The sequence below is a fragment of the Chaetodon auriga genome, chromosome 11 (assembly GCF_051107435.1).
Source record: "Chaetodon auriga isolate fChaAug3 chromosome 11, fChaAug3.hap1, whole genome shotgun sequence".
NCBI classification, from domain to species: Eukaryota; Metazoa; Chordata; class Actinopteri; order Chaetodontiformes; family Chaetodontidae; genus Chaetodon; species Chaetodon auriga.
The window spans coordinates 8,776,971-8,840,796 of NC_135084.1; the positions used below are offsets into that span (position 1 = coordinate 8,776,971).

Here is a 63,826-nt window from a genome sequence, read left to right on the forward strand (position 1 = left end):
GTTTTACAGGAACATCTGAAGGCGGTGAAGTTGTGAGGTGAACAAACCTTTCCTCCAATCAGGCCATTGTTGGTTTAACTTAACTCAATCCAGCCGTCACCCCTTTATCAAGATTAAAGATCAGGTTTCTGTGTTCACAGGCAACTAGACCTCTTCGTCTTCATCTACCTAAGAACTTATTGCACTTCTCACTCCTCCCACATGGCCAACAGCCTAGTTTCAGTGATTTTATTCTCACATTAGGCCACAAAATTTCAAGTTCCCCTGAAAAACACAAGCTGGGATGCTCTGAAACGTGTTATTGTGCTTTTGTGTGTCACTGAGCGCAGTGATGTTTGCCTTAGGCCCAAAAGGACATAATACAAAGGAATGCAAAGTGAGGCCACACCATGACACACACTACTGTCTTCTGGCCAGCCCAGGGCGGTGTGCACACAAACACCCTGCCAACACCTTGCAATGAAACTGGTGACGGAGCTCTTGGCCGATCCAAATACAACAGGAACTGGGCACAATTTTTTTTAAAATCATGAACTCATCCTTATTATGCATAAGACAAGGGCTAATTTTATACAGCAGATGGGTGGCAATGGCTGCAGCGCAGGTGTTAGCATTTTAGGGGTAGACACTTTAAATACAGAGTTTGTGTGACGTGTGTGATCTCACAGCATGAGGTAATGGGCACGGCGAGGTCAAAGCTGAAATGAAAACATAAAAAGTGGAGTAAGTGCATAACTATGAAAATATATTACATACATCACTTTACCACAGACATATACAAGGACGGGAACATAAATACAAACACTGCAAACCCAGACACTTAAACACGGCACAGATTTCTTTACGTGCACTCATAAAGATAAATGACAAAAGATCATATGATTAAAGGAATTATCTTTCTCTAAATGTGCTGAACGTCAACTTGTTTCTCCACAGCTAAACTGCTTTAATGTTGTGCCATTGTCTCCTCATAGCGCCTCTGAAGTAGCATATTAAGAATGTATTCCTAAGTGTAAGAATCAGCATTGTGGATTATGCTGCAGGGGTACTTTGGGAAGATCTCGTGGATGTATTGCCACGTGTATAATTCTATACAGCCATTTTTGTTTCTCCTCCAGCAGGGACTTCTAGTGGCAGTTCTCTCATTTCTGTCGCCGGATGTTGCTTGCTGCACCCGGTGTCTGTAGCTCTTTTTATTTATTGTTGTGTTGTGTTCATTTGTATTTGAGTTTTGTCCTCTTTTCTCAATTGTAGTGAGGATATACAGAGGAAGGCTGTTGATTTTTCATTTAAAAATTAAGTAATGTATGGGGAAATGTGGAAATATATTTCAGAATTAGTTATATGCTAATATTATGCTAATCAACATGAAGCTTTGAAGGCACAGTAGTTGCATTGCCCATGAACATTTAGTTAGAAAACACAGCATTTGTCCGATTTAATTTGACCTCCGGAATGAATCATACTTCTGGTCTTCTATCCAAACATAGATTCAGAGAGATAATTTTGTTGGTGAACAGATACAGATACAGATACAGATACAGATAATGACATCTCTGTGCTCTTCTAACATGCAACACAGGTCCCCGGCCTGCAGTTATGTGGTATTTATTTAATCATGCAGCTATCAGGATGTCCCCAGCAGCAACAAGCCCTTTCAAGCTACCTTAGAAGCCTAGAGGTGGTGAGTATTTGATAGCCAAGAGATACATTTTGAGTGGTCAGCTCAGTGGTCGCTCTCAGTACTGAGGATGCTATCTGCCATATGTGGTGGGAGGGATTTGTACAGATGCAGAACAAGCTGTTTTCAAACAAGGAGGTACTGCTGTAACTACCCTTTCCCTGTGTTTTCCCTATGTTCCCCTATCCCTCTGTGTCATGTCAGTCTCTCCTTGTCTTTGTCTTTGTGTGTGTGTGTGTCTGGACTGGGCGTTTTCCTCCAATTTCGGCTCACCTACACCTGCTCCCAGTGTCAGTCAGCCACCACAGCTGCAGCCAATCCATACAGGATAAAAACCCACATCTCCCCAACAGTCTTTGCCAAAACTGTATTCGTGCTGTTTATGAGGTCATATTGAAGTTTAAAGGGGTTTATTATTGAGTACTGCATAAAGTGTTCCTCAGATCACAAGCCTGCGGTGGAAGGGTTACACTTCAATATGCAGAAGTGATGCCTGTGACAGAAGACAGCCTCTCTCTTTTCTCTCCCCTTCTCTTTCTTTCAGTTTACTCTTTGACCCAAACATGTTCATTTGATTTTATTGCACGTTCTTAACTTCTTGTGTCAGCTCAGTCACATTCACGTGTTTAATTCATGCCATTTTAATGTGATTTTACACCGCTGAGCTTTATTGTTGAACAGCATCCAGCTTAGCACATGTTCAGCTCAACTCTTCTTGTCTTCTCTTTCTGGAGCTACACATCAATATGCCAGCTCTAAACAGGTGTTCCTGCTCACGCTCGTGAGATCATGGTTTGAGAGAGAGACATTACAGCTTTGAGCAGGGAAAATGGTGTCTTTCTTCCACACTCCTCCTCCTCATCCTTCATCCCTTGCTTTCTCCATCTGGACTTCTATCTCTAACCCATCTTCTATCCATTAAAGCATCATCCATCAACAATAATGCCAAACAGTGTCTGTTTCCCTGTGTAACGCAAACCTAGCGCTACTACTGCTCCGACATCCTCACCGCACATACATAGAAACACACACATTGACTACATCACTGTCACCAAATCCATCAACCAAGTTATTTTCATGTTAATCACAGAGCCTTTATTGCCTCTGCTGGCCTCCTCACCCCCGACCAACCTGCCCACTCACCACGCTGCCTGCTCTGAAAAGCTCTGATTGTCCCTTAATTTTCATGTGCTTTTGGGTGACTCTAGGACTGCATTGTTTACCCTCAGCTCCTGAGATGAGATCCATCCAGCCACCCAGTCAGGTGCTTATCTGATGCAATGGACCATTGATCACCTTTTACTCTTTCAATGAATCAGCTCTCTGTCAGTTGAGCGGACAATCATCCACTTGGTAACCTAAAACTTACCTAATACTATATTGCTGCTTCAGGTTTCATGGACCTCCACCTGATGGCGTGTTCCTGTTTCAGACAGCATCCGTACAAAGTGTACTAGGTTCATCGTCAAATAAAATGAGATGTGCATTCCATTTGAATTGCGTTGGTGCATGTCCAGAAGTGTGTCAGTATATACTGTATGGCAGCACTTTGGGTGATGATCCCGCCAAAGCAATGAAGACACAATGATGTCACTCAAAAATAAACAGTGAAGCAGAAACACTGACAAGTTCTTCTATGATAAACTCTATTTCATAAACTATTTTGTTTAAGAAATGGCACTAACTATTCTGATGCAACCCTCCTCATCCTGAGAAGCCATCATAAACCTGATGAATGTCTTCTCATCTGGCCTGTAAATATTTATCCATTGCACAAATCCAAATTCCATTAGGGGAGTAAACATAAATATGTTCCTTTCTTAAGCAGGCATATATTAAATTAAACAATGTAATGCTGACAAAGAGTTCAACAAAGTGCCACCATATGGCCAATGGTGGCTGCATTGTTAGTTGTGCGTGCAGTCTGTTTCTGACAGCAGCTTGGCTCTCATCAGCCCTTCATCTCCAAACACACTGCATGTGGTGTTCCCACCAACGCGGCCCAGCGAAACCCCAAACACGGGAACGGTTTGTAATTCCTCATGACTATGTCAGAGATGAACTGATGTGTTTGGGGTTGTGGAAAACATCCACTGAGGAGGGGATATGATGAAGGAATAGGTTTGTTGTGGGTGTCAGAGATACAACAAATGGCTCACACGCTTACGTGACGTCCACATCCCTTTGTAACTAAGTTTATGTTTGCACTAAAAAACCACAGACCTGAGAGGTGCCGAGCAGCAGAGGATGGTGGACTTTTTCCTTCGCTTTTGGCAGGCGAATTATTTTTCTCCTCTAATGATGCACAACATTTTCATATAAATAAATGTCAATTTTGCATCTCTAGGACCAATTTACGTAATACAGCTGTCGTTACTATACCCTTTTCATGAAAGTTTGATATTATCCAATTTGCTAAGAACATCCTCTGGTGAGTAGGATTTCATTCATTTTTTTTCAGCAGCAATGACAAGAAAAGAAAAACAGAAAGTCCAAGCAAGAAGATATCATAGTACTAGCTACACTGTTTGATAGATAATCTTAAGTGGTCCGTGGCTACATTTCTTTATGTTCATATATTTTGTATATTTACAGGATTTTTACCGCTCATTCACCCATTCACACACCAATAGCAGCAAGCCATCACACATGGTGCTGGCCTGACCATCAAGACCAGTTTGGGTTTCAGGGTCTTTGGTGGAGGACACTTTAACACATGGACAGGAGGAGGTTGGGATTGAAGTGCCGACCCTACGATCACTGGATGACCCTCTCTACCTTCTGAGCCACAGCTGCCACATCCTCTTCATGTCGTGCAGTGAAAAATATAGCTGAAATTATAATTTTGCAACAAATATACCGCTGCTTTTTCCAAAAAGTGATTGCACATCTTGGCAAGTTTGAGCACCAAGTCCTTCAACAACTGAAAATGAACCCAAGCTGATCTTCAGTGGCTGTCGAAGCCCCCTGTGTGAATAAGTGTACCTCAATGAGCTCTGCAGAAGAGGCAGGGGGATGTGGCCCACACCACATGCTCCCACTTGTGCGTTAGGGAGCTCATTAACCACCACTCGGTCCATTACTGGTTCCGGACCTCGTGGCACCAAACTGTCTGCACTCATAGCTTCTAAGAGGGTGGGGGGGTGAAGGCTAGATGTTGGTCCCCTATGTTCCCCTGAGCCTGAGCAGATAGCATCATGCCAAGAGCAGCAGCAGCAGTTAGGACCTGAAACCTAACCACCAGCAACCCCCCTCACCCCCCGACTTAATTAGGCCATAATTTTACTGTATGCCACAGTGTGGAGATATCAGCCATGTGGGGAGAGGGAGGTGGGGTGAACTGGGATTTAATAGTGGTTCCAAATGTCCCATTAAAGGATTTCACCAGCTTTCCTGGGCTCACATTTTTGTCCATTCACCCACAAATGTTGTGTTTCAGTGCAGGTCAGCGTTCTTCAGTATGATCAGCGGTTTGATCAATAACTGTTAGAAAGTAGCACCCTAAGAACTGCAGCTCTTAAATTGAAAATGTGGTTTTGCCATCAGCTTGGAGAAAGTTCTTAATGGCTTCCCCCACAGCAGTACACTGAAGTGAGCTCTCCTGCTTCAAGAATGTGAAAATGGGTAAATAGATTACCATCGTGTCCTTTATGCTGTTTTCACTGGAGCTCGTCCAGTTGGCTTATTACGGAAAGAAACAATGCGTCCAGTGTGGAAGCATTACCTCGTCAGAGTTTGGGCAGCAGGGTGATAAATGTTAGCGCACACATATACTTTTCTCACTTTCGCACATCGGGCCACATTAAAACCGATGAATTCACACTCACAAGTGAAAATACACAAGCACACCGGCCCGTTTGTGCACACACTCACAAAACTGCCATTTCGTCATATCTTGTCAGTGTTACTCAGCAATTTCTGTCTCCAACTGTTCGTCAATCTGGCAAAACACAGATGGCAGGAAAAAGAACCCCAAACCTCACACCTAAAAGAGGTATGTGTTTCTGACCAATGGAAAAAAAAGCTATTTTGCTCTATAATACTTTCAGACATAGCTAAAAAACCACACTCAAACACACCAGTCCCAATTTTGGTCAAAATGGTGTATTTTAATGCAGCTAGATAATTAAAAAGGCAGTAAATTATACCATAGTAAATGGGCTAGGCTGTTGTTGGACAACCTCTACAGTTAATGACTTTTATACTCTATGCATTCTTCCATGGAAGGAATGTAACAGGGTGCGAATACAGCGCCAAGAATTACACAGATTCAATCTCCCAGTGCCTCTCTCTCTGTATAGTTTCCTCTCTCTCCCTCATCACACATCTGAGTCAATCAGTCTTTGTCCTCAAGGTTGTGGTTCACAACTAAGACTCGCACAGGCATGTGTGTGTGTGTGTGTGTGTGTGTGCCTACAGAGTGTGCGTATGTTTCTATTTGTGCTGTTTAAACACAACATGCTGGTCTCTTTTATTGCATACACATATTTCACAACTTTTCCTGCCCTGGAGCTAGAGGAAGACCAAACATCCTCCGTCATAAATTTTCTCCCAGAGCACAACCTGGAGACTATGCCACACAGGAAACCATACTCGCACACACACGCAGAAAGAGGGGGGCGCGGGATGGAAAAGGAGTGCGGAGAGAGCTTCATATATCACAAGAGCAAATTAAGATTTTCATTTCAACAGAGGATGTTTACCATTTTAACACGTACGCCATTAAAAGGATTCCAATCACAACATGGTTGTTTTAAAAGTTATTTAGAACGAATTCAATCGATTTCCACACCTTATTTCTTTTTCCTGAACAGATAAAGCATTTTAGCCTATTGCTCCTCGTATGAATAAACATCATATCAATCACAGGGGATGGCGTGGTGTCTGTGACTTGCCCCTCTTCACTAATGGGAAATCAAATCTGGAGAACGTCTTCAGCTCATTGCTCATCTTCAGGACGCCTGCCCAATTAAATGGATTCAATTTATCAGTCGTGATTCATCCCCAACACAAACTCATATTTACCTCAACTGTGATTGATGAAGATCATTATGATGATTAAATTTGGTCTAAATGTGTTCATACGATGGCAGTCTTTGTCTTCACAAAGGCTCTCTGTCTCCTCCTCTTTGGCTCTGCACCGTCAATTAATTTTTGTGTCTGTACGTGTGGATGAAGACACAGAGGGGGAGCTTTTCCTTTTTATTGTAGGACAGTAGTGTGTTACCATGTGAGGCAGCTGGATTGTCAGATCACACGAGATCACAAGACAAGTTCAAGTTATGCACCTGACTGGCATCAGCAAGACTTTAACTCTCCTGCTATGTCGTATGGTTTGTGAATCTGAGCGGTTGAAGTTTCCCTGCGATAGACGGTGATAGAGTTCATCAAATCACCTGCCAGGTATTTTTTTTCTAAGTTCCAGCCCTTTTCCAAAGACTTTCCATGGACAACTTCCCAGATGGTTCTATGTAACAAACCATCTGGCAGGTCAGGTTAGGTTGTGTGTATATGTGTGCAGTATCAGTATCGTGTGGTGTGTGTCAGCCGTGAAGGAAATGGACTCCTTTGCTGCATTTTCTGTGGTTTTGCATGTTTCGTGGTTTTGGTTTTGGACCCGAGGCAGTGACCGACGACTGGACACTCTCGGGAATTTGTGGTCAGCGCTTTTGTTACCCGTACAAGTTTTGAGAGCGTTCTCACACCAAGGCACTGGTGAGGAGCCAGGGCAGCGTGTGTTTTTGTTGTCCAGTGTTTATTTGGTTTTTCTGAGTGTGTACGTAGATGTCCATGATTAAAATGCAAGGGGTAGGGGAAAAAATTTGATTTCCATCCAAAGCTTAGAAACACACTATTTTCTTTTGTGACGACATTCATGTCGGGAAGGGCAGTTTCAGCAGTGGAGTCATTCTTTGCTGTTCATTATGCTCATTTTAGCTTGTTTACTTGTCCCAGGAAAAGACATAAAACTGCTCAGACTGACGCCTGAGACAAGACACATAGAGAGGGGGGCGTAGACAAAAGAAATCTGGGGGTGTCCCTAAGATAGTCAAAACACATACACTACACTAACTACACATAAACTATACTTACAACCCACATTCCCTTATTTACTGCTGTGGCATTAAAACATTGTACTCCTAAACTTTTAAGGACCTTGAAAAAAGCAGCCTTGTTTTAAGCTTGCCTGCAATTTTGAGATTATCCAGTAGCTTTGTGAAAGACAGGGTAATGTTCTCCTGAAGAGCAACATGGCATCCTTCAAGTTTAAACATTAAATTGATGAAAATTGGATGTAAAAGGTATTCATATTGCAGCTACAAAGTACAGATGTATGCATGCAAATACAGTTCTCTGCAAATACAGTTTAACACGTACAATATATACTGAATTATTTGAGGAATGTTTTATGAAATCGTATTTTCAGATTGTTTTTATTGTTGCATTCCTTTTAGGGTTGTCTCCCCATGGCCGTATATAAACTAAAGAAGTGCTTTTGCCAGAAAATATAAATCCCCCAGCTGAGCACTAATTGCATGATTTAAAGCATAGCTGTTGAACGCCTCAGAGAGGCCCCACTTTGGGTTTGTGTGGACATTATACAGGCAGACCTGCACAGGGACCGGAAGTCAGAAAGTGGGAGGTGGGGGGAGGAAGAGGTGAAGGCAGGGATATAAAAAAGTTACAGTTGCTGATATGAGACCAGTGCTAATGGGTAACACCTACCTGATTAGATTAACATACGCCCCTGCTTTCCTTTTTCGCCTGGTGGATTTTCCATTTAGTCTCTCATGCCGATTTCTTTTAACAGTTATATTATATTGCACGTCATATAAATGACTTCAGTAGCACATGATGTCCCGTGTTGTGTGACCTGCAGAGCAAGTGGAAATCAATTCAGAGTCACAGGTGAATTCACTCTCATTTATATGGTGTAAAACTAATAAGACTGTTGCCTTCCCTCTGGTCTGACCTGGCAAGTGTACGACTATAACAAAAACCTCAAGGTAGTCTTTATTTTTTGGGAAGGTCGTCTGTCAGTTTTATTGGGATGTTGATGAGAGAGAGTCATTAGAATTGAAACTAGAGGTGCAGAGTCACTTTTAGCATGTATTTCTTGTCAAATGTAGTATCAGACAAATGCAAAATATGAGGTGTATAATATATCTTTTGCATATCTTTTTGTATCTCTTTTTGCCCTTGCTCCAGTAGTTCTACTTTGCATTTTTGGTAAACTGCCACTGAAATTCTTTGACTTTGCCGTTCTGTAAGTCTACACTCGTCGAGAGAGGGAAAAAAAGAGAAGAAAAAAAATCAGGAATAGGAGAGGAAGTCAGATTAAAGAGTTTCCCAGTTTGCAAGCTAAAGCTCTGGAGATGCTCTCTTGTCACTCGCACTAAGTGCTGGTCCTGGAGGAGTTCTAAAGCTCCCACAATCCACCTCACCACACTCATAGCCATGAGGCCTGGAAAGACCATAAAGCCTTTTTACAAGGTGACATGACATAAAAACGCAGGGAGAACAGAGAAAGAAGGGGGTAATATCCAGGAAAAGACGAAAACCTTTCTCGTTTGCTCTCTTTCCTTCTCTATTGTTTGCGCTAGTGCTTTCTCATTGTGCGCGCGTGTGTGTGTGTGTGTGTGTGAGAATGAATATGTGTGTTTTCCGTGTGTGTTTGAAGCTGCGTGGCTGGTTGAATGGGTGGGCTGGTGAGCCGTTCCTTGTCTGCCATCACCCATGTCCACTTACACACACTGTGGGCCTCAGTGGGAATGAAGAGGGGATTATGGCTCTGACTGATCCTGGAGGGGCACGCACTTAACACTACTGTAAACAACAGGGCCATTTGAGTGGTTCACACCAAGCTGAACTTTAGAGGTGAAAGCTGGGGGACACCATCTGACTGCATACAGAGGCTCGTGGTGGTCTTATGAATATTACTGATAAATACAGGGGCAGGGGTGCTGAGGAGGATGTGCATCCTCTCCCAATTTTTTTGTGTTTTTAATATTGTGCACGGCAAAGTAATTGCTGAGATCTGGAAAAACAAGGACTTCAATAAGAAAAAATGTTCATTGCAGCAACATGTCAGATGATGAGATGGGCTGTAAACATCCCCAGTTTAGCTAAATAATCCAAACCGCTTTATTTGGAGGTCAAACCACAGGTGAGTACTTCTGAAATGTTGCTGAAATCCCTCAACAGCACTGCAAAACTATGGAAAGTACAGTAGGTCAAAGATGAACCAAGGAGTCGGTCCATAAACTGTGATGAGAGACCCTCGAGGGGCCGCTAAGACCTGCAAGACGAGGATGACGTGACTGCCAGAGGTTTAGCTTGCAAACAGTGGTGCTAGCTCTGGAATCTCAGTCGGTATCGTGTCCCTCATGTTGTGGTTGTTTGGCTAACGATGGGGACCATCTGAAAGCTGTCTGATCCTCTGTGTCTTGCCCCATCAGACCTCTTTTTAGCGATGATGCCATATTACCAGTAATTTATTGTTATATTGTATATCATTCATATTTATGGTAATGATGGCCATGACAAGACAAACAACGCCCACATTTTAAAAAGAAAATGGAATTGTCCTTTAATAAGAGTTTGTGTCAGCCTCCAAAGGATGAGAAAATACATTTTTTGGACCTTATGATGGCTCCAGCTGGGATTGCTGGGAGGCTTGTGACTCAACTCCAAAGCCTCAGAGACTCCGATGGTTTTATGATATATTGATCAATTATTGGGCTACATTGTCCAGGCCCATTGATGTGACTTGCTTGTTTTTTGTTTTGCATCAAACTCTCTGAAGTGGTCTCTGAAGGGCCTGGGCTTTTGCGCTTTTGTTTGTTTTCTCTCCCTTTCGATTAGGGAGGCCTCAAGGATTCAACATAATGGCCCCGCTTTGAGAAATGGGATAAAGTAGGGCCTGTTCCAGGAGAAGGAGAGCTAGAGATGGGGCTTAGTGATGTTCTTGCGTGACAGAGGTTCATATAAAAAGATTTTGGTCCATAATTTGCTTGGCTTGGGCCAGCTCCAGAGAGGCTGAGGAATTTTATTCTGTTGCAGGAGTTGGGGGATGGGCAAGAACAGAAACCTGCCTCACAACACCCACCACACTATGGTTCACATTTGTCTCCCTCATGCTAAATGTACCATGAATTATCTCGCTTTCCAGTTGAAAGGGAAAACTTTGATTTCATCTCATGTGTAGCAGTGCGGCTGAAATGCGGCATTAAACTCTCTATATGTACCCTACAGACTGAGTCTGTATGAGTCTGACTGCTAAGGCCCCTCACCCAGCCAGTCTACACTTCTCTCTCCTTCAGACCTACTTCCCCTGCACTATATAGATCTGAATCCAGAAAGTAAACAAACCCCATGAAAGCAGGAGTGAGTCAGGAGTCTGCCTCTTTACTTAATTGTGTTTGCAGCACCACAGTGTGCTGATCGTTCCCACTCACCTCTCATGATGACAGCCAGGGCACAGACTTCCATAAACATAACAAATTACTTTGGATGATAGCGACTCATCTCACACCATTTATTCTTTTTTTCTTTCTTTTCATCAAATGTCAATTCATTCTACACCAGCAGCCAAATGCAACCTGAGCGAGTTTCTGAATCATTATCGTAATTACAATTATGCAACACACTCATCAACAAGCCAGATCACATTCATGGATTTGTTCGTGCGGTGAGGTTTCTGAAGTAGTTTGGTCCTGTACTCGCTGCTCAGTGTGAGGCCACTCTGCTGCTCTCCCATGGGAATGATCTTCAGAAGGTCCAGGGTTTATTTTTGCAGCTTTCTGTGCTGCGTCTCAGCCTAGCCTAACCAGCTCAGTCCAGCCTGGCTCTGTGTGGCTCACGCAGCAGCTCAGGAAGGGTCCGTCACTCCAGATGGTAGTTCAGTCCCTGCCAGCGAGAGGGTCTGAAGGCCTGGCTGCTGGCCTAGAACCACAACCTCTGACAGGCTAAAGCCCCGGGCCCTTCTACACCAGCACAAAGCACCTTTTCAGGGGCCCCCTCTCCTTTGCTCCCCCCACCTCTGTGCTCAGCCAGGGGCCAGCCACCTCATGGAGGCTGGGAGTGAGTGTATTCAGAGCAGAAATGGGCTGAGGTTCAACCTACGGATTCATATGTTCCCAGCTGGGACACATGGAGAACATCAGACAGACTTTAACCAGTTTATACACCATGTATACATAATCTCATAATGTAGGCAAGCCTGGTATGCAGGAGGTAGAAGCACAGCAGCAATGTATTATTGATCAGCATCATATTGATCCAGGACACAGAATGAGAGTCACTGCAGCAGCTTCAACTCACTGAAGAAACCAAACTCTTTCCTGGAAAATGTGAGAAATGGACAAATGTGTCGGGCCGAGAGGAGATGGATGCTAACCTGCGGGTGAACCCAAAACTCACAGTGTGTCTGCCTTTAAGCCTCCAGCACACCTTGAACTGTTTGCCCCGCTCGCTGCATGTATGAACTGCCTCAAGCGCAACACTCTGCCCACACCCATCATTGTCTCTGAATGAAAAAAGTAACTATCCCTAATGTTGCAACACTTCAATATTGGCAGGTGGCGGCAAACCTGAAAAGAGAAAGAGAAGCACAGAGGCAAGAAGCTGTAGAACTAAAGGGCTTTGAGGTAAGTGATTAAGTCGGGAGCTATAATTATCCCGTCTTGCCTGGGCAGGACAGAGCGGGCTCTTGTTGTTTCTGAGCAGACAGGCAGGTATAGAGGCACGTCACTCACTGCACACTTTTATTTAATGACCTCCTGTACTGTAGAGAATGAGAAAGAGAGAGAGAGGTTTCCCTTATACCTGCCCCTAAACTTTCAGCAGCACACAATCTCTTAGGCCATTCAAGACAGAGAGGGGTAAGGGGGAGGGAGGTGTGATTGACCAGGGGGAAAAGGGGGGGGGGGGTGAGGGGGGGGGGGGGGGGTGAGGAATAGGGAGACGCAAACACAGGCAGAGAAAGAACCAACAAAACGTTGAAAGCATATTTGAAATTGACAAATTGAGTAGAGGGGGGTGAAGGGAAATGAGCTGTGTTGGCATTCAGAGAAACAGTGGACTTCTTGTTAGCTGGAAAGAGTGATGCAGGTGAAAAGGGGAGGAGGGTCTTGTGATGATTTATTTCCCATGTGATTTATATCCCCTGTCTGTCACCATGGCATTGTCAGGGTGATCATTCGTCATTTAGATTGTGAAAACAGTCCACCTGACAAAGGTAGGCGCCAACATTTGCAGCTGAGTATGCACAAATGTAACTCCTGAACTCTGGTGGGAAATTTTATTCGGTACATATAAAGTTAGACCAAGAAATGTTGGGAGAACATTGCGTTATGGTATGTATCCAGGAAGGTATTCATCTTATTCAGAATGACTAGAGGTTAAATATTAAAATTTTAATGCCTCCTAAGGAAGCAATTTTGGCTCTGAATCACGCATCTGACAATTCTCTCTTCTCCTCTCACTTTTGGAGACCAAAACAATCCTAACCTCCCTTTTCAATCAATCCTAACCTCCCTTCTTCAACTTCCTGCTGTTCCTCCCCCTCCTCTTCTTCCTCCTCCTGCTCCACTTCCCCCAGCAACAGTGTGTGTGTATACATGTGTGTGTGGACTCCTGGGAGCCATAGCTCTGTCGATCTGCCCTCCTGCACAGTTTCAATTAAACATCATTTATAGGCACTTTTTTTTTTTTACAAGCGTTTTTTTATTGGCTTGGGCCTGTGTTTACTCATGACAGTAACAGTGCTGGAGTGGTTAGCTGTCCTCAGTGTGCATTGCCATATATCTTCATCCAGTCTGTCTCCTGACACGGAGACCAGAGGAGGCAGCAGACTCTTTACTGTCAACGACGCACTAACAGCCACCTTTCTGTCCTCCTGTCAGTAATATACTGCACTTTCAGTTCAGCTGAACTTGTGTGAGCGGAGTACTGCAGTTTGCTTCTAAGCTTGCCCTCTGATTTAATTTAGTTTTCTGTTTTTTTTCCAGATGCATCTAATATGTGATTCCTATGTACAGTAACACCAAGGAACATAATGATGTAAATAAACCACAGAGAGTCTCTGCTGCAAACACAGCTGTCAGCCGAGCATGAGAGACAAACAGATAAGTCACAACAAATGAATAAATAATCTCTATCATGAAGTGAAGTCCACCGTATGTGAGTATAAACTGTGTATAGAAGTGGTGTCATGAAGTAAACATCTACTTTTAAGGCATAAAGAAATGAACTCATGTTAAAACCACAAACATTTGTTCAATTAAAGTTCAATTAAAATCAATTCTCTCTTTAAGCCGCTGATTATGTGCAATATTTCTCCACCAACCACACGTCATTTAGCACCCCAGTACACCATCACTCCATATCTGGCACACCACACCTTAAGCTTTTTGCTGCTGAATGCTTTTGCACCATTGTTAGTTGCATTTTATTGTTAATTGTATTTTATACTTTGTGTTGTTTATATTTTGTACTTGCTGTATATTGCTTAGATTCTGTTCTTTTAATTGCAGATATTTTAAAGTGAGCACCTGTGTATCTCAGTCTTGTGGAGACTGCAAATTTATGATGGAGAGCCTGTGATACGAAGTGGGGAAGGTTTAAAAGACGGTGGTGTTTTGGGGGTTTAACTCACATTAGAGGTCAGGATTCCCCGGCCTCCGCTGTATTCATTTTGACCATTCTCTCACTTTATGAAAGTGAATTTGCTGGTGTGCCTGTTTAAGCTCAGTTTCTTATAAAACACAACTTTGCCTTAGTCACACACGCGGTCATGAGGCCAAATAAACCTTGGCTACATGAGGCACGATTTGTTTGTGCAGAGAATAAAAAATCTTGCCGTTGGAAAACCCATGTTTGACACCTTGGCAAGACATCATTGGCATGCGTCAGGGTTTATGGCTTTGATGTCATCAATGACATCATCACTGCAAGACAAGACATGGGGGAATTAGGCTGACCGATGGGGTGAGTGTTGTGATTGGCATCACCGGGCAGGGAACGTAATGACTAAGCTCATTTATAGAACACACCCAGAGCTGTGAAACATGCCAATGTAACAAACCTCACCAGTTTAGACTGATACAATTTTGCATTGTGAAATTCTGTTAGTACACATCAACACCGCACTATTTCCTAATGTGTGTAATATTTAACCTACTTAAATCTGACTAAACACTATTAAATGGGACACATTATTCCCCTCTCTCCTGCTCAGTCGACAAACAACAGCAGTCTAAACTCTGCTCAACGATGTTAGTTCTTCAGTTCTGGCAATTCTCCCTGTTATCCTCCTCTAAACAATTTAGCTTCAGCTCTTCTTTTTTCCACTGATTACACTCTAAGAGCCGTTACCTCAGACCTTTAGACATAGCAAAGTCAGCATATAAACTAACTGGAAGTGGATTCTGTGAATTACAATTGCTCAGACACAATCGTGCCATTAGTAAATGTTTAGAAGATCCCACAGGGCAACAAACCACACACATCCTCGATCGCACACGCACAGCAGTCCCACGCACAAACACACACTCGACTTGTTTATCCTTCCATGCAGAACCAGACACGGTGCCTTGCAAGCCCTTAATCAAACACAAGTAGACCCCTCCCTCTCATAAGCACTGACCTAGCGATGAACCATTCATTATCTGATACTCAATGCAAATGGTAGGTTGAGGAACGCAGCCTTGACAGACACAAACTCTAACTCCGCTGGTCAGTAGAGTTTAGAGAAATACCTGCTTCAAATGCAGGAAATAAAAGAATAAGATTAGCAAGGGGATAGGTGGGGGTTGTTGGGTGATGGTGGTGGGCTACCCCAACAGTCTTCAACCCAGAAATGAGATTTCGGGTCGGCAGACAGTGTTATGTTCAGGATTAAGCCGTGGGTATGGCGGTCATTTGGCAGCTTTGTTAAACTCTAAGTCACCCTCCAACAACACCCACCAGCTACCCACCCTATGACCCCTCCTCCTCTCCTGGGGTTGGTGGGGTCTTATCTCCAGTGAATGTGGGCTCCTCTGGCTTCACACAAAGCCTCATGTTGACATTCCAGAGGACCGAGCCTTGTGCAAACACACCAGGCCCCACCAGATGGCTGGGCGAAGGAGGACAGGGCTGGGACGAAGGACACAGAGGAGGACTAGGAAGGACAGGAAGAAACAGTGGGATCAGAATGAAAATCACTTTTACTACCAAAATGTCAGGCTGACCTAGCAGTTCATCAGTCTGTCACGCTGGTGGCTTCAGGTTCCACCTCTTGAGTAAAAAGCTGATATTTGCCCCTCACATTCAATTCAATACATACACTACTGAACAAGAGGTGATCTTGTGTCCTCCAGCTACTGCTCCGTCTCCCGAAGTCGTTCAAAGCTAATATTTGAGGGTCACTGGGTTAATCTTGAGGGCATTAGGAAACCATGGAGTAAAAAGCCCTCCAAATGAAAAACTCATTTAGGGCTTTAACTGAGCGTGGTGGGTCATGTTTACCAGTGGAGGGCCAGAACGTATCCCTGCTCCATGAGTCCTTGGGGCATTTGTGTTGGGGGGGAGACACCAAAACGCATTCACATTTCAGGAAATATATGATAGGAAACCTGTGCTGTAAACTAGCGGCATTAGCTTTTACTTTGGTCCATAAACGCTATGCAAAACTATGAGAATGGGCACCATACATTTGAAATTTTGATTTCAATGAATGAGGAAACTGAGCAGCATATAAAGACCCCTTTACAGGGTGGTTTAAATGTTTATGATGTAATGTATATGATGCATGCTGTAAATCCCATCATTATTCATGTAATAGTATGCTGTGTTCTTCTGTAGCAAAAACACCAAAAATGAAGGCTTTACTGAAAATTGTCTGTGTTCAATCAGTTGCTATTTGCCTTCAAATGATCACTGAATGATGACTGAGGTCATAGGTAACCCATCTATTTATTTACCCATTGCATCATTATCAATATGTAAACAGAACTGACTCAATGTCTTTTGAAAGAGCTAGCTTTTAGTTAGGCTCCGTTGCGGCACATTGCTGACATCAGATAAGGTATTATTTGTCTCACATAAATGCAAGGGCAGCTCAGAGGGCATCTTGTCAAGATGGAACAAACTAATCCTCTATTTGGTCTCCCTGGAGTTCACCCCTCCCTGCTCCATGTCTGTGTGTTCCATCAGCCTACAGCACAATAGACAGCCTTTCTGATAAAAGTGTGCAATAGCCAGTGTGGATATCCGGCTGCCTTTCTCTCCAATCCCCCCTTTAATGAGGGTGTATGGAGCTGTGGTTTATCCTGCCACTCTTTCTATCCAATCCCTCTCCAATCCTCCAGGCCTGTAGCTGCTTTCTTCCCCCTTATTCTATGGAAAAAGAGGAATGTTTTCTGGCTGTTCCCTCCAATCCTTTTTCAGCTTCCGGAGACATGAGGGGACACGTCGAATAGAGGAATACTTGGAATTGGTGTATGTGTGTGCGTGTGTGTGTGTATTCAGGACAAGTTCAAACCTGATGATAGAGGGAGAATAGAGGGGATCTAGGTTTATGTTAAAGGACAATTTTTGTTTACTTAACAAGGCGAGCAAACTTGCCAGGAGCCCATATTGTTGCTCTAATTTTGCTGGTTTGAGTGTTTACTGTGTATCGGTAGCAATATCAGTCAATGCGTGAGTTTGTCCACCAGTTTGGTCCAGACTTCAATATTTCAACAAGATGGATTGTAGAGACATTCATGATGCCCTGAACATGAACCCTGCTTACTTTGGTTATCCCTTAACTTTTTACCTTGTGCCACTCCAGGTCAAACTTATCTCATAATCTACTAACTGGACTGTCACATACATGGTTTGTGGACGTTGTAATGACAATTGTAGTTAATGCTAATGAACAAATGTTAACATGTTAACACACTAAACTAAGATGGTGAATATGGTACTTTTACCTGCTTAACATCACCATGTTAGCCTTGTCATTATGAGCATGTTAGCACGTTCACATCAACATTTAGCTCATAGCTGTAGTGTTGCTGCAGCCTCACATGGCTTCTTCATGGATTCTATGCCTCTTATTACATGAACCCGCAACAGAGAAATGTTTGCAATGAATGCTAATGTGGATTATATCAATACAAGTGTTGCTTCAGGAGCTCTGCCTAATGGCATGACCTATTGGGTGGCTCCACCAAGCAGCCATCATTACTAAACACGACCACATCCACGGCTGCCACTATCAGTCACATTCACTAATAGATCAATTTTGATTAACTTACATTGAATCAGATAAATCAACTACTCACTCACAGTTGAATTAAGTCTGCTCTGATAAGAAAGAAAGGGAAATCAATCAACTAATCAGAGCACCTATTAGTGTTCTAGCAGGCTAACAAAGGCTCTGTCTGATCAGAGTCAGACAGAACGAGACACAGACCACACCACCATGACAATGATGAGTTCCCTGTTCATTAACAAAATTGCTTTGACCACTGGCGTAAATTCACAATCTAACTTGATCACATTGACTCTGTGTGTGTGCTGAGCTTAGCAGCGCTGCATAAAGCTTTGGTTTATCAGGAAGAAACTGGAGAAAAAAGTGATCCACTCCAATCAGAATAATCTAGTCTGAAATACAGAAAAAGTCCTCCCCCGCTCACTGAACCCCTGCGGTTTTCTCTGGTTTCTCAGAAATAATTTAAAAGAGAACATCCATCTCCTCGCATAGTAAGTAAAGATTCAAAGAATACAAGCAAAACACTTAATACTTAGTAATGACAGCGAAACCATTTCCGCCCCAGAGAGTACAAAAAATAAATTTAACAATGTGCAGTTTAATGATAACATTCTTCCAACGTAAAAAAAAAAAATAATAAAATAAAGTAAATTCAGCCAGTTATCTCTGCCATTCACTGCAAAAATGTACAACTTCATACCCAGTCCAACTTTAACACCCAACAAAATCAAAGATTAGGACAAGAATGTATTTTTTCATCATTTATTTCGCAAATGTGACATGAACACTTGCAAAAGAACATCTTAAAGTTGGTCCAGTAGAAAAAGACAAAAAACACTTGAATGATTTAATACTTTGTTTTTCAGCTTTCAATTCTGTCAAGTAAATTTGGAGTCTATATTTAGTCTAAATGAGGGAGCGGATTGCTAGTAAGTATTTCCAAAATCCTTTTCTTTCAATCATATATAAATATCCAGAAATAAATCTCGTTTCCTAAAGCAAAGCTAAGAAAGAGTAAAATGACTGGATAGAAATGGCATCAACATCTACATAAGAAAGGGATTAGCTGACTATAAAATGTACAGTTTTTAAAATTTAACTTAATATTCACATTCATATATAAAACTTACAAAACCTCGATCTTTCAAACCCACTAAAAATAGCTTTTTTTTTCTGTTACTGCTGAAAGATCATTTTAAATTACCATAAATTTAATGGATTATTTATGTATTATCAGCATCATTAATGTCATCATTTCTGCCATATTGTTTTTGTTCTTTTTCCAACCCTTTTTTGATTCATCTCAAAAAAAAAAAAACATAAGTCAATAAATTAACATGCTACCTCAGTCCCTGAAAGCCAATACTCAACTGTGTTACTGAGTGAGTGTAAGACGTGTGTGTGTGTGTACATTGAAGTGTTTATCCATGTCTGCGTGTGTGAGTTTGTGTGTGAAGAGAAATATAGGACACATAACCTGTTAGCATACCTGCCTCAGACTCAAAGTAAGGTAGGAAGGGTTGGGGTTATTTCGGAGTCCATACAAAAAATAATTCATTGTAAATATATAATATATATTTATACATATTTGAATATATTTACAAATATACCCAGCACTATACATTATACTGTGTATTTTTTCTCCAGAATAATTGGGAAGGTTTATCGAGAGAACTGAAAAAGAAATGCATCAATATTACAAAATAAACAGGGGAGCTGTTTCTATATGTGCTCTCCTTCTATTCCTCTGTTTTGTTAGTTGAAACTCTGTCTCTCAGTCCTTTTCCTATTTATCATCCTCTTCTTGTCCCTTGTTTTTTAAGTTCACATCGGTCCATACATTCCTCCAGGAGCGAATAACAGTCTTGGAATGCCAGCCACTGGAATGGGATCACCAAACAAGTAACGTTGTCGATTGTAGGAGAAAAAAAAAACCCTGTGGGTGCAAACATGAGAACCAAAATGAAAAGTCTGTGTGTTTGTATGAAGGGAGAAGAGGAGGAAGAGGAGGAGGAGGGTCCCCAGGGAACGTCAATTCATTCAGTCAGTAAAAAACAGCTTCTGTTGGGTCCTCTCCTTTAAGACCTCATGTAAGAATGTAGTGTATGTAGTGTGTGCGCATGGCAGTATGAGTGTGTGACAGCAGCGCTGCCACCAGCCCAGTCCCATCTGGGTCCATTAGTCCACTGGGAGCCAGAGGGGTGATGGGGGGGCAGGAGGGGAGGATTTTGGAGAGGGTGTCCGTGCTGTGTATGTGTTTGGGGATGTTGAGGGGTAAGACTGGGGCAGGTCAAGCTGGGGTACAGAGGCCGGGTGGGGGCTCATGTTTTGACGTTTCCATTGATGTGCTGGTACTTGGGGAGGCAGGGCTCGTCCGGTAAGGGGTCGTGGGAAAACACGGAGTCGTCACCGGAGGAGCAGGAGCTGCGAGTGTCGGGGAAGCTGGGGGAATACTGCTCAGCTGGGGCGCACAGGTCCAGATACTCCTGCAGACAGACAAAGGAAAGAGAGGGTCGGGTGAGATGATTTACACTCAAACACACTCATATGTTACAAGATGGAAAGACACTTTGAAGGAGTGAGAAGCGAAATGCTTCGAGCACACAGGAGAACATATATACAGTACTGAAAGCCAGTCAGCTAGAACAGGGACTTTCCAGAGGAGGGTGAGAGAGTATCACATTCATTATGATATTGATCTAAACCATACCAAATCACCCTGGAAGGATTTATGAAACAGAGCAGAAAAAATAATCTTCAACTGAATACCATATGAAAATATTTGCAGAAATAACAGATTATACAGTGAACACTGGGCTGCTGGCTGATCCAGCAGAGCTTGAAGATAGCAGGGTTGACCTGAGCTGCATCTGCAACACTGGAACTTTCTCCAGGAGACCTTTGGAGGAACTCAGCACCTTTCCACCACAGGGACCAGGGTCTAAATTCAGTTCTGGGGACTTGGAGCACTTCTGATTGGTCAAGTACAGCATTTTATTTCAGCTGTCATTGTTAAAAATCTTCACCTGGACACCAGTTTGTTTTTTGTTCACTGTGTTTCAACACATGACAGATGCGCTGATGTTAGACGTTGTTGTGTAGTCGTGTGCAAACATGACGTGTAAAAACAGACATTGCTTTTTCATCATCACTGGACGACTTTGTCTAACTTTAAACCACAGTGGAAACACAGACAACAGCTGGCTGAAGGAGCCTTTTCATTCCGGAAACAAAAAGTTTCGGATACTTTTGGGTTGAAATGCTGCTCTAGTTTTTTGTCCACTACAAACTGTTTTGATGTGGTTGGGAAGTTGGGGAAAAGAGGATGCTTTTACAGCAAAGAACTGGTGTAGAGATGAGGCAGCCCGGCCTTTACAGCATCCCTCCACATCACTTTCAAGTTCAGTCCAAACAAGTCTGACATCTGACACCGAAACAGCCAACATTAACACTATGAGATGGCTGGAAAAAATAAAGAAGCTGGCAAAACACAAAGCGCACCCCCTCTCCAATCAAAATGAAGATGAAGGAAGATGAAAACCCAAAGAAATCCTGTTATTCATTTTTTGCTCAGTCCAAAGTTGTTTTGGTCTCTTCATGTCGGGTGAGGCACCCTTTATTGGGACTAGTTGTGAGGAGGAAGAGTTCTTGGGGTTTTTCGAGAGAATGAGTGCTGGCTTCCATTTTCCCAGCTCAACACGAGAAGGCTCACATTACTAAAGACCTCCACATCTGCCAGCGGTTTGGGGCAGAGGGAAAGGGGGAGGGAAAAAAAGGCAAGAAAAAGGCGCTTTATTACATTTCAAAAGTTCAAACTCAAAGTCGGGTTTTTTGGCATAAATTCATGAAGTTCCAGCTCCAGAGCAGACGAGTCTTGACAGCTTTCCATCGATGGACTCTTTTCAGGTCGGCCCGCGGATATCACATAAGACAGGAAGGGGAATGGAAAGAAACGCGGGCTATTATAGGGAGCGAGGCATGGATGTGATGATTGGGCAACTTCACTGGGCCGTAGCGGCCATGTTGGGCCTGGATCAAATCATCCGGCCATTTTTTTGGTCACTATTTAGGCCTTGTGTCAGCAACGTGGCTGCTAATGCTCCTAAAGCTTTCAGCAACATTCTGCTGAACTTCGCATGCACTGGCAAGAGCGTGATTTAGTTTGGATTGAGAAACATGTTACAGTGTGTTGGAATGTACCATATTATTCTATTTTATTGTTCTGAAATGTCGGACTCCTATTTGCCAGGAAATTACAGGGTTAGTGTAGCACGAATTCTGACCACCCTGAATCCAGGAACTTTATGGAACAAGAATGTGTGTGAAGATGTGTGTGAAGAAAAGAGAAAGAGCTGCACTCACCTCGTTGGTGCTAAGGGTGAGGATGCGATCCAGATCCTCGACGAGCTGCTTGAAGGTGGGTCTCTGGGATGAGATGGCATGCCAGCAGTCTTTCATCATCATGTACCTGACAGAAAGAAAACCAGAATCTGTTTACTCAAAGAGAAGAGTGGATTAAAAGAGACGGAAGAGAATAATTCAGGGAATTGTCAGCTTTGTTTAGTCTGTCCAGGCTCTGCCACTCCTCATCTACCTTGTCTTCAAGGTTAAAATTTGCCATGTGAAATGATTTATGCATCAGTTCTCCATATCAAAGGATCAATCAGGGCAGCAGGTGTTCTCTGACACCACCTCCTTTTGAAATTTATGTCAGTCTGCAGTCAATAACAGAAAGTATGGCCTGCTTCTAATCACAAATATGCCTCCCAGTGTTTTGGATTTCTTAAATACTGTAACGTATGTGTCACGCACTGCAGTTGTGTCTGTCTCTACTTTGTTCTCCATCAGCCCTCTCAGTGTGGCACCGCAGCAGAGCTGTGCCATTGTCTACTGAGTAGCAGAGGAATCATTGTGAATGAGGACACTGATAGCAGCCAGTCACAGCTGTGCAGAGGGCCGACAGAGTGGACACAGAGCCCCGGAGTCATGGATCTGATGGAGACTGGGATGGCATTAGAGTCTGGCTGTAAGAGCCAGTGTGTATTTGGGGGACAGTGTGGCTACGAACGACGCAAGTCTGGGAGAGAAAAGCTAAACTAAGACTCTTACAGCTCGTTGGTGCAGTTGCCAGGCTTGTCCATGCGATGTCCCTCTTTGAGCAACTTGAAGAGCTCTTCAACAGGAATGCCGGGGTAGGGGGAGCCCCCGAGGGTGAAGATCTCCCACATCAGCACCCCAAATGACCAGCTGATAAGACAGAAAAACACACATATACATTACAAACATAGTCAAGGATGGAAATCAGTCATCAACAGTAGCATCCATCTTTCAATAGTGTTCAAGAGCTCCCAGTCCTGGTAATTAACATGAGGCCCAATGGGGGTCACTTTCCTTTATCCCACAGGTAATTTACATTTAGTCACTTGGCCAAAGTTTGGAAACAACTTCAACAGTGTGACTGCAGTGGTGTCAATGCCCTCTTTCTGCCGTCCGGTGGCTTGTGGTGCGAACCCGCTCCCTGTGCCACTCTGGCCCTGATCTCAATGATGGCTTTTGTGCCCGGCTGGCCGGTCACACTGCCTGGCATTGTCCTGTCACACCACACCAAAACAAACAGCGGACCACCCACAGCAGACAAAAGAGCAGGGAGAGGTCCAGAGATGGCTAGTGACTATTAACTATTAACTACTTCCTCTTGTCAGCGTCCGGTCATTAAGTATCAGTGATTTCATGCTGCTGATTTCCATCGCTGTCGCGCTGCATGTTTATATTAGAGACTGTTCATCCACAATGTCTCAAATGAGTGATTCTTGCACTGACAGCATGCTCGATTCACGTCTGCACAAAGGCTGCATTATACACTAATGTGTGTGTACGCATTCAGGCAGCCACAGGCCGTGTTAGTGGTCTGACGAGGCAAGTAGGCAGGGTCAGGCAGGTTGGACCTTTATCAGTCCCTCCATCTGTTTACACAACCAGCCTTGAGTTTGTTCTCTGCTCTATCATTGTGTTGTATCTCTTCATTTGTTGACACACTCATCTCCGCTTTCTGCGCGGCTTTGTAACCATCGCTCGGTGCTTGTCATGCCGCTGCTCTGTGCAGGTTCGTGTCCACCTGCAACCAACCTTGACTCACCAAATAAACACGCAAACTAACATGCTCTGGGTCACTCTACCTGACCTGCCACTGGGCCTGACTAGGGTGTACTTATGTATTTCAGCCAACTAGATGCATAACCTATTCATTAACCACTCAACCAATCAGTATAAAAGTGACTCTGTATTAACTTAGTTCATATTCTGGAGTTGTATTCATATCTCATTACATTCATATCACAAGCAGTTAGGTTGTACCTTCTCTGCAGCTGAAGTTCATGATATCGACTAAAAGAAACATGAATATGAATGTCGGAAAACTGGTCAATACGTGTACATGCATCGGTGCATCTGATCAAAATCTGAAGATTCAAGGCTCTGGAACCCAGTACGGGAGCTAGAGCTAAAGGAATTTATTTGTTTTTTTTTTGATGAGGGAGGGGATCAGACCCCCCACATTGCCTCCACCAAGCCTGGCCATGATGCTGTCTATCTGGGCTTTAGCCGACACTCTTTACCCTCACCTAAGCCCGCCAGAGCTGAGTCCCCTGAGCCCATTTGTCAAAACAGCGAGGGGCGAGTTTCATTGGAATTCATGTATTCATTTAATCTGATGTCATGTATGGATCGCCTGCGCTTATGGTGATGTTTGAATGAGCGCCCAGCATCCTCTACCTCCCCAACACCTCTCCACATCTTCCTTTTCCCTTCATACGCGACGCGAAAAAGCCAATTACTAAAAGTGAGTGATGAAACGTAATTAGCAGGGGGCTGATAGAAAGGACTGCAGCAGCCACTTCATGCTTGCACCCCCGCATTCACCCCCCTGTACTCCCCCAGGTTATTGACTGGTGCTGTGCTATGCAACATGAAGGGCATCATGTATACGAACACGTATTATTTATGTGCACACACACACACACACACACGCACACACGCACAAACACGGACAGTAGAGAGATTCTCCATCCAAGTGCTTAACTGGATGAGCGCTATGTTGAGTGTGCTACTGGTGTATGACTCATAGACACACAAAATCTCCTTTCCCAGCGGTCAGCATGCAAGGCATTTATCTAATTGCCACATACGCTTTCTGCCGCCAGTGTCTGGAGCAGAAACTTCAAACAACACTGTCAGAACACATAAGACTCAAACACCAAAAACAGAGGGACGCTCTTCCTTTGTTCTGTTTTTAGAATGAGTACTCTGGAACTTAAAAAAAGAAAGAGACAGAGACGGGTCAGCAATTCACATACCAGATGAATGAAAATAAGAATGAAGGGAGAAAGGGGGGGGAGGGGGGGGGAGGGGGGGATTATATCGATCACGGAACGGCTCTAAAACGATGAGCCACATGTTCAAAGTGTTGTTGAATGAGGCGAGTGGAGAGGAGGAGGCTGAAGGAGGATGAGGCCCGCGCTGGAGGGCCGCAGCATTGTTGCATTCAGACATGTGTGGAGGCCCAAAAGGAGGGGAGACTTCCGAGCCGAGCCGGAGGGGTGAGTCAGTGGGGGAGGAGGAGGCGCTGGTGGGCTCCGGGCTCCTTCCAGGGCCCTTTGAAGCCGGTCAGATTAGTAACACGGCATTGGCTACAAGTCTAGCGTGAAATCCTCACTTTTGCCACAGACCAGCCAGTGCTGGACCCCTATAGGCAGCCCCCCACCCCACCACCACCTAACACTCACCAGCACTGCACCAAAACACCTCACCCACTCCCTGCTCCTACACTCCTGATAAACAACCCTCTGAATCTGTCAGCTGGGCTCCAAATGAAATCTTAAAAATAGCCGTGATAGTGTGTTTTACAGTGTGAGAAGGTTTATGTGCACCACTGGTGTGTGTAACTGGATTTTCTATCATGTACTCGTGCTTGCGGGACAGAAACAGTTTGTGATGTACTTACACATCACTCTGGTGAGTGTAGACCCGGTCGAACAGCGCCTCTGGAGCCATCCACTTCACCGGGAGACGACCCTGAGGACACACACAGACGAGCGGTCAAAACAAAATCTATGCACAACCCACACCTGGATCTCTTCATTCCTGGCCTGAGAAGCAGGTTTGTGTGCATCCAGTGCTGACAGATCTTATTACTCGTGTAAAGGCTGATACGTGAAAGCAGTCTGGGGAATAAGCCACAAGAGTGACTGTCTGGGAGGAAGATCTCCCAGAGGACATTTACATTGTTAAAGCAATAGAGCTGATAAACAGGGTCACAGATAAAGGAGAGAGTTTATCTCTATGTGCTATTAAAACACTGGCAAGGAAGCTAAACACAGCTGACAGGGCGACCTTGGTCAATATCTGCGTGGTAGAGGAACAGCAACAATAATCTGATCAGACATTTCTAAATGGAGGGATAACACTAAGTCTTTCAAATACAAATACAAGAAAAAATTCATTTGTATTTAAAAAGAACAAGGCCTCTGTAAATTGTTCTGCTCCTATCACGCTAAAGAAAAAAACAGAGACAAATAAAACAAATGTAGCACTACAATGACAGCTCTGTCTGGATTGGTTTAACATAAGTGATCATCATTGTCGCTGCTGTCATTGTCCTGATCATCATTACTGTCAACATCGCCGCATATTGTTGTTGTTGTTGTCAGCTAGTTCTCAGCGTGATTGTGCATGCGATGAAAAGCCACCCATGCATACTAAATGAGGATGTGCAGGCAATGCTGCTCTGCGGTGGGAAAGAAAGACACCACTGGGCCACTATGGAGATGTCAATTATGTTTAAGCTGCTCCCCTCTCGCTCTCACTCTGTCTCTCTTTCTGGCTAATTGTATAATGTCTATGGAGCTAAAGGGAAAAGAGACGGCGGGATAAACAAGGCAGAGTCTCCAGAAGCACTACATTCACAGGCTGCCTGGGAACCTGCCGCTTCTGCCAAGACACCAGCCGAGGGAAAGAGTGCGATAGAAAGATGAGGGAAGGGAGGGAATTAGAGAAAAGAGAGAGACTAATCTCACACTGCGGCTCTCAAAAACATTCCACTCCCTCAAAACACACTTCCTTCAATGTGCGGCGTGCAGGTTGAAGACTCACATTGGTCGTCTTTTTATAGTAGTCGATGTTATGGACGTCCCTGGCCAGGCCAAAGTCAGCGATCTTCATGACGTTGCTCTCTGTGACCAGGACGTTCCTGGCTGCCAGGTCTCTGTGTATGCACTGAGATGGAGAGTGAGACAAGAGAGGGGGAGGGAAAAGAGGGGAGGTGACAGGGTGGAAAAAGTGAGGGCCAGAGAAGAATAAGACAGTTAGCTCATTGCATAAATAAATCAACTCTGAAACAGGTGTACACTTAATTTGGAATGGTGTTAAAATGTTTGTGGTGCATGTAATCATCCAGAAATCTCCTGTGCAGAGGTAGCACTTGACTGCATGCCATGACGCCACCGTGACTGCACAGGCTGCATGAACATGTCTGGATAAGTAAAGATTCCTCACATACTTTGCCACATATACGGCTGGAGCTGTTACTGGGCATCAGTGCGCATGTGTGAGCATGTACACGTGTGTGTGTGTTTGTGTGTGTGTGTGCGTGTGAGGCAGTATGCTCTGTCACATTCCAACAGTGAGAGCGAGCGTGAGGCTGCTTTTGGCCAACGTGGCTGTACCCCCATTGTGAAATCCTCACCATTCTTCTACACAGAGGGGCTTTTGTCGTGGAGTGGGAGACAATGCGGGGATTGGGCAGGGGGTCAGAGAAGTGTTTTTAGAAGACAATATTCCCACAGTGACGCACAAGCAAGCTTTCCTCCGTAAAACCTTCCTGGATACTGCACATCAAAAGTTCTGTGTGCTGGCACAGAGAGCCGTCTAGGCAGCCAGCAGGTGGGGGCTGATGTGAGAACAGTTTTTGTGTGTTTGTGCGTGTCCTCCTCTTACCTTCTGTGATGCTAGGTACTCCATGCCCCGCGCCACCTGGTAAGTGCAGGAGACCAGATCTTTGAAAGTAAGCTGTTCGTCTGAGACACGGGCAATGTCATAGGAGTATTCCATGCCAGGCGGCCGGCGGGCTCGGAGGTACTCCCTAAGGTTGCCTTTGGAGGCGTACTCCACTATCACATAGAGGGGGCCTGCAGCAGAGAAAAGACCCACATTACCTCTTGAACATGGTCATAAATGATTCCCTTTGTGAGAAAGTGACACTGAACAAAAATCAGAGTGAATTTTTAATGGAGTGCAGCACAGACGGAAGAGGCACCTCTCGCTTGAATGTTAAGGCTTCAAATTTTATTCTTGCTTCAAGAAAAATTCTGTTCAAAAACATGAGGAAGTCTGTCCGGGAAGAAACGCCTTCCAAATGGTCAGACTGGCCACTGCTGCATCCCAGCAAACCTCCTAATCATTTTCCACAGGGGCTGAAAAGGAGCGCTAAGCTGCGAAAAGGGGCATAATTTCCAAGTGGACTGCACATTATTTCTTTTCACTTGTCACAACCATGGCTCCGCTGATTTTCATGAGTCACTTTGAGGAAAAAAAATCTTAGAGTGCACAGCTTTATCCTCTCTTCATGTCCAACTAAAATCCAACCTCTCCATATGACACACAAATGGCTTCTAGCTACGTCCAAAAAGGTAGAACACCTTGTCCTTCACCACCTGTCTGATGTAGTCTGATGACACATTTTATGAATTTGTTTGAAGTGTGCAGCAACCTTTAGTACAGCGTTACAAGGCAGATGAAGCTGCTTCAGTAGCACCTTAAAAACACAATATGACCCTGAATACTGTACCTACACATGATGCAATCTTTCTAGTGTATTGCTTGCAAAAAAATATCTGTGTATTTGGATTCCTTTCTTACTTCATGATGGTGTGTCCCGTCCTACTTACCGTCTTGTGTACAGGCCCCCAAAAGATTAATGATGTTCTTATGCTTGCCGATCATCTTCATCATTTCCATCTCTGACACCAGGTCAGACAGGTCTTTCTCAGTGGCGTCATCTAAAAACAGAAGATGTGGATTGAAGGTTGCTCAGAAAAACTCAGCAATACAAACACACTCCAGCACTGGTTTCCCTTTAACCCCTGACTCCAGACTCCGCAGCTGCCCCGTGAGACAACACCTTGTTTTGTAGGTGCTTCTGATTAAGTGCGGCTGACAGACAATGGGGGCTAAAATTTCGCCAGCGAGGGAAGCTCCTCACACAGACTACAGAGGCATCCTTTCAGTGCCAGAGGAGGGAGGAGGAGGAGGAATTAAAGACGCTCAATCTGGATTCATTATCTGCTGCACAGGCTCCTTTTTCATGGGACTGATTGAGCCAGCGGAGCTATCCAGACAGTCAGAACAGCATTGCCTGCATTCCTCTGCACCATTACCTTAACTGGAGTCATTCTAAAGAGCAGATTTCCATTGTCAAGGTTCGTCCACTACCCTGCTGCTGTTGTACCTGATCTAACCGCCCCCACAACCCTGAACCAACCCAGTGCCCCCTCCTGCTGCTTTCATTAATCACAGCAGCGTTGCTAGTGTGACTTGCCTCTTTGTGTGGGTGCTGACTGAGCTGCAGCCAGCTGCTGCTCTGGGGTCAGGTATGTGACCGCCCCTAACCCTTACCTACCCAACCTGTCTACCAATAGCCGTCACTCAGCAGCCACCAATAACGAATAATAATGACAGCCCCAGGCTCCGCCTTGCACCTTTGCTGAACCCTCACTGGAGCATAAATCACGTATTAAATGTTCTCAGGCTGCCCACAAGACATAATGAAGCAGTGTACACCATATCCCAGATGTCTGTCAGACGTTTACATTTCAACATCACTTGCGCAGCAGTGGGACACACTTACCTTTCAGCATCTTGACAGCGACAGTAACAGCCTCCTTCGGTTTGTCCTTATCGATGCCCAGCGCCTCTGCCATTACCACCTGGCCGAAGCAACCTTCACCTAGGGGCTTGCCCAGGGTCAACCTGCAGAGGGGGGAAACAAAGAGAACACATAGGAAGCTGTTAAGCTGCTGAAACACAGACTAAAACCCGTCGACCTGATCTGACTGTGGCATCGATTCACTCCCGGTGCAGAAAATAAAGAAAGAGTGTGAGAGCGAGAGAGGGAATGAGACCAGGCACCAGGCCAGCTTCTCAACCTCACCCTGTGTTTTTTTTTTTTTTACTAGATCGCTCTCTCTGTTTCTATCAGATTGTGTCTGTGTGAGTGCTTTATTGGCGCGGTGACTGTAGCCTGTGCCAGGGCAGTAGGTAAGAAGGCAGACGTGGCAGCGATAATCACCTGATAAAGCCAGGGAGAGGCACACATTTCTAAACTGTTTACCCTGCCTTGGCATGTTCCAATATACACTCTTTACAAGTCATTACACAGGGCTAAGCTTAGCTCTGACACATTAGCCTGTGACAGATGGAACGCTGGCTTTGTGTTGCCATACAGGTGGGTCTGACAAGATGGGAATTTAAGTGTTATTTCACTGTAAGCCATGTCACAGTAGCTGGTGTGTTAAACTTTATGTCCAAACTATATTGCACTGATTGATATAGTGAAGAACTTATTCTCACACACATGCTCTTTCACAGCTATCCATCAGAGCACAGCACCCATCTGACCCCTAGTGTAGTGTACCTTAGTGCTTTTTCCTTTGATTGACAGGTACAGGACCCGCCCCCAAGTCTCAGCATCCTGGCTATGTAAACACTCACACTGCACGCCACAAAGCCGAGGGCCTGAGGCCGGCGCCCTGCTGTAGTAACACAATCCCCTATCTGTCCACACGCACTCTCCACGCTCAATGGCAACCATTCTGTCCATCCAGCCACATATAATCAATGTTATTTTTCCTGCACGCAAACCGCAAACGTTAGCATTCCTCAACGTTCTGCAATCCAACATGATCCCCCTGGCCCTGGAATGACAGGCAGGGAATAAAGACCCAAACAGAGAGACACACAGACATTGATTCATGCCAGACAAAACATCCCGTTTGGTGTGTTCATCAATTAAAATCAAGATTTTTCACCAGAATGCCACTTTGTATGCACACACCAGAGTCTAACATTACATCAGAAATAGTTTTTTCACTGATGAGTGATGGCAAAATTTATGATTCAGGCTCTTTTTACAACCTTTTTAACAAAAGACAGGCCTTCATGTTTATGGATTGGGATTTCCCCCTTTTCTTTGAAAACCAGAGGCCTCAAGAGGATATTAAACTATTGTAACCTTTGCTGTCTTATTAAATCCACCCTAAAGCTTATCACTGGCCGCCGCAACTGTGACTAACTGAAACCTCAGCGGTGCTAATTCCTCTGGTATGAAACCGAGCAAACACTATGAGGCCAAACATGCAGATGAAAGCTGCTAACCAGTAATTAGCACAGCTTCATTCCTTACCACCAGAAGCATGTGTGTGTGAGTGAGAGTGTGATGCAGCAGCAGTTGTCATGATGAGGCATGAAGCCAAGTTCAGGTCACTTTACTACTGCGCCAACAGATGAATCAGTAGCCTTTATCCCGGCCACCGCAACCATTATACACCAGTTAGTCATCATTGCCTGCTGTCTATCAGTGTTAATGGCACTCTTCACCTACAACAATACTTATCTGATCATTTTGTAGCGGAGATACAATCAGACATATGCTCATTGTGTAGTACTCTTGGTGCAATCTTCTACTGTAATGCGCTCTGTTAGCCACAGATAGTTGCATTGGCACTGAGGACAGGGGCAAACGGTGTGGCTCTGAAAGATGTCATGCATACTGTCAGGCAGGTACTGCATGCCGGCCTTGAATCCTGAGCGTGTTTTTATGAATACCCCTTTCAGATGAAAGTGGCACTGCATAGAAGATCAGCATTTCAAAGCTTTTTATCCTTTATGCAGGAGCTGAATCAGATTTACATAATTATGTATTTTGAAACAGACTTGCTATTAGAACTAGGTCATAATTTCTATTTTCACTGCAAAATTATGAATCCTCACTAGTCACTGAAACCGGCAGAATGACTCCATTATATTTCCTTATGGTCATGTGCATGAGAAACAGACAGCCCTTACCTGTCTCGGGCAAACTCCCACCGTGGATCCTCTGGAAGGTCATACTCAGGGATTGGCTCATCGTGTGCAGAGCTCCGCCGTGTTGTGATGCGTACCAGCGGCGTACTAGAGTTCATGGAAGAGCTCGAGTCTGCAGACACCTACAGGAGGGAAAGGACTGGCTGATCACCACAGTCTGGGTTCATAGGTCAGATAAAGCTCCAAGGCATCACCAGAGGAGAAAATGTGTGTGACTGACTGTGGTACTATTATTGAAATTACCAGCAATGTTGTATGGCACATTAATATGAATGTATCCTTAATGTCCATGGTTAATGCTTTAGCATTACGGTAGAGTCTGTCTCGAGGCCAGACATTAGTGATCATTAAGAAGTGAGCAACAACAGCAATTTTGAAGACTGTGTGTAATCATTTAGCATCGCCACTGTCCCCAGGGCTCATCTCTCCTCTCTCCACCCTAACCTTACCTTGACACAGGAATCAGGCTCTCCGCTGAATGTAATCCAACACTCTTTGTACCTTTTGCAGCGTACCTTTTGGTTTCCCTCAAGGGGAAAGCATGGCTCACGCAGAGAAAAAAAAAATCTGGCTGCAATTTCAGGCAGCAGTGCTAACTTGCTCAGAAATGCACGCCTTCAGACTGAGGCTGGGGGTTTACACAACAGTATGTACTATGGTGTTTGGAATGTCTTTTTTTTTCTATACAAAATCCAAGTAATGAGTAATAATAATGTATCAATCCCACAATTTTCTTATATTTTTTAGCATTAGCCTCCTATGTTTATTTTTGTATTTGTTATCTGATGTTACTTCTGCAGCATGTCTGCAGCGTGTGTCTGTTCTCCTCTAGAGGTGTTAGATGCCATTAGAACTCTTTATCTACTTTCTGTTACCTGGCGGCGCAGAGGGATCTGCTTGCTCAGTTTGTGGACCGCCGGCTGGCCCCCAAAGTCAGGTTTCTTCGCAGTGTTCCTCATGCGGCACACCACCACGATGCCCACCATGCAGGCGATGAGGAAGACGCCCGCGCAGTATATTGCGATTTCCACATAGTCTGGGGAAAGGGGCCCTGGGGATTTCTCGAGGGCTGAGGGAAATAAAGGGTGAGCAGTGAGACAGAAGTCAGGTGAAGAAAGTGAGAGGAAGACGCTCACCGATCGCTCACACACATATGGGTGACACACAGGCACATTCTCCATTTGAATAGACACACATGGGTATCAGGCAGGCAAACACAGAGACAGATGCTCTGGAGATGACTCATGCGTAAATGTAATCACCATCGGCAGGCAAACTAAACAGAAATTATTTCATAGCATCCTCCTCTCTCTCTTCTTCTCAGGGTACCAGCACGCCTGATTTTTTTTTTTTTTTTTTTTTTTATCTAACAGACCTGTACAAGGCGAATCTTGATTCAGCCAGTCCAGCCAGGCCTGCATATGTCTGCAGTCTGTTCTAATGTCGGAGACACGCGAGCGCAAACACACACCCACGGACAGCGGAACAATACGCTTCACTTCAGATCACAAACAAGGGAGAGCGGTGTCCTTCATAGTTGTATATGGCCTGAACTTCCTGTCGAGGAAATGGGCTGAGTGTGTGTGTGTGTGTGTGTGTGTGCTATAGAAATGGACTGTTCCATAATGCATAGCCCTCCAGACCACAAACAAGGCTCGTGTGCAGCACAGAACCTTTCTCCTGTCTGTCTTGTATCTGCTGGTCCAAAAACCACAGCGCGCACACACAGAAGCCACAGTCTCGAAGGCGCCATCGGTGCAGATAGAGCACATCAAGAGCAATAAATATTACATATTACTCCCAGAGGAAATGGCTCGTCTGTGATCATTATGCTGTATTGTTTACAGACAAAAACAAAACTATCCTCTGGTTACGAAATTAAGGGAGGATTGATAATGGTGGTGTGCTGAGGGCTGCAGACAGTCAACTACTCTCATCGATCTCATTTAATGCCCACCATACTTTCAGCTGGAACTTAAGCAGAAACACTCAACTGTTTAGCCTGGAGTGAACTCGGAAACTGACAGTAAGTTTTATGTATTTGATCCTTTGGTATGCGTAATTACAGGCCAGACGTACAGCGACGGACGAAAATAGGATAAAACAAGTTGATAAATGAGAACACATAAATACACAAACATTCACATGCGATTCACTGTGTGGAGGCGGAGAAGTTTGGCCCTGATAATTGAGAAAGTCAAGCCAACTTAAAGCAAGTGTTGAGCTTTACCTTTCAACCTTTATTTTATAGAGAAATAATGCAATTATCAGAGCCGGGAAAGGGGTGGAGAAGATTTTTGAGAACATGTGGGGGGAAAAACAGATTTATTTTACATGCAGACTAAAATGTGGCACAGAAAGGGTTTCCCCAAGGAGCAGGAGAGAGATGTAACAGAAGGAAAAGAGGAGGCGGGCGACAAACCCTCCCCTCCTCCTGGAGTCTGGAGACACTCGAGCTGCTCTTGGAGCTCCACTTCCGTCTCAGAGTTATAATAAGTCATCTGCAAACTACCCCGTTATCTGCTCTGAGCTTTCAACGGCTCGCCAATCCAGATAATATTGTAGAATATACAATATGCTCTCTGCTCTTATGTTACATTGTCTTGGATGTTGACCGTGCTGATTCATCACAGTAACCTAATATTTGAGCTGTGTGCCTCGGACTCCAGAGGGAGGACTTGCCTTCCACAGAGGTCATTGAAATGACATAATCCTGTTTTAGAAAAACTGAGAGACGAGGAAAAGAGAGGACAGGATACGAGTGTATATACCTGGAAGCACCGTCAACCAAGCAGTGTGATAGGAGATCCCAATAGAATTACCCGCCAAGCACGTATACTCCCCAGCATCTTGAAATGTTACATTGGGCAAGTAGAGAACTTCTATTTCCTTATCTGTGGTGTTAACACCTGCAGTCTGGGGAGAAGAAGAAGAGGAGGAAGAGGAGAGGGGGAAGGTGGAAAAGAAGAAAGAGAGGGTCAAGGATAAGAGCAGAGGGGGGACGGAAAGCAGAAACAGGGAGGACAAGTCACAGAGAAAGACGGGGGAGAGGGAGAAAGAGAAAAAAAAATGAGACCCACAACACCAAGAGAGAAATAAGAGGAGCTGGATGGCATCCATCGTTGAGGTCCCGTCTAGAGTAAAGGATGTTGGGAGTTTCCATGGGTGAGGGGGAGGAGGAAGCATCATAAACAAAGACACAGAGAGAGCCCAGTGTGCCACCAAAACATGAGGAAATACACCAAAAATAAAAACCCAAAAGGTTCCCATCACCAACAGAACCTGCTAAAAGAGACCAGTCTAATCCACATATTAGACCGGACACATGCACAACCCCAGAGAGCATGGAGAGCACGGCACTGCAACACCAAACACCATCCTGACACAGCTTGCAAGAGAGATAAAGTGAGGGAAAGCAAAGTGAGATGCAGGCTGTGACAATTTCAGGGTCTAGGTATGCAGGTCCAACGAGTGCTTCCATGGCGGCACTAGTCGCAGTGGAGGGAGCAGCTGAAACACAAGGGTCTGACATTAGGGGAGAGAAGGCCTGTGAGCCCCAGGACCACCAAGAGACCACCAGCAGGACCACCACAGCACAGCAGGTCAGGGACAAAGCCCAGGAAACCACACCAGGGGGAGGGAGAGTAGGTGGGGTCAGGTCTCAATGGTTACCTGGGATGACAGTCAGCCAGCCCGACTGGTTGGCCTCGCCTATATAATTGGAGACTTTACAGATATACTCTCCAGCATCGTCCTCCGTCACGTTGGTGAGGGTGAGCATCTCCACGTCCGAGCTGTTAATGCCTGAACGCTGCAATCCACACATACGCATATCAGACATGAACGTGTATAACTAGAATTAATCAGACCGACATGCAAACATCATGACTGCAGCGACTGCATTTGGATCTGCAGGAGGGAGGAGAGAACAGGGATCACCACCAATAGCCAGCCTGGGAAAGACCTACCGGCTCATTAAGGAGGGAATGTAACGATTAGCTCATGTGGACACCTGCAACTACGGGCAAACACGAAGAAATAAATATAGGAGATTTGGCTCTAATCAAGACTAAAAGAGGAAGTGCAGGAATTTACCTTTAAAACCCGGACGTAGGGGTGTCCGTCTGGGCCGTACCGACTGCCATTCTGAGTGATGTGCTTCAGCCACTGGATGTGAGGTTGGGCGTCGCTGTAGACCTTGCAGACGAAGCGGGCATCCTCCCCAACGTGAACAGTGGTGTTTGCTGGGAGACCAGCCTGGAGAATGGGCCGGTGAGGGGACCGTTCTGTTGAGATGGAGTGAAATGTTCATGACTTAAACATGGGAGTGTCTCAAAAACTTGCTATTTCCCTTTAAGACAATCTGAAATTTTAGGATGTTAAATGCTTATCTTTGCAAATCCAGTGAGTGTGAATATTTCCCAGCAACCCTGACAGGCAGAGTCATGACTGCGCTGCCTCTTTCTTATCTCAGAGGCATTTAGAGGCTTCACACAAAACAAAGAGATGGAGGCATTTATCACTAAAAGATAAGGGGCTCGGGTGGAGGAGGACTTGCATAAAGTAGGGTGTATATATTGCGTGTGAGTAGGGGGTTAAGCACAACTATGTGCCAGTCTTGGAAAGTGAAACACCTTCATCGCACCCCGACATCAGCAGATATCTACATTCCTTTACAAGCAAACATTTGGCCTGCAAATCCAAACAGAGCGAGACCTGTTGAACAATGGCCCCTTTCAAACACGACCCGGCCTTCACAACCATACTGAGGAGCCCACCAACCCCCACACTGACAGCAACCACCCGCTGCCACCACACACACACACACACACACACACACACAAAATGACATCACTTAGCCTGGGGCGCTGCAATGCCTATCCAAAACAAAGCCTTAAGGTAGGTGCGGTGAGTGTGTGTGTGTGTGTGTGTGTGTGTGTGTGTGTGTGTGTGAGAAAGGTCGGGGGTGGCTCAGGGGGGTGGTCAGAGGGTGAGGTTGTGTGATGAGGGGTGGAGGCTGGGTGTAAGAAGGAGGACTGAAGCAGGGGAGGAAGCATTAGCAGGGCGAGTGAAGGGAAGAAAAGCAATGAACAGATGGAGAGTGCAGAAACTCGGAGGCACACGCTTCTTCCATCAGTCTGTCTGCCCGCCTGTCTTTCTGCTCCATCTTTCTGAAATCTGTCAGATCAGATGATTCCCACCCCTCCTTCCTCTCTCCCCATCTCCCTCCTCCTTCCTGCACATTCCTAGGGTTTGCCTTGTTTATTGTCTCCCCCCTCCTTCATTTTCTCTCCTCTCTCCATCTTTCACAGACCTTCCCATCATCACCATCTTTCTCCACCACAGAGAGAGGTGATCGATTTCAATCTAACGGTCGCCAAACGCTTTCTTTTTTTAAAACCCACCACACAGAACGCTGTCTGCCATGATATATATTTACTAAAACAGGCAGAAGGAAAAAAGCAGTCATCCAGAGAGACATGCTGGCAAGACGAGGAACATTTGGAGCTGCCATATTTTAGAAATTCATTCTAACCTTCATTATGGCCGATCCAAATGTTAGCATGGAGCATTTATAGAACTGCACAGCCGACAACTCAGACCAAATGACAGAATGAGTGAGCAGTGGGAGAAAATAGGCCACATCATGATTATGGAGAAACCCCAAAACAATAAAAGTTTGTGGAGCATTTCTCACTTAAATTAGATAAAGGAGTGTGCGTGCGTGTGTGTGTGTGTGTGTGTGTGTGTGTGTGTGTGTGTGTGGACATGGACAAGTGCAGAGAAGCTCCTTTATGGCCCTTCAACCTCACACAAGAAAACTACACTTAAGGAGGGAAAAAAAGTGTGTGTTGCCATGTTGTCTTCTCCGTCTGCAGCATGAAATGAGGGAACGGCCACAGAAGACGATAACGGGCGGTGGAACATAACAGAGTACATTTACTCAAGTACTTAAGTGGTTTAAGGAACTTGCACTTTACTTAAGTGTTTCCATTTTATGCTACTTAAACTTAAACTCCACTCCATTCCTGTGACAGATAGAGCTACTAGTTCATTTTTAGATTAAGATGTTACATATTGGCTTGTCAATTACAGTGGGTTTTTATATATTAAACCAGTGGTTCACAGTCGTTTTGTTTTGTTTGTGACCCTTTAAGAAGTGAAATAGTAAAAAACAAAAAAAACCTTCTCAGATTGTTTTAATGACTTTAATGCTCAAATAGGTCAAATTCCCTAACATTATGGAACTAGAATCAGATCTGTACGTCAGAAGTTTGCTTTTTCTTCTCTTGTCTCCCAGTTATCATCTCAGGACCCCTCAGGTTTATGTTGTGACCCTCTAGGCCTGCCGCATTGTCTGAGCAGAAGCAGTTAAAAGTAGTGATGACTAGAAGAGTAAAAAGCAAAGTCATATATAATAATTCTTCACTCACAGGGGGCGTTTTACTGCAAAATGACAACTTTTACTTTGATACTCTATAGTTAATATTAGTATACAGTTAACATACTTTATATTAAGTATATTTTGCTGCTGATACCTGTACTTTACTTAAGGAACATTTTGAATGAGATCAAATGAAACAGGCGATCCTGCGGTGTCTTTTTATGTTTTGCTGTGAGCGGCATTTAGTGACCCATAAATATTCATTTATCAATTAAGTCATTAGCAGAGAAATTTGATGGCAGCGGTGGTGGGATAGAAGCAGAAAGAAGCGTGAGGAGATGGACCAGGGGCATTCCATGGTGTACCAAGCGAGACTGGTGAACTCTGGGTAACCTGGCGGCTTGGCACACAGGGGCCTAAGGGTCAGGGAGGGGTAGAAGCAGAGGAAGAGAACGGCATGGCACAGGATGGCATGGGGCTACCAACAAAGTGCCGCACGGCCACTGGGTGCCACAGTTCTGATTGAAGGAGCCGACGTCTGTTTTGACTCCTCATTTGTGTCTACTTGTCATGTGTGCCTGCTCGTGGATATCCCACTGTGGCCCTTTCTCCAGAGGCCAGTTCGAACCAGAAAAGGCTGGTTCCTCTTGGATTTAATAGCTGATCCTGCAGGTCATGTGGTGGAACAAAAAAAAAAAAGACTGATAAGAACAGCCTTTTCTGTCTCTGTTTCCCCTCCTTTTCTCTTTCTCCCCCTCTCCTCCCTCTGTCCACCCCACTATAATGGAGGAAAATGAAGCAAGAGGTTGCGGGGGGCAGTGGCTGCGGAGCCAGACATGGAGGGGGTTTACTGCTCTGCAATAAAACAGAACAAAAAACAGAAATATGCAGTCTGAAGGAGAGCTTTAGCTAACTCCAGAGGGGAGCAGAGCAGGGGGCCAGAGTTGGGGAGTGTGCGTGTGCGGACCTTCATGTGTTAATGTGCGTGTTCCTATACACTCATTGTGCAAAAAACCTCAGGTATTCAATCTCCATCTGATATAGTGAAAATAATACTCCTTATTACCATGGAGACGCTAATCAAAACAGAAGTATGCAATTACAGTAGGTCTGCTTAGAACAATGGAGTCAGTAGGAGAATAACTCTACATACAGAGTAATGACTCTGGAGTGACCTCTTCTCTGAATCAAACTGCTGCAGCTGCGTGTCTGTCCAGGTTATCTGTGGATTATTGACCAGCCTTTAAAATAAGAACCGTGTAAGATAAACTTTGATGTGTACTGATTGCTTGGACAGTGATTCAAGTGCAGGACCTCAGCAAATCAAGGGCAAAGTTACGCTCTCGCACACAAACACACATGCACACATTGATCCGCCGTCTTTATCCCTCTCCCCTTGTTGTCCCCGCTGTCTATCGATTCTGCAAACTGGGCAGAAAAACACTCTTTGCTTTCTGCGCTCCAAAGGTCAACGTGAGGGGTTGAGTGAGTTGGGTCTGAACTCGGCGTTACAGTGCTGAGGACAGCACTCTGTGTCCTCAGAGAGTGACACTAAACCATCATCTGTTACCGGTTTAAGTCCATATCATACCTCTGCCAACCTTACAGGGTCAGTTCACTCAACCCACACAAAAACCACATCTTTCCACTTACCTCTTGTGGTATTGAGCCATGCAGAAAGTTTCTGTTTTACTAGCCAATGCTGTGGTGCTCAAATCATGGAAAATTGCACTTGAAAAGCTGGACAACAATGTGTGCGTGTGCAAGTTTTTTTCTTCCAGAAACAGTGTCCCCGTTATTCAGGATATTCCACAGACTTCACTGTCAGCAATATTTCAAAGGAAATATTTCTTCAATAAAAAGCAGTTCCAGTTAAAAAAAAAAAAAAAAGATGTGGGATTTGGGTGAACTAACCTTTAAACAGACCTTTAAAAATAATTAACTGAGTAAGTTTCAGCCTGCCGGAGTTAAGATGGGTGATTAGCATGAGGGACAAAACCACCAAGCTGCTGCTTCAAAATAGGTTAGAAGAACTCCAATTTATCATAAGATTACCTCATAGGTATAATTGGACATCATAAACACATAATACCATCATGAAAGTAGGATTTGTCTAAATGAATAAAACACAGAAATAAATAAAGACTACATTAAAACTGTTGATATAGGCATCTTTAGCTTCCACACACTTGGCAGCACTCCTTGACCCGCACCTGCGTCCAGAGTGCACCTGGTTGATCAAACAGCGCGTGCACACACACACACAATTCTCACTGTGAGAACTCCCTCCGCTCGCCTCCCCCTCCTCCACCTCTTCCCCCCTCCATCCCTGCACTCCGTCTTTGTTGGCCTCACAGGTGTACACTGAGTGTTTTATGCGTGGTACTGACCCACTACGTCCAGGGTGTACGTGTGGTTGATGGATCCAAACTCGTTCTCCACCAGACAGGTGTAGTTGCCCTTGTCCGACGGCACCACGCTCTCCATGATCAGGGTCCAGTGCTGGCTACGCACCTGGGGACGAGAAGCAAGGGTTTCTTGTTATGAGAGGACGGAAACACAGATGTGACAGACGCCAACAAACGCACAAATACAGAGAAATGCAGGTGACTATAAGACACATAAATGAGAAAGATGACAGAGGGGATTTGGTTGGAAGATTGAAAGACGAGAGCTGATGCAGTGTGCTGGAAAACAATATTGAGGCTGATGACAGGCTGATTCCACCAGAATGACTCTACAACATTAGAATATTTTCTTTATTCCCGCAAATGACATCAACTGCTGGAACAAATATCCCAATTGCATTATTAGTTTTCAGCCCGGGATAAAATGGATTTGGATTTACAAAGGCAAATATAAATTGAGCAACACGTACTTCCCCGTAATTCTTCTGTCAGTCACTGTTATCATGGGTAGTAAACCCCACCTTTCCGTTGTAGGCGCTTTCAAACTCGCCGTTTTTCATAATTATTTGCGAAAATAGCTTCACCTCCGTGTGGAATCCACAGGTGTGAGCTGACAATAGCGTTTCCGTCTGCACACTGAGGAGAGACTGTAGCCACTGCTTGCACAGGCCTACATTTCACACAATGGAGAGATTATGCCACAGGGCTGGGCTCAGGTACAGCTTTTGTCTGACATTTGTTGACAAAAAGAGAGAAACGAGCTGCCCACGGTGTATCTGACAGCCTGACTGTATCACTTCCGTCACGTCGGGGCTGTTTTTGGTCTGCGCTGTAATGAGCCTGCTGAAAGCTGAAAGGGAAGCGACATTAGCAGCTACATCAACATGATCTGCTCCTAAACTTTCCTGGCGCTGGGACGTGTTTCCTCATAAACCGTCAATCATTAACCGGGAGCCTCAGACTCGTTCAGCATCACTGGATCTTTTCATAAATTAATTTCACGACTGTCTGTTTAAGCTGTTATTCCGCTCTATCAGCACGGCTCGAGCACATTCAGTAAATGCTGCTTGTTTTGAGAGACAAAGAGAGGAATTTAGGAGCAAACATTACTAAAGTATAATCTAAATACACTCCGTCACAGGGCAGGAATTCTTCATATTAAGACTAGTTGATGCTCTTTTCAGGCTTTTTTATAAGAGGAAATAAAACACAAGCATACTAGCTTTACTTTCCCATGACATACAGAATCAGGTATTTTCCGCACATATAAATCAACTCAGACTGTTTACTTCCCAAAACGGGACAAGGGTGAGAGACATTTTCACCAGCTAAACAAAGCTCTTCTGTTGGAATTATGGAAAGCCATACTCATTTAAATCTACTATTGACATGGAGTTGAAACAATGACCACTGAAATTATTATTATTTTGGTCTGCCTTCCAAGAATTAGGGAACACATTGAGTTTTAACTTTGAGTCAGTTTGCTTTTCTTTCTGCGGCGTGTTATAAACGGAGAGTCAGAAAGCTGCACAGCACATCAAGCTCCCTCAGTTTAAACTTCAACCAGCTCTGCAATAGTGTTTGTGAATCACATTTCATAACAATGGAATCACATGTTAGAATCGCATACTAGTCTCCGACCAAAGCCAGTGGGACCTGTTCTCCCTGATTGAGTTACCTCAGCATTCTCGACTCATTTCAACCCTGACGCTACCTACTTTCTCTATACGTTACTGTCTGGGGGCATTTAACCCTTAAGTCCTGGGCTTAAGTTTCTAATTGTTGGTGGTAAAGAACCATTTCGAGTTACAGTGAGGGGCTCTGTAAAGTATCCTGGTGAGAGGAGGCGCACGGATGAGCAATTCCAATTTCACACCAGAAACCCTGCCCTCGTTTCCTGTCTGCTCTCCTCCCGTCTCTCCAGTGAAGGGTGGAAAAGGGGTGAAAGGACGGCCGGGGAATGATTGGAAGAAGCTTTAACGTCTTGTAAAGACATTCACAAAATGACCAGAAGTGCTGTGGCACAGAAAGCAGTAAAAAGCAAGAGCTGACATTTGTAATAAAAAAGTATGATGTATTACTGTTTATCATACCTTATATCCTCCCATGCGGTCCTCTTGGCGGAAAGGCCTGCTGTTTTTAAGCCAGCGCAGCTTGGGCCGGGGGTTGCCTCCTGCAGCACAGCGGAACTTGACTGTGTTGGCAGCTGGCACCGCGTGCAGCTTCTTCTCCATCTTTGCTGATGAGGTCCAATACGGAGCGCCTACAACCAGAGAACAGTTGGTGTTCAGTCGGGGTGAGATTTCCTCATCATGTCCTCAGCATTAACAGTTTGGCTTCAGGGACTTGGACTGGCTAAGGCAGATATACATAGAAGCGTGACTGCAGAGAAGCCAAACCTGAACCATTTCTAACACTCCCAGAGACACCCCCCCCCCCAACACACACACACACACACACACACACACACACACGCACATACACACACACGTCTTTGGCAACACTGACTGACCCGCCGTCTGCATAACACAACCCAGAGCTCCACATTCACACAGTTAAATAGAAACACACACTTTCCCTGTAGGCTCGGCGGGGTGTTGCAGAGGGGGAAAAAACATCAGCTCAGAGGGGAGAATGTGCCTGGGCGTTGCCAAGAGGGTAACTAGACCATCACATTCAATTTCATCTCATTCCACTTAGCAGCTTTTTTTCTCCCTCCACTTCCTCCAATTACCCTTGCTCCCTTGTTTATCTGCCTGTCACTTGGCTAGATATGGACTGCAGGGCCAGGGATGCTTATCACCCATGGAAAATCATTATGTGCCCTCAGGGGAGAAAATGAATGTCACGTTTAACGAAGGATTTCAGAGTTCTCAACGCGCTTTTTTCCAGATTTTATCAACGCCAAACCGTTACCATTTCTCCTACTGAAATCTGTCGCCTTCCTTGTGTTTCGTCCATTCCCTCGTTCCCTCTTTTCTCCCAATTTCTGTCTCTCAGTCAGCTGGATTTTCCTCCGAGCCCACACCCGCCCTTTCTCTCTGCACCTGGGAGCGTGATTGCCTAAGCAGATGGGGCTCAGAGGGGAAGAGAAACTCAAAGTCAAACAACAACCCAAACGGTCTTCCACACCATCACTTCCTCTCCAAATAGCAGGAGTACGAGCAACAGCGGGAATACCCACAGATAAGACCATTGCTGACTTAAGTATGAGCCTCATACATAAGTTAACACCCCAGTAGAATATTTGCTCCCAGTGCCCTCCCTCCAATCTCTTTGTCCGATCTGCATACTATCAGACACCTCCCATCATTTTCTCTGGCACGCACAGCCGGACAAGTCGCACATACTTGGATAGTAAAGTCAGTAAACAGTGCTCTTCCTTCCTGAATGGATGCATACGGTAAGTACTCAAACTATAATTAGTCATTCCCCTTTCTTCTTCTTCCTTCTCACTCTCACTATCTGTGTTTGGCTTCCTGCAGCTTCACCCCTCAGTCCCCTCCACGTCTCTCCATTCACTCTCCCTGTCATCGCTCCGTCCGTTCAGAAGAAGACAGATTAGGTGGAGACTGGCCCATTGCGAGGCTGTCTCTCCGAAACGACCTCTGACCCCAGAGTGGCAGCCGGGTCGGAGGATGAGGCTGGGACATGAAAGGTGAGCGGTGCTGTTTCCCATGCTCTCCGTCCGGAGGGGCAGCACTTCAAACGAGACGACCCCCAGACCTCTCTCCAGATGAGGCCAAACTCTCACTGGCCCAACTGCTGCGGACTCCAGGATCCCCCGCCTCCCCCAAAGCCCCGTGCATCCGGATCCCCACTCACGGCTGTTTATCCTAAGCTGGCCTGGGGTGAGCTGAGGTTATCTAACCCCTGCGAGTCCAGACTTTTTTTTTTCTCTCCAAGTTCCTCCAGAGAGCCAAATCCATCAGTGACTCAAAGCAGTATTACGACGCTGAAATGATTTCTTGTTGTCTGAACAAGGCAACTTTGTACAGTGGATTAATACAGCCACTGTTGGGAAATGTGAGATTCTGGAGATTGCAGTTTCAAGAGCATCGGTCGTATGACAGCCATGTATTTCCAAAAACTTTTCATAAGCTAAGAGAAACACCCTGTTTTCAACTTTGTAGCAATGCGTTTTTTGGCTAAGCCGAAATGTTTTTCAATGATTTATTTAGTGTTGCTAAATCCTGATTGATTTACAGAAATATGTGACATCAACATTTTCCAACTGAGTGCCACCCACTTCAAACAAGCAAGCTGAGCTCAGACGAAATACTGAGAACTGTTCAAACTTTGGCAGAAAAGTTCATGTAGAGCCCCATTACCATTGTACGGAGCTGACTGAGTGAACGGCTTTTAAGGGCCTTTAAAACATCGCTGTCACAACTTTTCTCATAACATCATGACTTTTTCTTCTTGCAACCATATGACTTTATTTCCATAAAATTTTGACCTTTTTCCTAGATATTATGACCTCATCCTCATACTAGAATATTTTTCTCATAAACTTATTCTCATTATACGGTTTTTATTTCCAAAATATGACTTTAATATTGTGGAAATCCATAATGTGTTGTTCTCTGGGCTTTGCACGAGCGCTTCACGTCTCAGTCTTAACTTTCAGTCGTGAATTTAATTATGTTGGTGAGACAGAACTGTTCTTCCATGAATATCCCGACATATGCAGCATTAACTCAAGGAGCAGCACGGTGACAATGATGTAAACAATGAGCCAAGTCGTCCACAGGACTGAACACGGAATGCAAAGCTCCACGTGGCTCTTTAACTTCATCATGACATCAGTGCTACCCCCTCCCCTGCCCCCACGCCCTCACCCTTCCCCTACACACACAGCCTCCCTCACAGATCCCTGTAGAGGCTCTTCCATGTCTCCTCCAATAACACCACCCACTGCTGATGACGGACAAACACTCTGGACTCTCTCCCTTTTCAGCTTCTTTCACCGGCTCATGTTGTTCAAACTTCTATACAAAGTCAAATCAAAATGCTCTGTTTTGCGGTGGCCTGATGCCCAACCCATTCTGAGCGCTCCACAAGAAAAAAAAAAAAGCCACAAATATATAGCTACACCCGCACTCTCCGCTCTCATTCCCTCCCACGCCTACATGCACCCTCCTCCCTCGCTCCAGTCCTCGGCCTGAGGCCAAGGCTCCACGCCATGCTCAGAGAAGTGCTGGTGCTGGTCCAACAAACCCCCCTCCTCCTCCCGCTGCCTCTTTTCCCTCTCCTCTTCTTCCCCCTTTCTTTTAATAATAATCTCGGTTTTGAATTTTCAGAAACACACACGGCGAGAAAATGCGACTGTACTGCCAGAACAGCTTTCCCTTTGTTTTCAAACAGCTTATTACCACCAGAATGGCTGGATCTTTTCCCTCTCCCCCATTTTTTCCTCTTGCTGAGTTCCTCTCTCCCCCCCATATTTAATGGATTTCAGGCAATTACAGTCAGCCCAAAAGTGGAGGAGGAGGACTCACGGTGAGACGCAATGCGTGTGGAGAATTTTAACAAGATGTGGAAGCCCTCATCTTTACTTCAGTGAGTGTATGTGTATGTGAGCACATGCATGTGTGCACGTGGCTACATGAGCACATTACTACCCCAGATACCCACCAGAGCATAGACAAACTTCGGTAAAAATTTCTCTGTCTCACATGCACATACACACACGCACACACAGGCCCATCAGGTGGGTAACTGGGTCCAGATGGGTGTCTTTCATAATGGATGAGCCCAGCTGACTGACTGACTGGCTGGCTGGCTGGCTGGCTCCATGAGGCCTGACTACCTGAGGGATACTAGCTAAAGGAATGTCAGGAATCTCCATATTCCCTGGAGACACACACACACACATACTACACACTACACACTCCAATCTCACAGTATTGGCCTAGACAGGAATGCTAAGGTATAGAATAGCAGAGATGTGGGTGCAGGGCAGAGCTGACATGAGTTTTGGCATTGCTAACAGTTGTCTCCTCCCAATCCCAAAAGAAAAGAGCCCATCCGCTTTCTCTCCTAAATAATAATCGGGCTGTCTGAACTGTGCTAATAAGAACTGACAAAGCTAAGTAGATTATTTCACTTAGGGATTACATCTTTGTAAGCGTTCAACTATCACAACCAGCATTCCAGACATAAGTTTTGACATACTGTGTGTCACAGTGACTGCTCATCATTTTTGTAGACCAGAACATAGCTTCTAACAAATTAGGTATGCAAGATTTAGCATATATAAAGCTTTATAAGCATTAAGCTATTTCCAAATATCTGTCAAATGCTACTGCAGGAAGTGAGATGCGGGTATTTTCAATAAAACGGGGGCCATGTTTTTGCTGTGTCTACTCAGGTCAACCCTCATTGCCGGACCAGAGAAAGTGATTGCGGAGAGAAGACAGGATCAGATCAGTGCATCGACAGGCTTCTACCATCCACTTGATGTGCTTTGCTCAAGGGCGCCTAATCTACATGAGGTGGTGAGGAAGGGTAGCGCATCATTAACTCCTTTATCCCTCCTTACTCCTTATACTCACTTATCTGTTCTCCGTCTGCCCCAGCGTCCTCCGACCGCTCTGTATCGTCCTCATCATCCCCCGACGAGATGGCATCTGCACAGAGTAACCACGATTACTGCCACCCTTTCGCAATCCGCATACACACATACACTATTGCATGCAGGAATGCACATGCAGTTAGTTTCTCGCAAATTTGCACACACAAATTTGTTGAGAAAATGCCAGAGTGAGGCCCTTTTCTGATCAATGTCCGCATATGCTACTTTAGTTGTACACACACACACTCACTAGGCCCCAGAGTCGCTCAGGAAGAACAAAATTCAGGCTGTTCATCTCTGACCACATCTGCTCCATGGCCAACCATGACTCAACCAAGCTCAGTCCAGTTCTAAATCTCCAAAGTCCCTGTCCCATCCTGACCTGTCTTATCCCTGACTCACCTGTGACATTCACTATGAAGCAGACCGTGTCTTTGTCCACACTGGTGCAGGTGTACAGGCCTGAATCCTTGGCCGTGGCATCACGGATCTGCAGCACCTCCTGCTCTATCAGCGTGCGGTTGTTGGTGCCCAGAGAGCTGCCGTCTTTGGTCCAGGTGATGGTCCCCGTCGGCGGCAGAGGGCAGCTCAGCTTCAGCACCTCCCCCGGGTGCACTGAGCATATCGTGGGCTTAGAAATTTGGTATTTGTTCGATGCGTCTGCAGAGCGAATGGGTGGAGCAGGGGGAGGAAGTTGGAGTGGGGTGAAGAGGGGGGCAAAAGGACAGATTGGAGGAGGAAGAGGGTGCACAAGAAAGAGGAAAGAGAGGTGGGAGAGGAAGAAACAAGCCATAGTTTAAGAAACAAAAACACCACATAACCCCCAATGGATGCACTTAAATCAACTTATGCAGGAGGAGCAATACAGAAAAGAGGAGGCCCATTTTTCAAACCATTACACCAACTTGTCATTGCCACAAACTCCCAGTCAGTCCTTTGAAATGGATCCCTTAGAAAATACCACTATTCTGTTATCAAGTGTGCAGTGTGATCGTTGTGTATAGATTCAGAGCATGCAGTTACGGCCAGAGCAGCTTGTGTAGAGGAAAAAAATAAACAATCAATACTTTGCGAGCAGGTGAGAATTGGACATCGCTGTGATGACAGACAGCTCCCTCCCCCGCCTCCCCCGACAACCACCCATCCCTTTTAGCATAGATGCCAAGCAGCCAGTGTGTGTGGGTGAGTAAGAGCAGTACAGACAGATCTCTGCAGGCTAAAAAAAGGTAATAAAACTCCAGCACGTCTGCCCATCAGAAAGGAAAGCAGCCAGAAGAAGCTCTAGGACGGAAGCAGTTGTCAGGGAGGGGAAGGGAGAAGAGGGAGGGGGAGGGGGGCGCTCTCTTTTTTGCCTTGTCTCTGGCTTTGACTGTACACCTAAGCTTTGAAAACCTTGACCTGGCTGTAGCCTGACTCTTCTGTTTTCCATCTCTCCATTCTTGGTTGTCTTTCATAACACGGCCATGGAGGATCTACAACTCCTGCACAGGATCTGCCGGCCAAGACAGAGAGTAAGAAACTCTGCACGACTCCAAAGTGCATAAAACCTTCACTTCTGGGAGAAAATCCAAGTCCGCCTGTGAGTGCATGTGTGTACACCATGTCCTCTGACTTGTACAACTGCACGGAGAGAATGAGGTGAATCCCCAGTATATGAAAAGGGAATTCGGAGTGTCTGAGACTGCACTTCTACATCATCCATGCAAACTCTAGACTGTCACTGAATGTTGAGCAAAAAGGGGGAAAACCTGCCTGAAATACAAGCTGGCTTCTGCCATATATACCAAAGCCAATTCCAGTCACCCTGAGGCTCTTGTAGCCATTAACACACACACACACACAAACACACACATTCATGCGCAAATGTGTCTATTCACTCAGCTCAGACTGAGATGCATCTTGACACTCTTTGCCACCATCCACAGTGAGAAAACACTGGAAAGTTCTTTTTATTGCAGCACAAAAATGTCCAAAACTGTGTGTGCATGTGTGTGCGTGTGTGTGTGTGTTTTCTTCAGAGGGAACTGAAGGAAAGGGGCAAACAAGAGAGGTATTAAACAGATTTGAGAGGGGGAAAGTAGTGACAATGGAAAAGCATACAAGAAAGCCAATGATGCAGGTATATGTAGTGTTTGACTGAAGGCTGATAGGTGTAATTAAAGAGATCGTGGCACTCCCAGCCTTTCCTGTACCTCAATATACCTTTTCAACAACATTCCAGCCGCATTATGCACCCTACCCCTGTGGTAAACGTAAAGTGTACGCACACACTCGCCTCGACAGGAAGGGAAAGTCATTCCGCCACAACCCAGCAGTCGAGGCATGTGTGCAAGCCTCTAAACGTTCCCCTTGGGCAAGCAGACACACACAGGTACAGTTCTTGTATTGTCTTTTTTTTTCTCTCTCTCTTTCCTTCGATCCGGAAATAATTAACCCCTCCTTCGCCCCCCAGGACTGAGTGTGTGGTCTGATAAGAGGTGGAGCTCCTGTGCTGATTGATGGGAGCTGTCTCCGCTGCCTTTTACCACATGCTTTTCCACACCGGAGGCCACTGTGTTTGCTTTGACATTATTACTGCCTTCAGCTTTTCCTTTATTGTTTAATTTTAGTGATTTAGACATGTTATAACGACCAGGACACAAAGTACAGGAGGTATCTGCTGGGAGGTGAGCAGGTATGGACAACTTCAAGGCGACGGGCCCCTCAGTGAGGCTGACGAAGCAACGCTACACCTGGAACACTCACACACACATAAACACACACAGCATAGCGAAGAGGAAGGCAGGGCGCTGAGGTGCTTCATAGAAAGATGATACTCAGACACATGGATGTGTGTGTGAGTGTGTGTTGCGCTGCAAGGGGAGGTCAGGCAGAGAAGGAGAGATGGAAGGAGGGAAAATAAGTTCAGAGGAAAGAAAAAGGAGAGGAATCTCTCCAAATGGTGCGTCTGATTAAAGAAAGCACAAACACGTAGATCTGCCTTCATCATTTTCTTATCTCTGCTGTGCCCATCTGTCCCCCTCCATCAACTCCCCCTCCTCCTGTCGCTGCTCCTTCGCTTCGCTCTTTCACCTTCGCTTCAGCTTTGCCCTCTCCTTCCCCCTTCCCACACATCTCCACCCCCGCTCCCACCCCACTGACCCCGCTGACCTAAACCTGACCCTTCCCAAACCTGTTGACACCTCCCGCCCAATTGTTCATGGGAACCGGTGTCATGTACACACAAACACACACACACACACACGGTAGAAGCCTTGCACACACTGAGAAAACAAAAATATAGAGGTCCACTTAAATAAATGCACGTATCAGACACCAGGAGATGGAGGCCCAGACACACACTCACACACACCGTGCTCCACTTGAAGAGAGTTTACAAGAGTCCGGGGGTGCATGCTGAGTTGAAGAGCTGAAACACTTCACTGCAGATTTTTCATCTCTGCAAAGTTTCATCCCCCTCTGCACCACAGGAGGGGGCGGGAGCCTCTCTATCTCTCACACACACACTCACACTTTTGCTCGATTTCAACCAAACAGCATTCTCCTCCTCCCTCCCTCCATCATCACTATCATTTCACATCTCTTCTCCTGAAGCACATCTCCATTTCAAAACCCATCTCTCTCTTTCTCTGACAGCTATTACAAATGTCTATCAGGTGTGATAGATTCGGGCTGTCCGCTCCTCGCTATCACTTGGTCCTCATTCACACCGTCTTGGCTGGCAATAATTAGTCTCACAGCCTGAGTGTCTGCGGCAAAATACGGCGAGCAATTCTCACCAATGTCTCTATGACGTCTGCTCGCCCGTCTGTCTTTCGAGGCGGTGAGAGCCAAGCAGCATGACGGCAAAGTGTCGAGGGCGGAGTCTGCCGTTTTCTTACGTGAATGATCTTATGAATTTACACATTTGGCTGCAAGTCCACTCTCCGATGTCCTCCCTGTCGAGTCCAGCACGACGGGATAGGTGGACTAAATGTAATGACTGCCATCTCAGAGGCGCACACTCAGCATGCACGCAGACCAACACAGGAGAGCACACACACACAGACACAGACACACACACACACACTGCCAAATCACATTATCGCTGCTGCCCTTTCTATCCCTCCTTTTTTCCTCTCCTCTTTCCTCTGTATCCTCCTCACACAGTCAAATCCCAGGACTTCTCTCCCCTTTTTTTGTCTCTCCCTCTTTTCTGATGTCAGTGTCCTTTCACATTCAAATCCCACCTTAGCTTTTTTTTTTTTTTATTGTGACAAAGGAGCAGCTCCATGAACTGGCTCCATGGCAACTGCCCCTCCGGTTCACCCACTCCTTCACCCCTCATCAAGGCATTCCCTGAACCCCACCTGACCCCTTTAACCCACCGACAACCCCTTATCTTCAAAATCTTCTGAGGTCGACTAGAGCTTCTTTCGAGAGATTCATCCTGAGGGTTGAACATTAAATCAGCAGAACACACAAACTAAGGATGCAACTAACTTCATTATCAACTAATCTGTCAATCTTTTTTATTTTCATTTAATTGGTTTGTCTGCGGATTGTCAAAAAAACTGTCAAAAAATGAGTAACAACTTTGCATGTCTTGTTTTGTTCAATCAACAGTCCAAAAAAATCAAAGACATCCAGTTTACACTGATATAAAACAGAGAAAAGCAGCAAATCCTCACACTGGAGAAGCTAGAATCAGAGAATCTTTTCACTATGTCTCACTCAAAAAATGACTGAAACGTTGTCAAAACAGTCAGAACAGATTTTATTTTACAATAGACTAATCAATTAATATAGCTAATATACACATTTACATTCTAAGTGACACTTTTTCCCAGAAAAGAGAGGAGGAGACTCACAAAAACACGTCGAAGGTGATGTAAGGCTGATGCAGGAATCAAATCTGTGACTTTTCAGTCATCCTTGACACTACGGCTCCTCAAAAAAATATATACAGTAAGTGTTACATGCATCCTCACTGAAAATGGAAAATCTGACACCGAATTCCTACATGCATTTAATTTTCTTTACTTTTATTAGGAAATTGCATCACTACTTGAGCGCAGGAGTTCTTTAATCTATATATTTCTTATCTTCTTCTGTGCTTTTCCTCCGTCAGCCTGCACCCCGTTCGTGCTGGCTCAGATTCCTCTCTGCTGTACATTGGACAGTCAGACACAAGCTGGCACAGGTAGTGGCTCTTCCCAGCCTCTTATCAGACAGGTGTGAGATTGAGCGGTGGAGTGACAAGGTATTTTCTGGCACATCAGCCAAGGCAAATAACAGTGCACACACACACACAACCACCTACACACTCAGACCTTCAAGATTAACACCAGCCAACGGCAGGCTAATAAAAGTCATTGTGTAAGGGCCGTATATTCAGCCCAACTGGCCCCGGTCACACCACCGGCCCACACTCTGCGTTTGTTTAGAGTTCAGTTCCATTGCCATCGCCACAGTCACAGTCACACACACAAAGACACACACACCATGTCATTAGCCGGCCAGCTGACACTTTTATACTTTTACAACCGCACTCCTACTGTGCAGATAGCACAGTATTACAGATAGGTAATAAGCCTGCAGCTCCTTGACATTCCCATCTTCACACACAGAAACACATACTGACACACACAACTACCAACAGCAACCCATAATCAGTGTGCTGTTAATGAAATAAAGGCAATTGCTACTCTGGTAACATACGCTGACTATGTGGCTCATTAAATAAAGTACAGCGTACAGGTGGAAACTTGATTAAGAGTAGAAATCATGCTGAAAATAAATATATAAATATGCCAAGATAGCAATTATGTTGCTGCTGAGCCCAGAAACTCTTCAAGAAATGAAGTTGTCTTTTGTTGACAAGCATCCATCCATTTCTTGGGTCATGCATGAAAGACTCATCCTTGACACAAAATGTAGCCTTTATTTATATAACCACTCAACTGTTTTGAAGTGTTTGCCTCCATGCTGATCAGAGCATTTTTTGAAGAACAGACCTTGGCAGGGTGTACTTGAAAGTACAGCCAAACCATGAGCTGACTTTTGTCTGCTGCGCTCACATTCTGCCTGCGTTCCAATGTGCCTGGTGCCACACTTATTCCACATTATATGCAAAGAGGGGCCTGAACAGACCACAGAGTGGAGAATACCAATGTTAAAGACACACACACACACACACACACACACACACACACACACACACACACCTTCTGTGTTTGGTACCTTTGTTATTCAGCTCAGAGTATTTTAATCACTGTGCAAACGGAGAGTGCCTGGACAAGGTAAACACTCACATAGATACTGAAGTGGCAACAGGGACAACAATAGGCCTGTTGTGGAGACCTTAACCAGCGCGCTCGCTCGCTCGCTCTACTTCTACTGTTACAGCAGCCACAGGTAAACAAACTAGCAGGGCCACCAGGGGTGCAGGCGTGGGCTCTATGGAGACAACATTGATATGCAATCTGATGAATCTACAGCAATTACAGCTCCCACACACACAAGCAGCGGTGTGACCGAGGCTGCAGGGCAGAGAAGGGCGGAGGGGAGGGGGTGGTGGAAATCCTAAACATCTCTGCAGGGGGGGGTGTTATTAGGACAGAGAAGGCGGGGCCAGCCAAGCTGTCTCTCTAACATCTATGTATGGCCTACAGGTGACACCGGTGCAGCCCATCAGAAGCAGTGAACAGAAGGAGACCACAACAAACCGGAGCTGTGGACACGCTGATTCAATCACACACAGCTGTGGACAAATCTTTAGTTGCCATGTGCAGCATGGAAAATGATTCGGGATCAGATAGCAGGCCAGGTTCTCTGTGCCCCATTGATCCCTCATCATGTGACCCCCCCCTCCCAGGTCTAGCCACTTAATCTTCAGTCACATGACTTCACTGCTGCCCAGCGCTCTGTAATCTCTCTATCTAAAGGAGAAGTCAAATATGCACAAATCCTCTTAGACCTTTCCTGGAGGATTGTGTAACTCTCTCTGTCTCTCTCCCTCTGTCCTCTCTGTGGCCATGTAGCATAGCGTCCGGGGCCATGTGGGGCTCTGAACCCAGCGGCTTGGAGCCAAAGCGTCTGCAACGCAACAACAAAAGCAACAACAGGAGAGGAGAGCTCAGCAGCCTCTCATCAAGGTAGCTCAGAATGATACCTGACCTCTAGGGCAAAGGGCAACACAAGGTACAGAGTGTGTGTGTGTGTGTGTGTGTGTGTGTGTGTGTGTGTGTGTGTGTGTGGAGAGAGAGAGAGATTAGGGGGAATTGGCTTAAAAAAGTGATGCTCTGTTGTTGGCCTAACTTACAATTAGCATGCTGATGAAAGCCCGGGAACAAAAGGCTTTGGTATGTGAGTTACCATCCATCACAACAACTCTAATTAGCTAGTCTCTGACCAGACTGGAGACAAAAAATAGAGAAGCCTCAAAAGAAAAGAAAAAAAATAGCTGTCTGCACTACAGAAAACTGCCTTTCACAAAAGGTTTCTCAAAAGTTTGTGTTTTGCCAATAAAAATATGGCTTTAAGATATTTTTCATCCACGTACTCCCTGTCCCTCCCTCTTTGTGCTTCTCTCCAGGCAAGCAGGGCATAAGAGAAATGCCAGCATAAACACTGTCCCACCCTGCTTCACGGCTCTCCCTTGTCCTCCCACGTGGGGTCACAAACTTGCCTTTAACACTCAGGTGTACCCTGAACTACCACAGACATCAGCAGGAGAAATTAAACAAAACCGTGTGAATCACACGCCTCACAGTGAGGACAGCAAGAGGCTCACCATGCCGAGGCTAGTTGTTTCTCTTCTGTTTATTCATTTTAAGCCTCCCAAAATCTTAAATTCGTTCTACATATTAGATTTTTGGTGGAGTTTAAATAGAAGGGCTGCAAGAAATTTCAAACATTAACGTCTAAGTGTACAAGCAACAGTGGAAACAGTGAAACTTCGGATCTGAAAATTCATTTTCTGTTCCATCGTCAAGCAGAACAGTAGAAATGTAAATACTCATTTTGCTGGAGGCCCATCGTGGGTCTTTATCCATTGATGTTTTATGTGCGATACAGACAAGAATTCCAAGGAAGGATGCAAAAGTTAACCAAAGTGGGATTTAAGGGGGGACACAAACTTGAGAGACCTACACCTGCTCTCTAAAAACAAACCAAACAAATGGTCTGTCGCCCTGTTCCACCTCCCAGGCCTTCCCGTGCCCCGCTGCTTACCTTCAGGTTCCAGAGTGGCCTCCTCCTCCTTGGTGGCGGTGAGGGGCGGCCGGGCCACGCTGACGGTCAGCAGGGACAGCAGGACGGCGGCCAGCAGCCAGGCCCACGAGGCCATCCCGTTAGTGGGGGCCAGCGCTCCCCATACCCCCCTTCTCCACCTCCCCCTGGACACTGATCCCATCTGAGGGGGTCCGCCCAACCATCAACTGCTGCCGGGTCGGCCTGTCACTCAGTGGAATTCACCCAATCACCTGGGCTGAGAGGTGAAGGAGACAGAGAGAGGAGGAGGAGGAAGGGAAGGTGGTGGCCGAGGGATGATTGAAGAGGAAGAGAAGTGCGGAGAGACAGAGACAAAAAGAAATCTGTTAGCGCAGAATAATTACTCTCATGTCAAAGAACTTCTTTATGCACCATTTTACCACCACCTGATTTTTGACCAAGTGAGACAGAAAACTGATGCGAGAGAAAGCAGCAGAGACACAGTGTTTCACAATGCTGTCAAACAAGCCGTGCCACAGACATACCGAAGCTGTGAGGCACCAGCAGTCGACACACAACCAGCCTGCATCTACCTCTGCTTCTCATCTATAATTATATGCCTTGAAATGTGTTGTACAGAAACCAATTAAGAGACACTGTAGCTCTGTATGTCTTAGTATTCACAGTCTAATTAGTTTCATGACTGCCTGAGTCAGTCACACAACTGCAATACAGCTCAGAGATCAGACTTTCAGTAAGTTTATTAAGAGATCATTTCACATAAATCTGATGTGGGATAAATGTTTAATCTCAAACATAACCTCCTGCATCATTTTACTAAGCTGTTTCTATCGTTTCATATAAATATATAAATACATAGAAGCTTCTCTTATTTATGAGTCATAGTATGTTTTGAAAATATCCTTGGCACAGGATAGACGACATATCTGCCAGGGTGGCACCAGTTTCGTTTACTTGGACATCGTTTATTCCCGGGCGCAACAGATGCGCCAAACCTGTTGCCCGCGCTGCTGCATCTGTGTTAATTGTATTCGTAAGGGGCTCTTATTGCATCTCCGTGACTTGATTATGAAACCCGTGAGGCTTTAATTGAAAAGCAATATTGCAATATTGAGACTCTCTCTCTCTCTCACACACACACACACACACACTCTCACACACAGCAATCTGTTTAGCCAGACATCTGCGGTTCAACCGTGCTGAAGTGTCTCTGGAGGATTGGTGAAGTCACGCTTCCCTGCGCTCTTTCTGCTCCAGCTGGACATATCGATTGGTTTCACCCGCAAAGACACATGTAGTTTGACTTTTAGAGAGCCAATCTGAAAACGTGCAACCTGATTTGGTCTTTAATTCACCCCTCAGAGGCTGCACGGTGGACGCGCACAGGCTGTCGGGGTGAATCCATGAATATATCCTAACTTTATTTTAGAGAAATGCGCCGGTTTGATTCCAGCAATTAAGGGCAGTAATTCTGCATAGATACAGTCCAGACGTGTGACTTATTAATGAATTGTAAACCAGTCATCGCACCAAACAAACATCGGGCTTACCTCTATCTAAAAACTTGAGCAGGACAAAGAGACCAGAATTACCCAGAAAAGGCCATTTCTTTTTACATCATTTAAATATGTGTGTACTGTCTAGAGCACAATATAAAAAAAAAAAACTGCTGAATTATTCTGCAACTATCAAATGTGACCACGCTTAAATAACCGAGAATGTACCAAGAATACGGATGAAGATTAAAACTAAAATCTAAAAACAGACAATGTTCAGCGAGTCGATGTAATGCGAGCTCTATTAAAAACTGTTCTTTTAGCATGTGGCTGACGACATGACATTTGGACACATGAGGGACTTTGCTCCATACATGAGCGCAGCCTTCATTTAAACCGGGCTTTGAATGAAATTTCTTGGCACTGATTGAATCCCCATTGAAATTCAAATCAGTTGGCTTTTCCACAATGGGGTCTCATTTGGAGCTGCTCAGTGATTTAGGGCTCCGGCACCAAGCAGTGAAAAAACAACTGCGGTCACGGGATAATTGGCACCATAAATGCAATGTAGAAAATGAAGCAAAGTAATAAATAACCAGGGACACTTGTTAATGCGCCCTGAAGTGATGATGCAAGGTGCTGTATAGTTTCTCACCTTCAAAAATAAACAAGGGTAGATTTCACTGAATTAACTCAAATGAATGACATTAAGTAGAAAATGAAATATGCATTGTTTTGTTGGGTGTCAATTTAAGAAAATCTCAAATAAACTTTATGAAGAACTTTGCATTTTTTAGACTTGTCAAAGTCTCAAAGGGGAGTTCTTGGTTAGGAAACTCAGTAAATTCGACTAGAAGGAATAAAATAGTTCTCATTTTCATCCTGCAGCGGTGAGGCGAAAAAAAAAAAAAAAAAAACAGCTCACTAAGGAAAGGAGCGCAAAGCATTTCCACTATCACGTAGCCTGTTTGTCGTGACAGCCGAAACCCTGACAGATGAGATTCTGTGGAAGCGTTGGACATAAACAGAAAATACTTACCAGGGAGGAATAAAATCGTGGAGATCTCTGTTTTGGCATGCACAGATAAGGGAGGAGAGAGCATGAGCTGAATTCAGAGGGAGGAATGTCTCCAACTCCACAATGCACCAAAAAAAAAAAAAAAAATCTGCGAGGCGCTGCCTTTCGTCAGTTTACTATTCCACAATCAGCCGGCATCAACTCAGATCAGAGGATATATTCCAAACCGGACTGGCAGCGTAGTCCAATGCCATGCGAGGAAATCCGAGTTTACACGCGTTATCCTCCAAAAACAGCTCGGAAAACCAACGCTGTCCCCCCGAAACTTTCCTCCCCGTCACCAAGTTTCTTCCAGGGCGCAGAACATGTCCAGTGTTCCCGAGCAGCGCACTTGTCAACTGAATAGAAAGTTTGCAGCTACTGAGGAGGTGGAACGGGGTTTAAAAGCTACAAGAGGACAGCTGTCCGATGCAAAATGGCATAAAATCCATCAGTGCGCGTTCCCCTGCTGAAAAGCGCGTCTTTCGCGTCTCTTTCTCCTGTTCCGCCGACAGTCCTCGCACTGTTTCTCAGACGCTTTGTCAGGTTTACTAGCTTTTTTCTCCTCCTTACGTCTCCACACACTGCCCTCCTCCTTCACTCCAGTGGGTGTCATTCCCCCCCACCCCATGCACCCCCAGTGTAATTCGAGCCGCTTCCTGGCCGTAGTGCCTTTGGGCCCTGCCTTCCTCCGCCCATCAAACTGCAGCGCTGCCTGCCTGCCTGCCTCCCTGCCCTGCGCTCAACTTGCTCAAAACTGGCTCCAGCGCGAGGGCCCCTGCTCGGCTCTGGAGTTGTCAGATCGCCGTAACAACGCCCCTCAGTGGCCAAGGCATGACATCTGCGGGAGGAGACGCACATTACCGACACACGCAGAGGCGCACAATGCAGCCTGTCAGTGTATTTCAGTTTATTTAGGTGCTGCAGTGCTGGTAGAAGTAATGATATCATTTTTGGAAAATAAAGCTGGAAATATCACAATATAAGATAACATTTATTTCAAGAAAGAGGTCTGCGTTTAAAATAGTAAAAGTGGTGAAGCATTATCAGAAGCAAATTGAACTGAATGTTTTTGAGTAGAAAATATATCATCTTGTAAAATGAAGTTCCTTATAGAACAAACTACCCAACAAAGTAGTTAACGGCATCAATAGTAATACAACAAGATGAAAACATACAGAAATATAACGCTCTGAATGTGGTCGTATGGTATCACATGTACTTTTAATAATACTTTATCTGCCATGTAACCAGTGACTGAAGCTTTAAATGCTGTGGAGCAAAAGTACAACATTTCCCTCTGAAATATAGTGAAATACAGTTGAAGTATAAAGTATGGAATTGGAAGTACAGTACCTCAAAATTGATTTTAGGTAGAGTACTTGAGTAAATACTTAATTACTTTCCACCACTGAGATGCTTCATGACGGGTCGAGACGTCAGCCAGTACAATCACAGCTAGCCAGCTTGTGTAGCACCATGACAGCAAGTTGGGCTTGTGTGTTGCTCAAGGGCACTTCAGCAAGGCCACCAACTCCACAGCTATGATGTCATCTGTCACACTTCTACAAACAGTGCAGATGCTGAGTGAAATGTGCTCTTTCAATTCAATACATGCCAGCAACACAATCTTTATTTTTTTAATTTAATGTGGAATAATGCTTATAGGGAATGTACACATTTGGACAAAGGGTGACGTAGTCACAGTGGTGGAAGGTACTGTGCTTAAGTAAACTGTGGAGGTACTTTGGGTGTTTTGGTCTGAGGCTACTTTAACAGGTCGTCAGCAAGTTCATTTTATACACGGCATAAGTGATGATCTTATAGTAGTAGATATGACATATTGTTATAGATTAAAGTGCCAAAAAGTGGGTTAAATAGTAAAAATTGGCTCCACCTCAACCAGTTACACCCTTGAAATGCTGCTTACAGGTTAATGCATCAGTAATAATGATATAATAATATAATACAATCATAAGGCACCATATAACACTGAAAGTGGTCCCTCTGCACAATGAATGCTTTTAATTTTCAGAGTTTGCTGGTTAAACTTTCATACTGTTGAATAAAGTTTTGAATGTAGGGCTTCTGCTAGCAATGGAGAATTTGTACAACATGGTGTTGTTACGTAAGTATGGAACTTCTTCCACTACTGCTTACACAATGAGCTCAACAGTAAATATTCATTAAATATCACATCACAAACATATTCTAAGCATCCAGCATTACAAAGCAGAGTGCCTGTAATAACAGACTGATAACATGAAAGCAAAGAGTAAAGAACTGAGGTTAGAGAGAGATAGAGGGATTTTATTCTATGATATGGTGCATTGGAGTAACTGAAGTGAAGTTCATAACTTTTCAACAAATGAACAGATCTGTTGAGAGCTGCAGAGAGAGACTGAAGGCTGGCCCCCTGCAGCTCGTCCCCCGCTGCCTCGAGCTGTCTCCTGCATTGGTTCAGGCGTTCAAGTGCTCTGAAAGAGACACAGGGGAGGGTGGAAGACTCTAATCTCCACAGACTTTTTATTTTTGTCTCACTTCCACCGCTGAAGCCCTCTTTCTTAAACAAGGGAGGGAAAACTCTTCCATTCAATTTGAAAAGAGGCACTAACAAGGTTTTTTTTTTTTTTTTTTTTTTTTTTCCTGAGGTAAAGGTTTGGCCTGTGAATGGAGAGCTCTGCATCTGTTTTTCTCTCCTCTCCCATCTCTGTCTCCACCAGTAAAGCCATCAGATAACAGTGGAGCTGACAGGTTGGCTAGAAATAAAGAGGGAGCAAGAGGTGAGGAAGGAGCATTTGACTCATTTTTCAAGAGTGGCACAAAATACCCCCCACTGTTTCTCCCTCTCTGTGTGTCTCTTTCCTCCCAGTACATAAGTCTATTTACAATCGCCAATTTATTTTCTACTGCTCAGGCATCTCACATTTGAAAGAAACCTCATCAAGCAGAGTCTCATGGGCCTTTGACGGAGAACTAGATGGACTCAATGCCCTTGCGCTGTGGTATCCGTCAACCTGTCATTGTCCCTCTTCATCTCCAATCTTTTCTTCAGTCCTCTTTCTTCCTTAATCCCTCCTGTGCCAGCAGCCACAGTGTTAGGAATTAGGGGACAGAGTGAGAGGGAAAGAAAGTGACCAGCTAATAGCCTACCATCAGCATTTTAGATGAACATATTGATTACTTGTCATTGTTGACAGAAATCATCATGAGGGTATTGGAGAGGTTCTAAAATAACTGCATGTAAGCAGTGAGAAAACCTCCTATTGTTGTGAAGATTGAAGCTGTGAGTGATGTTTGAGGCTGAGCCTCTCACCAGTCATTCAGCATGTCTCCTGCTGCTATGCAAATTTAAGATGCTGTTGAAGTGAGCTAATCAACAACCAGGCGTTACTTTCCTTTGTCCATGGTCCAGCTAATTGGTTCACATTAAAGTCCTCCTACACCCCGAAATGCGTTTTGCTTATTGTGACTTCACTTGGATGTTTGACCGTCACTGTGCAGAACGATGCACGTGCAGAGTTTGACATTATAGGCTGTTGACACGCTCATCTGCAGAAGAGGGAATGTTCCTCTGTGTTCACTTTCAAGACACATATGTACTGACATGGTTTTGTGGCCTAGAAGCCAATCGTGCTGTAGTATGCAGCTTATACAAGTGTGATGTGGAAACTTGAGCCTCCAGAGCTCGTACTCAGAGAATGGCTGTTTCAGTAAAGTAGCAGATATCAAAATATCTGCATATTCATGGGTTTAGGATTTTCCAATATTTTTTGAAGATGTTTGAAAATGAAAATTGTCATTGTCAAAACACAAAAATGACACAAATTATTATTCAGAGTATTCTTACATGTCTTAAAACACATCTGGAGGGGATCTTTAACCAGTCTTCAGCTGTAAAGCTCACCACTTGGAAGTGGTAATATTTAACTTGGTGCCGGTAACTTGCACCTCCTCAGACATAAGGATAAATCTTTGGTGGTCTTAGCCCTATTTTTCTCTACGCTGCTGTTATGAAGGTATTTCTGACTTTTCTATTGCAGTTCATGCAGGGTCATATCTCAGACTAGTCTAATTCTATGTCATCACAACACATCTTCTCAAATCCCAGTAGTGTTGTATTTGTGATAACGTGGGCAGCGGTTGTGGGGAACGCCTCTGTTGGAGTCAATTAACCATTATACAGTGCTTCTTTACTGCAGTGGCACATAGACAATCCACTCTTACAGTGAACTGGGCCAGAACAGCAAAATCCCTCCCTCTGTCTCTCTGAATGCTAGACAAGCCTAACGGAGATATTCACTGTCGAGAATCAGAGCACAAAACAGGCCTGTTCTCCTTTGGAAGATCATTTTTTCTTCTTCCTTGAGGGTGCTGCCGTTAATCACGAATGGCAGTGATATGTTATTATAACTTCACTATGCCAAATCCTTGAGACACTGCTCCTTTTTCTCTCAATATATCACTGACACTGTATAATTAAAACAACAAACGTGGGTGACTCACATCCTGTGCAAAATATGAAACAAATGCATGGAGCTGTGTGTGGTGGGGGATGGGGGAGAGAAGTTAGACGTAGACACAAGCCTCAGGTCTAATTTGAACCATATACTATAGCTTCCATGCAGCCATGTGGCAATGTATGAACACCCTGTGTGAGAGGAAAGTTCAGGTGTTCAGTTGGAGAGAGAGAGAGGGGCAGGAGTCGGTAGCAGCGGTAATGTGTTTGAAAATGGCAAAGTATTCTGAGAGAAGCCTCTTGTTCTCATCATGTGGGCTCTCTGGACATCTCCTCCATCCAGGAGGCCAGCTCTCACTGCCGAACCCTCCCACTTTGCCCAGCATGAGCAGTCTCACACAGCGCAGTCCCTCTGCTTTTAGCTCGGGAAGCATCACCCCTGAAGTCAGCGGGTCTTCCTCCTCACTGTCACAGATACGCCGTAATAACCTCGTCCAAACACCCAGGCCTCCGCTGTCCTCTCCTCCCCCTCAGCAGGTAACAGAGAGCAGGGATAGTGGGAGTGGATGGAGGGGGAGTGGAGGGTCAATCATCCAGATTCCTCACATGTTTCCACCTCAGTACACCAGAGTGTTTGAAATAACTGGGATGCCTGCAGATTGAGCTTGCAGTGCAGCTCGGCTGAAAGGGGAGCACAAGGAGAAGGAGGGGAAGTCGATGTTTCCAGCTTCAAACTGGGGAGTTTTGGAGTTTCGCCTCCCTCGAGCTGCAATGAGAAACAGCAAACGGGAGCATATGAAGCAGAAACATTGTGCGCGCTGCGGTGTTGCAGTACAACTCCTGATCAAAATGTCTGCTTTCCCTCCCACCTGACTGGCACCATTACTCCTAATAAAAATAACGCAGGACTTTCTTCCAGAGAGAAACACAGAGAAATGCTGAGTGGAACTGACAACTTTATACCTCTATATAAAATGAAGAATGAATGGAGCTTTTTCCTGGCATTTTAACAGTGACAAGGATTTCTTTCTTTGTCTGTGTCTCTTTTTATTTCACCCTCCCTTTCTCTTTCTTTTCATTGGTTTAGTGCTCACACAACACATAAGCATTGTGCACACGCACACACATACATACAAACACATTACACAGCTCATTTGGTTCAGAGAACAGGTC

At 44.9% G+C, this 63,826-nt stretch overlaps 1 protein-coding gene across 3 annotated transcripts; it reads right to left on the reverse strand.

Moving 5' to 3' along the window:
* Positions 1-18,672: 18,672 nt before the first annotated feature.
* On the reverse strand, positions 18,673-58,744 carry fgfr2 (fibroblast growth factor receptor 2). 3 transcript variants are annotated; one of them, XM_076742412.1, is made up of 18 exons: positions 58,177-58,744; positions 55,642-55,897; positions 47,830-48,087; positions 47,408-47,482; positions 42,944-43,113; positions 40,833-40,956; positions 36,153-36,343; positions 34,829-34,973; positions 32,933-33,126; positions 32,040-32,179; positions 29,824-29,945; positions 28,865-28,975; positions 27,915-28,105; positions 27,072-27,194; positions 25,924-25,994; positions 23,034-23,171; positions 22,287-22,392; positions 18,673-20,410 (listed from the first exon to the last, which is right to left on the reverse strand). In XM_076742412.1, exons 2-18 carry the CDS (start codon positions 55,820-55,822, stop codon positions 20,246-20,248), a joined length of 2,505 nt encoding a protein of 834 aa, XP_076598527.1. In that variant the 5' UTR covers positions 55,823-55,897; positions 58,177-58,744; the 3' UTR covers positions 18,673-20,245. The 3 variants fall into 3 exon arrangements, with proteins under 3 accessions (XP_076598527.1, XP_076598526.1, XP_076598528.1); XM_076742411.1 differs by having other exon boundaries at positions 32,040-32,178; positions 32,926-33,126; XM_076742413.1 differs by lacking the exon at positions 34,829-34,973 and adding an exon at positions 35,730-35,868 and having other exon boundaries at positions 58,177-58,316.
* Positions 58,745-63,826: the final 5,082 nt, after the last annotated feature.

Bases quoted from the DNA above. Each gene is read 5' to 3' on its own strand.
- fgfr2 (XM_076742411.1), bottom strand. From the start codon at position 55,822: ATGGGATCAGTGTCCAGGGGGAGGTGGAGAAGGGGGGTATGGGGAGCG. The intron at 27,195-27,914 runs GTAAGAGGAGGA...TCTCCATCTCAG, and splicing joins AGTACCTAGCATCACAGAAG to TGCATACACAGAGACCTGGC. The intron at 23,172-25,923 runs GTAAGTACATCA...CTGTCTTATCAG, and splicing joins TACACTCACCAGAGTGATGT to CTGGTCATTTGGGGTGCTGA.